Source organism: Schistocerca piceifrons, chromosome 3 (genome assembly GCF_021461385.2).
Source record: "Schistocerca piceifrons isolate TAMUIC-IGC-003096 chromosome 3, iqSchPice1.1, whole genome shotgun sequence".
Lineage (NCBI taxonomy): Eukaryota > Metazoa > Arthropoda > Insecta > Orthoptera > Acrididae > Schistocerca > Schistocerca piceifrons.
In genome coordinates, this window is record NC_060140.1 from 418,160,778 (window position 1) to 418,232,866 (window position 72,089).

Consider the following 72,089-nt stretch of genomic DNA (forward strand, 5'->3'; position numbering starts at 1 on the left):
AATTTCCATCTAACTGTGGCATACGATTCCAAAGCAACAGATGTTAATAAGTTAGTACTGAACAAGAAATAAATTAATGACGTCCGTCGTTTGACCGAGTAACGTACTTGGAAGACAATTTGGACTATCGAAATTGTTCACGATAAGTGACACACAGTAAGAGCGTAGACGTCACTGCGTGTTCTAGTGAAACACAAACGATGCGTAGGCCCAACTCTTCTGTAAATTTGAAATATATCAGAAAGAATAACACACTATTGCAGACATTGTTATCATATTAAGTACACACTTCAATATTAAAAAAGGGGAAAAAACAGAATGAAAGACAACATGTGAAATCCAGTAAGCTCGATGAATTATATCTCCCACGTATCGAGCTGAAACAGTTTACCATTTATTGGTTAGTAATAAGGAGGCAAGTTCAAACTAAGGTTATACACCCCATCAACGAGAAAGTCATAAGAGATAGAGCATTAGCACAGGATAGGCAAAGAGGGGAAGAAAAATGACGTGTCTAACCCGAAAATAGCCATAATTTTTTGAAGGAAATCACTTATACCCTAAATCACGATGCTCGAACAGAGATTGGAAATCTGCTCCTTCAGAACGCGAATTTAATTGCTTTAACTACTGCACTACCTTCCTAGATACCCATTTTACAGAAGACCACTACCCAATAAACAACTCTAAATAGTAATACCTCATGTTTTCTCTGTGTTTAGATGTCCACACACATAGTAAAATTTACGAAACAGGGATTTCAATATATTCAGACTGTAGTGTCTTGTACCGTAAGGAGCCGGCCGCTGTGGCCGAGCGCTTCTAGGCGCTTCAGTACGGAACCGCGCTACTGCTACGGTCGCAGGTTCGAATCCTGCCTCGGCCATGGATGTGTGTGATGTCCTTCGGTTAGTAAGGTTTAAGTTTAGGGGACTGATAACCTCAGATGTTAAGTCCCATAGTGCTCAGAGCCATTTGAACCATTGTTTGTACCGCAAGGAAGCAAAGGAGAGGACGTTATTATGGGTGGCCGGTATCCTCTTTGTACAACACAAACGCACACGTGGATTAATATCGTTGTTTATTTATGTGAACTTTTACTTGAATAGAGTCCTTGTGTTGTGGTACAAGCACATCAGTAATAGTCCTCAGGCAGACAATATCGGTAGTCTTGCTATTACAAACTTAAGTCTCACAGTTAGTCCCACAATAATCACTAATCTGGTCGCTATGTCCTCTCATAACCTGTTATGAAATAATCACGCTCTGGGAGTAAATGACAGATGCCAAACTATAATGTGTGAGTCAGTGCGGCCCTCTGATCAGCGAGAGCGGCTTAAACACATGCTGTCGTTGGCAGCGTGGCGGCGTGTTTTTTGTCGATGTGTCCTCCCTGGCCTCTCTCGTGAAAGGCGCACTTGATCCTGCGCCTACCAATCAATCTTCGCTTCACCTTAGCCGACCAATGTGCTGGCGACAACTGACGCCAGCACACAGACGAAGTATTCCGAATGCTACTGACAAAAAAGTGGAGCACCCAGAATAGGAGGAGGAAAGAGAGTGAAAGATCACAGGCTCACAGGCTATGCGATGTTATTTCAGTGATTACGAAATCGAGTCAAATTTAGAAGGATAAAGGCACTATGAGCCCACTTGGCAGTATGATGCTGTACCCACTCTGGCTTGGCTGCATGCACTGATGCAGTTGGGAAGGATGTTATAAAGCCGTTGTATCCTCTCCTCAAGCAAGCTGCTTCACAACCAATGCCAGTGGTCACTAATATCCTGAAACTTGCCCTGGGACGGAGGTGAGGCCCGAGCCGTTCCCACACATGTTTTCTTGCGAATGGTCTGGGTATCTTGCTGACCACACGCACTCCTCAACTCAGCATCACGCATACGGTTTGAAACGTCCCCTTAGAACAATTTATACAAGACTGTGCTTAAACTGACATACAATATTTTTAGCGCAACGCAATCTGACTTTCAAAAATCCCTGCAAAAGAATGGCACTGAGTAACATTAAACTATACCTTTCAGAAATCACTTACCTCACAAAAATCTTCATTACTCGAACTACTGCAGTACAGCGAGCGCCACTATTGCCAGCTAAATAAAAGATTCAAACTACGGAAGGCACTAACTACTGATAGGGATAGTTAGCAAATGAAAGATATTAATAGAGAACAAACAATGTATTTACCTTGATAGTCATAATATATATAGCAGTTCATGACAAATTACAAAACTCCGCCATCTCTCTCCCCACATCCACCACTGCTGCCGGCTCACCTCAAACTGCGCAACGCTACGCGCTGTTAACATCCAGCTGCCGCCGCCCAACACTACAATGGCAGACAACAATGCAAACTAGCCACATACTGCACACAGCACAGCCAGTGATTTTTATACAGAGGTGGCGTTACCAATAAAAAAACCTAAACAGCCTACTTACAGGTTCATATATAGATTTGCCATGTGTAAACTAATATTGTCGTCCTGAAAAGTATCACCACGATACGTTCACATTAGAGGTAACGCTTGATATAGCAGGATGTCCATAACACACTGTTTTGCCCACGTAGTACACCGAAGAACTACCGTCCGTGATCGAAACTCGTACTCAATGGTTTCCCACACCATGAAGTCAGCAGTAACAGCCTAGTCTGGTTGCTGGTAGTCTCCGACCAATTGTTCAGGATGATACAGAATATTGCAGTAAGTCTCTGGGCAAAGTAAGTCTTTGGGTAGCGTCTTTGATTAGTAATCAATACGTCCTTTGTGCTGGGTTCGAACCACGCTACTGTTTAAATTCGCCATCGTCAGCAATGGCGGGCGAAGACTTCCGGCATCAGAAATCACCCTCATTTTGCCATCAGCATTGTTACAAAGGGCGGAGGAGCGGAAAGAAGTACATGGCACTGTCATGCCCTTGGGTTGGAAAAGGCCCCTAAAGGCGGAAGAATGAGCAACGATCAAAAATATGAGGATGCAGAAGGAAATGGAAACCATTGGATTAAACACATATAATGTATATCTTAGGACAAGTGGCCTATATATGGATGTCTCCAATGGCAAAAGATTCCGTACTGATCCTCGATTCGTATCTCCAGGAAGGGACTGCCATTGCTAAGTTGGCCATGATGAAAAGGTAGAATAGCCAACGAAAGGATAATGTTCTACGAATGGAGCCATGGAATGCCAGAAGCCTGAAAGTGCTAGGGAAGCTAGAAAACCGGAAAGGGAAATGCAAAGGTTCGGTATAGATACAGCTATAGGAAGTGAAGTGAAACGGAAGAAGGCCAAGGGTTTCCGGTCGGATGAGTATAGGCTAATATGAACAGCTGCAGAAAATGGTATAACGGGAGAAGAATTCATTAGGAACAGCAAGGAAGGGCAGAAAGTGAGTTTCTGGGAATAGTTCAGTGATAGGATCGTTCTCGTCAGAATCGACAGCAGACCAACACCGACAACAATAATTCAGATATACATTCCGATGTCGGGGGCAGAAGATGAACAGGCAGAGAAAGTATATGAGGATACTGAAAGGATAATTCACTAGGTAAAGAGAGATGCAAATCGAATAGTCATGAGGGATTGGAATGCGCTTTTAGGGAAAGGAGTACAAGAAAGGGTCGCCGGCCGCGGTGGTCTAGCGGTTCTAGGCGCGCAGTCCGGAACCGCGCGACTGCTACGGTCGCAGGTTCGAATCCTGCCTCGGGCATGGATGTGTGTGATGTCCTTAGGTTAGTTAGGTTTAAGTAGTTCTGAGTTCTAGGGGACTGATGACCACAGTAGTTAAGTCCCATAGTGCTCGGAGCCATTTTTTGGAGAAAGGGTCGTGGGAGAATATGGGCTTGGTAATGGGAAAGAGTTTTGCATTAAATATCAGCTAGTCATAGCGAATATTACTTTCAAGAACCGCAAGAGGAGGAGGTATACTACAGATAGGCTGAGAGATAAAGGGAAGATTCCACTTAGATTACATGGTCAGACAGAGATTCCGAAATCAGATACTGGGTTGTAAGACATACCCAGGAGCAGATATAGACCCAGATCATAGCTTAATAGTGATGAAGAGTAGACTGAAGTTTAAAAGAATAGTCAGGAAGAATCAGTGCACAAAGAATTGGGATACGGTAGACTAAGGAATGAAGAGATACACTTAAAGTTCTCTGAGGCAATAGATACGCGATAATGAGTAACTCAGTAAGCAGTTCAGTTGAAGAGGAATGGGCGTCTCTAAGAAGAGCAATCACATAAGATGGAAAGGAAAGTTAGGGACAAAGAAAGTAACAGCGAAAAATCCATGGACATCAGGATAAATAATTCAGATGATCGATGAAAGTAGGAACTACATATATGTTCAGGGAAATTCAGAGTATAGAAATACAAATCACATGTGAATGAAATAAATGGGAAGAGCAGGGAAGTTAATAGGGAATGGCTGTATCAAACATGTGAAGAAATTAAAAAGAAATGATTGTCAGGACTCACTCAGCATACAGAAAAGTCAAAAAACCTTTATCGAAATCATAAGCCAGTGGAATTGGAATTCCACTGTTAAATGTAGGGAAGGGAGTCAAATAGGTGGAAAGAGTACACTGAGGGCCTCTACGAGGAAGAGGACGTCTCTGACGACGTCATATAAGAAAAAAACAGGAGTCGATAGGGAAGAATAGGCAATCCAGTATTAGGGATGGTGGGTGTCGCTGAAACAACCGGTTTTCGGTTGTATCGCTTTATTTTCAGTGTCAGTTTAACCTTACTGTTGAAACCGATCGACATAACTAGTTTTTGAAGTAACCGATTTTCGTTTTTTTTTTATTCCTGTTATTTCGTGTAATAAAAGTAGCAATCGAACAAAAGTTAAAAATTTAGACTCCCTCAGTTCCAAGATACATAGAATCAATACATTAAATTAAACAGCAAACGAAAGAAAACTTAGTCTGGACAGACTAATTTTCTCGGAAAGTGGTAAGTGGCTGAATACTATCCTCCCATTTATTCAAATTTTTGAAACTCTGCTCAAAAATTATTTTTTAATCGAGGATCGTACCACTATTTGGGCATTATGAATAGTCCGTGTTAAAGGGTGAAAACTGTGAATGAAGAATTCTGTTCTTCGTATTAATTTGTTCGTTTTTATGAGCTACAAGCAGATAAACGCATATTACATAGACACAGGCAACAGATCAGCTTTCTATTTTTACTGTAGGCTATGAATTGACTGTTAAGCTTTAAGTTTTCTTCTTGTATGCTGTAGCAAATTTGTCGTGGCTTCTTCACTTCTTAGTCCCTTAATGTAAATGCGGCATTGCACTTCACTGATACTGCACTTCGTGAAATACTTCAAGACTATGACTGGTGCCATTCGGTAAGACAACTTATGTCCGACAACAGCAGCGAGATATTAACATGTAGACCAGATGGGGCATGTCTCGCACACTACATTTACAGTCATACCATCCAGCAGACCAAGCCACATGATAACGGGTACATTATTGTCTCATCTTTACCAATCTCATGCCATGCATTCGATGCTTGTTTCTGTAGTCATTGTTGTTAAAATAGCATTCATAGCTTTTCGCACTTTCTGTAACAACGCAGCTTTTTAAAGCAATGAACATTTTACGAAGTCAGATTACTCAGGTTTTAAAAAAGGTTTACTTAGAAACCAAAAAGTTTTGCACTGCTGCTGTGGCAAATTAATATTTCAGTGTTTTACCTGATTATTAGTAAAAAATGAAGCAAAACACCTATTATAACCGAGACCTAACAAATACCGAATAATATCGGTTGCTCAGAACTAAAATATTGGCATCGGTTTTCACCGATGGATTTTTCCCTCTCAATCCACTATTAGAATGTAAAAGATTTCTGGAAGACTTATCAAATAAGGTGGTGGTGGTGGTTAGTGTTTAACGTCCCGTCGACAACGAGGTCATTAGAGACGGAGCGCAAGCTCGGGTTAGGGAAGGATTGGGAAGGAAATCGGCCGTGCCCTTTCAAAGGAACCATCCCGGCATTTGCCTGAAACGATTTAGGGAAATCACGGAAAACCTAAATCAGGATGGCCGGAGACGGGGTTGAACCGTCGTCCTCCCGAATGGGAGTCCACTGTGCTAACCACTATCAAATAAGGAAGAATGGATAGATAAAATTCCATCACAGTTTCTAAAATCGTTGGGGAAAGTCCAATCAAAGCGATTACTCACGTTGGTTTGTAGAGGGTATAAGACTGGCGCGGTACACCATCTGAGTTTTGGAGAAACTTCCTCCACGCAATTGCGAAGGTTGCAAGAGCCAACAAGTGCGAGAATTACCGCACAATGTTCTTAACAGGTCATTCATCCAAGTTGCTGACGAGAATAGTATACAGAAGAATGGAAAAGAAAACTGACGTTCTGTTAGGTGACGATCAGTTTGGATTTAGAATAGGTAAAGGCACCAGAGTGGCAGTTCTGAGGTTGCAGTTGATAATGAAAGGAAGACTAAAGAAAAATCAAGACATTTAAACAGGAGTTTTCGACCTGGAAAAAGCGTTCGACAATGTAAAATGAAGCAAGATGTTTGAAATTCTGAGAAACGTAAGGGTAAGCTGAAGGGGAAACGGGTAATATACAACATGTACAAGAACCATGACGGAACAATAAGAATGAATGAACAAAGTGTGCGGATTAAAAACGGTGTAAGAGAGGGATGTATTCTTTCGCCCATGCTGTTCGACCTATACATCGCAGAAGTAATGATAGAAATAAAAGAAGATTCAATAGTGGGATTAAAATACAGGCTGAACGGATATCAGTGAGAAGATTCGCTAATGACTCCTATCCTCAGTGAAAACGAAGAAGATAAAGAGTGTGTTCAATGGAATGGACAGTCTAAGAAGTATAGAATGTGGATTAAGAATGTATCGAAGAAACAAAGTAATGTGAAGTAGCATAAATGAGAACAACGTGTAACTTAACATCAGAATTGGTAATCGCGAAGTAGACGAAGTTAAGGAATTCTGGTACATAGGCAGCGAAATAGTCCATGGTGGAGTGGGCAAGGAGGACATAGAAAGCAGATTAGGGCATTCCTGGCCAAGAGAACTCTACTAGAATCAAAACTAGGTATTAATTTGATGAAGAAATTCCTGAGAATGTACGTTTGGAACACAGCATTGTACTCGTATGATACCGGAACATGGACTCTACGAAAACCGGAGAAAAAGAGAAAGAAAGCATTTGAGATATGGTGCTACAGAAGAATGTCGAAAATTAGGTGGATTGATAAGGTAAGAAATGAGGAGGTTCTCCGTAGAATCGACGAGGAAGGGAATATTTGGAAAAACACTGTCAGAAGAAGAGACAGGATGGTGGAGCCTCTGTTAAGACATCAGAGAGTAACTTCGATGGTACTAGAGGGAGCTGTAGAGGGTAAAAAAAAGTAGAGGAAAACAGAGATTGCAATACATCACGCTGGCCGTTGCGGCCGAGCGGCTCTAGGCGCTTCAGTCTGGAACCGCGTGACCACTACGGTCGCAGGTTCCAATCCTGCCTCGGGCATGGATGTGTGTGATGTCCTTAGGTTAGTCAGGTTTAAGTAGTTCTAAGTTCTAGGGGACTGATGACCTCAGATGTTCAGTCTCATAGTGCTCAGAACCATTTGAACCATTTTTGGAATACATCCAACAAATAATTGAGGACGTAAGTTGCAAGTGCTACTGTGAGATGAAAAGATTGATACAGAAGAGGAGTCCGGGACGGGCCGCATCAAACCAGTCAGAATACTGATAACTTTAAAAAAAGAGAGAGAATAGTGTACAATACCGGAATCTTGACGACGAGTATAGTAGCCCTCAAATTTGGATGCAGCCCAAAATCAAGCCACTGTGGCATCCTAATGTCCCACAAATCTAAATAATGCACAATACGACCACGCGTTCAAATGGAGACTCACATTGAAGTTTCTTTTAAATTTTGTTAAATTTTGTGACGTAGAGAGAATGCTACTTCATTCAAGTACACAGCATCTCCACATCCTCACTGCACGTGTGCCGCCGTCAACAGCCCTTGTGTGCACCTCCAAGTCTGGTAACAACGGTAAACAAGAAATACGCTAATACACTCCACTGGTCGTTTTACCTGTCACATAGAACTGTAACTCTCATCTTTATATCCTTCCAATAGTGTGAACGTTTACGAAGTTACGCAGACATCCCCCTTGTCTTCCAGACCCTTTACTTTTTTATCAGAGAGTGTATTTAACGCATTGTTCCTGTTTACTAATAAAATGTTTCATTACAAAGGATAAGAAGAGCTGCATTTTTGTACACCATTAATGAAGAGCTTTCAGCTGTGATTAGAAACGTTTCTTGTCGGTCACTATGAAGACGGATCGTGGTGGCAAGTAGCTTCTGATTGACAAAAATGAGTTCCATTGACTCTCCATTTGTTAGTGCAACGATTTTGCTCCCTAAAAATTTACATTTTTATCAGACGTTGTTCAGAACCATCATAACGTACTCCATACAGATGTCCAAAAGTTAAACATAAGCAAGTAGACAGTAGAAAGTGCAGTGATAAGAGATAAGCAAATTCTGCCAGCATGGCCCTAGACCATGTCTGAGCAATCAGTTCTGAAAGAACAAGCTTTCTGCTTCTAAATAGGTACTAGATTAAAAAATAACTGGCTCTTTGCGTCAATCTTAGTCGCAATTCTTGTGAGTAAGTTGCTCGGTAATATTCAAATACTGATAACACAAGTACACCATTTGGCCTGAACATACTGGCCATGAAAAACTGGTACCCTGGCGCCAGGCGCCGTGCGGTGGATTGAGGAGTATGAATACAGATGTAGGTCACATACAGGTCGCAGTCTCTGTAGGACTTAATATACCAAGAAGTGTCGTCTCGGACCTGTGGCAGCAGTATCTTCTTTTTCTTTTTTCTTTTTTTTCTCATCAGTCTTCTGATTGGTTTGATGCCAACCGCCACGAATTTTTCCCTTGTGGCAGTCTCTTAATCTGATCTATATCCTCAATTATTTGCTGAATGCGTTCCAATCTCTGTCTTCCTCTGCAGTTTTCCCCTCTGCTGCTTCATCTCCCTCTAGTACCACAGAAGTTATTCCCTGACGTCTTACCTGATGCCCTGCAATCATGTCCTCTCTTCTTGTTAGTGTTTTCCATATATTCCTTTCCTCGCCGATTCTGCAGAGAACCTCCTCATTCCTTACCTTATCAGCCTACTTAATTTTCAACATTCTTCTGTAGCAGCACATCTCAGATGCTTCGATTCTCTTCTTTTCCGGTTTTCCCACAGACCGTGGTTCACCGCCATACAACGCCGTGTTTCACACGTACGTTCCCAGAAATTTCTTCCTGAAATTAAGGCCAGTGTTTGATATTAGTAAAATTTTTTTGGCCAGGAATGCCCTTTTTGCCAGTTATAGTCGGTATTTACGTCCCCCTTGCTCCATCCGTTTTAGGTTATTTTGCTGCCTAGGTAGCAGATGCCTTAACTTCATCTACTTCGTGACCATCAATCCTGATGTTAAGTTATCGCTGTTCCCATTTCTTCTACTTCTCATTACTTTCCTCTTTCTTCGTTTACTTTCAGTCCATGTTTTGTATTCATTAGACTGATCATTCCATTCAGCAGTCTTCTTCACTTTCAGTGAGGATAGCAATGTCACCAAAAAATATGATCTCTGATATCCTTTCACCTCTAAGTTAACTTTTCTTTTAGTTCCGTCATTGCTTCTTCGATGCGTAAATTGAACGGCTCGAGTATGAGAATACCTCCCTGTCCTACACGCTTTTTTATCCGAGGTCCTCGTTCTTGGTCTCCCACTCTTATTGTTCCCTCTTCGTCCTTTTACATGTCATATATTACCCGTCTCTCCCTACCTCTTACCCCTACCCGTATCAGAATATTGCACCAGATGACACTGTCCAACACTTTTTCCAGGAGGATAAATCCTAGGTTCTAGACACGAGAAATATGAAATCTTTGGTAAAATGTCCACAAAGGGAGTCACTGGACGACTGGACATATTTACCCTAACGTGGAAGACGAAATAGATAGATCGCTGGAAGACAGTTATCTGCAGAGCTTACAGCTGTATTAGGATTTACAATTTCCCGATCTTTGTATATTAGACATTCTGAATATGGAGTCTGCACGCCAAGAAGCCAGCGACGTGTCTTTCGCTAACGCCAGTGAGCCTGTTTGATTTGGAGTCTACAAATGTAGAGTAGACAGGGAGTACAGAAGTCAGTTTAACTTGGCAAAATAGTTCTCTAGTACATTCGTCTATAGAGAATATGGTAGACGACATAGTCTCAAGACAATAGGAAAGAGACCAGTTTGTTGAAAGTGGTGTACTTGTGTAGGGAGACGTCAATCTGAATGGTTATGCAAAGCATGAGATAACCAAAGGTTTTTGAAGGAGTAACGCAAATGTCCAGGGATGGAGACCTGAGGTAATGCAGACTCACAGATGTCTTTGAAAAGAGGTATTTGTAGCAGAGACAAAGAACAGTAATGCTTAACGGCATGAGACCCGCCAGGATAGCCGAGAGCGTTAACACGCTGCTTCCTGGACTCGGGTAGGCGCGCTGGCCCGGGTTGTATCCGCCTGGCGGTTTAACGACGAGGGTGGGTGTGCCAGTCAGCCTGGATGTGGTTTTTAGGCGCTTTTCCACATCCTGCTAGGTGAATACCGGGCTGGTCCCCATGTTCCGCCTCAGTTACATGGCTCGCAGACACACTGTTCCATGGATTCCACTAGACGCAGACAGTTGGCGTACACTGCTTCCATCCTGGGGGGTACAGGGTGGCGACAGGAAGGGCATCCGGCCACCCCTTCAAATTAACATGCCACATCCGATTAACCAGCAGACCCTGCAAGTCGGGACAAATGTTTAGAAAAAGACAGAATGCTTAACGGCATGAAACTGCCCTGATGGATGAATTTCTCACGGGATAGTTCAATTTTTCGCCAAGTGCAACATAAGTAATTTGTGACTCTGAAGTGTTTGACTTCAATAACAGTACCGTCAAAACGTTTTTTGCAGCCTGACATCCAAAATGGTTCAAATGGCTCTAAGCAGTATGGGACTTAACATCTGAGGTCATCAGTCATGTAGACTTAGAACTACTTAAACCTAACTAACCTAAGGACATCACACATATCCATGCCCGAGGCAGGATTCGAACCTGCGACCCTGCGGACTGAAGAGTCTAGAACCGCTCGGCCACAGCGACCGGCAGCTTGACATCCAAAACGTGAAGCCGTTACGGACACGACGGGCTGATGTATTTGCTAAATTCAGTGCACTGAGACGCAGGCCGCTTCACGCAGACGCTGTAACCTCCGCTTCTTACATGCCAAAAATAGATCAGCAGACTCGAGTGGATCAACCTGCTATTATTTTAAAAAATCTGTCAGACCTACAGAGAATAGACTACATACCTAACATATGCCTTAGAATTTCATTTGAGCCGAGAATCTAATTATATAATAGTTTATCCCCAAATAACGCATGTTTTCAAATATCCTCGGAAGTACTCGCAATATCAGAATGTAAATTTTTACTACCGGAACGTCACATTTATTAAAGTATTCCTGCCTATTATTCTGATTTAAAGATATCACTCTATTTAAACAATCAAAAAACGTCAAACCAGAACAAACTCTGAGATAAGCTTAAAATGCATTAGGTAAAAACAACACATACCAACAGAATTTATTAATATGGTTTTATAAAAGCGTTGGTGGAAGAACTTGCAAGGAACTCCAGAACAGTAATTTGTTGACATCAGTAGTGAACAAAACTGTCAACAACATTTACTTTTGCGACTTACGAAAAGCAACCGTTGGCACCACAAATTTGAGCAACCATTGCTAACAGAATTTACTAAAAATTTACTGAAACTCCAATCACATATAAATTTACACTTGTGGATTCATGGAACCAAGAGAAGGCATTTTTAATAAAAACAACTACTGACATCATTACTACCGACATGATTTACCATCGCCACACTAGGGAACCAACTGTTGCCACATCTGTTTCTAGGAACCATAACCAACAGAATTGGCAATGCTGGGTTATGAAAAGCAACTGCTGGTAGAAATTAATGGACTGATCAAATGAGCACAAAGTTAAAAAGCAACTGCCAACAAGAGAAACATTTTAAAAAAAAACCATTGGCGCATTTAAAATTTAGTTTAGCACCGATAATTTAAGTGAAAGTTAAATTTAATTGACTGTGAGTAGTCCACCTGAATATAAGAGAAAATGAGTTTACTAGTATCGGATTAGCAGGACCCCTTTAAACAATGATAGACAAAACAAATGGCACACACATTCAACCTGACAGCTTTCACAGAATAGGCACACAGATTTTAACGTGACCAAAATTGAATACCGCTACTCATACCCTGAAATAGTACAAAATTCTGTCTGTAACATGGGACCATCAGATGGTACTGAAGTAGAACCAAAACAGAAATATGCCTTAGTAGCACTCGACTCAACAGCTTGCCTGCTGAAGTAATTTCTTAATTTACCTCAATTAGCGCAGGTTATGAACAACATAAAGCTTTTTCGTTGCAAGTCAACCACCTGTTTCAGTACAGGCGCTTCTTTTAATATGCCGGCCACGGTTCCGAGGTCCACGAATACACTAGATGAAATGACAGAAAATTACAAGATCCCCTTCCTGCAACACACGAGGTACTGATAAACAATCTTAAAACTGCAAACTATACATGTACAGAACAGACCACCCTGGGATTAAGTGACCGTTCGTGCTTACAAGGTACAAGAGACAACTTTTAAAAATTTTGGAAATTTGTCGTAAGGTCTTATGGGACCAAACTGCTGAGGTCATCGGTCCCTATGCCTGCACACTACTTAAGCTAGCTTAAACTAACCTGCGCTACGCACAATACACTCACTCATGTCCAGGGAGGACTCGAGCCTCCGAAGGGGTTGCAGCACGGACTGTGTCAAGACGCCCTAGATCGCGCTGCTACCCCGAGCGGCTTCAACTTTAAACAAAACTTTGCCCATCACATCGCAGGAGTGAAATCAAGTGAGACTTCACAATATGGAACTGGGCTTTCAGTCAACACTAGTCAAGATGACCAGTGGCCCCACTAATACCGTAAGATCAATTACAGACAATCAATAGGAAATCACTTAATAACCAACCTGACATAATTAGTACATCAGTTCACCGATCCTATTGCGCGTTTGACAGAGTTAGAGTAACCAGTGTGGCTAACATACAGATGGTATGATCACGTAACAGCCGTAAAAACAAAAAATAAATGCTCTCTCCAATTTCTGAATGTCGATGGATAGGTCAAGGTGCCCCCAAACAACAGATCCTATTAGTAAGCGTCCCTTCCACAATGTAGTTGTCATTCAGAAACAAACAGGACGTAATCTACAGGCAGCCTTTGCGATGAATGATCAAAATGGACTCAAAGCTAACAAACCCACCACCACAGCTTACACAGGTTTGTTCCAGATATTCACACGACAAGCACAAGTGAAAATCGAACCATAGTGTCGGCAGGCTGGCAGGTATCCTTCTTCTGACCGGGACAGTAAATGCACAACGAGCTTATAGAGTATTAACTAACCTTACGGCTTAGCATACTGTAGTCTAGAGGTGAGGCGCGTCAGTCGGACCTCGAGTGTTTAGTGTCGTCTTGGGTGCAGTCTGATCTGAGTTTAATTCAATTTCAGAAGGCGCTGCACGCCGATGACGTAGCGTCACTGCCAACTTGTAGCGGTCATGACCTTCGTTCCTCCTCTCGAGCTGGCGGGCTAGGCGGTTCAGGAAAGGCGGGACTTTTGCATCTTTCAAGGACGTAGGACTCTCCAGCGACGTCATGGAAGCAATGTGCCGGTAAGTTTCAGGTCACAGGAAACACTCGGTACAGGATTTTGTTCTGGAGGTCCTGCAGCGGTTGAGGTGGCTAGGAGTTGTGTTTCCCCATACCTCGCTGGTGTAGCTCATGACGGGCGGAATAATCTGCCACTCCATAGATTTGTCTCCGAACTCTTTCTGCATGAAGGAGCCGTCGACAACTGATATTCGTGATGTGTGAGTCCAAACTCTGTTCTTTGCATCGAGGTCGTCACCTCCAAATAGTTTGTCTTGTAACTGCAGCAATGGTATCTTCAATGCTGATATGTCCTTTGAGTAACCGGTAGACTGCTGCAAAAGCGGCAAATCCCTGGGCAGTTTCCACTGTCACATCAGCAGCTTCGATGTTGGTGAGTTGCGGATTGGGAATTTGGTAAAGGCGAATCGAAGTATTGGTATGTATAGCGCCGTACCGACCCTAGCCATCAAACTATCAATAACTTGCTTTAGGGGTATACGCGTGAAGTCTCACCTTCAGTTGTGTTTCGCCGACCACGCAAATGTCTATGCTTTACTCATTGGCCTCAATTCCAAAAGAAATGAAAAAAAAACGCCGTTTGCATTCCACGTTGCGGCCTGAAGTTCACGTGTTCGTCTAGGCCGATCCATTAGCAGACATTGCTGGCGGTGGCTGTATTTGATCACATCTAAAGCTGGCAGTGATTGCAGCAGTGATGTTCTTCAGCGTCTCGTTGACGATGTTATGCGTTTCCGCCACTGCGTGGAGTAGGTCCGTGACATCAGCCATCTCACGCACAGGGGGAAGATAAAGAGGTGGTTACTGCTTCAAAGCCACCGGCGCTAGACGAGGCTGCTGCTGCGATAGCAGGCCTGCAGCTGTGGCTAGGTCCGTTGCTGCTGGGGTAGTGCCGGAGCTGCCGCCAGTAACCCACAACGGAAAGTCCGTATGCATTGTTGCTGTTGCAAAAGAGCAGAAGTAGGTACTTGTGGAGAGCTGTCTGGGTGAATACGAGTCGTCGCTGAGCGTTCAGAGACAGAAGGTTCGTTGGAAAGCTGCGGTAGGCCCCGCTGGCGGAGACTTTGTGATGCACGCAGCATCTGTAGTTCGTGGGGTGAGCAAACGTCGTGATTGCACCCACACTTGACAAATCCTTAGGTATAGCACAATGTCCAACGATATGTTCCGACTCCTGGCAATTAAAACATTGAGGTGGACCGCACTTGGCACCAAGTTTCTCGATCGTAACTGAGAGCGAGTAAAATCTCTCCATCTGCAAGGTAGTGCGGCACTCTGCTTTGTCACAGAGAATGAGAGTTATCTTTTTCATTTGACTCTGAGCCCCTAGGTACTTCATCCGGACAACTTTGATGGCTTCAAAGCCAATACTGTCGAGTTGATTCTTAACCTTGTCTTCCTTTATCTTCAGTGGTATCTTCGGCTGGACTCTGGGGAAAGTATAATATGGACTATTCTGCTGCTGCTCCGTGTTTGTGACCGTAACGTAGTCCTCTTTACAAGTAAGCGTCATTTTCAGGCCGTCCTCGCCACAGTGCTTCACTTTAAAATCCTCCGCTTCGGTTCTTGTTGGGGCTGTCCTGCTTCGGCAGCAGGATGATCCCGTACAGGAAGAATAACACTGCTGCTTTTCTGGGTCTCTATAGGCCGAGGCGGTGGAACTGTCTGTCGCTTTGGAACCCTCTTCCACGGTAGTTTGGGGAAGTCACCCTTACTCGCAGCTGAAAAAAGATATGTGCTTGTTGCGGTGTGTAAAACACGCTTGCGGCTGCTCTGTAGCCTACTGGTTCCTGGTCGATGCACTCTTCCGTGAATGAGTCCATTGCTTCATCCAAAATAGCAGACCGTTCGTAGTCCATTTTCTTGTACAGGTTCGTCGTCAGAAGAGCGATCGACGGGGCAGGTGACGGGGCAAACCGATACCGATGCGAGCGAGGCAGCTACATCGACGCGCAAGTAAAAACGTCGTGCGCGTTATATATTGTGCGCTCGACCGCTTTGCTGTGTCGTATTCCATCGCGTCAGATAAGTTTCCCACCGGTTAATATTCACTGGCCAGACAGCAACCATTTGCAGTTCGAACCACCAGAGACTATCGTTTTAAGTGTAGTTGCCGTCCAAGCGTACCGCCAACCATGAAGTCACTGTCCTTCCTCACAGCTCGTTGCCTACCCGGAATAGACTGAGGGCGCTGCCCAACCCGGCGGCACTTAAAACACCCTTCACGACAGCTGCGTCCCTTCTTGTCGTGGATACACTGATCGTTGCATAGACGCCACCATCCCATCGGCAGTGGAGATCATTGCGATAGAGCACAACATCGGAATGTTTCGAGAATGGTGAAGGAAGTAGGACGTGCCCTTTCTAAGCAACCATTCCAGCATTTGTCTGAGCCATTTAAAAAAATCGCTGGAATCCTAAATCTGGATCGCAAGACGCAGATTTGAACCGTAGCCCTCCCGAATGAGAGTCCGGTACGGTTGTGCCGCGGTGAGGTGTAACGTCACATGTTTTGAATACTCGAGTGCAACAGGCTGTTGTCGGACAGCACTGATATTAGAGGTTAGGTGCGTTCAAAAACGAATACCCCGTTCACGGTTCAGTTGCTTAGACGATTTGTTATATGCAAAAGTACGATCAACTTTTGTGGTCTTTTACTGATAGACGTAAAAGAAAATACAGTGAGAAATCGTATCTAGTGTAGTTGAGGAGGATTGTGTGTGTGCACTTCTAAAGGACGGTTGAAAAATAATTAGGACACAAGGGCAACTGTAGAAGGTAAAAATCAAACACGTCAGCAGTTGCGGAACGTTCTTTGGAGCCAGGAGACCACCCAATTCGATTTGAAAATACTCGTATATTGGCAGCCACAAGAGGATACCATAGAGAATAGTAAACACTCAATAATCGGAACGTGGAGCCGGTGAAACAACGATATTTTGATTCCGATGCCGAAGAAGATGTGTATCAGTCTCTAACCACGGGGTGGTAGAAATAGGAGACGATAGCAATCGCCAATAGTCAGTTGCGCTTAGAGTTGTGCCACGCATCGTACATTCTTTTATTAAAGAATCGAACGTTTTTTTCTCACATTGTTCTCTACGCTTCATGAGAACGTCGGAGTACTTTATTCAACGAACTTTGACTTTTTCTGAGATTGGTTTTTACGTGTATCGTTAAAAGACCATATAAGTTGATCGTAATTTTGCGTTTAACGTATCTTGGATAAAGTGAAAGAACCAAAGATTGCTGAGCTTCCAAGGGAGCATTAGGTCACTACAGATTAAAACAGGGGAAAGTAATACAATGAAAGAAGAACAGATAGACTTGGGTGGAGAATTGGTGAAGGCAGTGGACGAGAAACTAGGCTAGCATAAAAGACACAATTCGGATCCTTTACATAGAGAAATGGTACAGTGAGTGTAGCAAATGAAGCAGGCAAAAGTGGATAAAGTCGTTAAAAAATGAGATTGACAGAAAGTGGAAAATTACGATGTAAGATCGGCTGGAGTAGAAATGCAAATGTTTATAAACTTAGATATCGGAAAGGAGGATACTGCATGGAGGAAAGTTAAGGTTCAAATGGTTCAAATGGCTCTGAGCACTATGCGACTTAACTTCTGAGGTCATCAGTCGCCTAGAACTTAGAACTAATTAAACCTAACTAACCTAAGGACATCACACACACAGGTCATCAGTCGCCTAGAACTTAGAACTAATTAAACCTAACTAACCTAAGGACATCACACACATCCATGCCCAAGGCAGGATTCGAACCTGCGACGTAGCGGGCGCCCGGTTCCAGACTGTAGCGCCTAGAACCGCACGGCCACTCCGGCCGGCAAAGTTAAGGGAAAGGGGAGAAAAGAGGTAATGGTATGAAATACGAATGAAATGATTCCGACACTAGCTCATAGTCCGTTCCTTGAAGCTGGTACAACTAATACTACTTAAATATTTAATTGCTACAGTTCTTTAGTTACAATCAAGTATATGTCCACTTTCAATTAATTAACGAAATTGTAGCAACTGATCTTCACTCGCATTAAGTAGATTTCTGGAGAACTACCTGACGGTACGAGAAACAGGTGCAGGTGCTCAACACCACGGACGGAGCACAACGTGTAACGTCGCTTGTGTTCCGCCTGGCGCCTTCTGCTGGGAGCTCTCAGCCCAGGTGCCACCGGTGGCAGCTGCCGGCGTCTCCTCCGCATCTTCTTCTTCTTCTTCTTCCGCCATCGCCGCTGTCGCATTTCGCAAGTCGACCGTAGTGCCATTAGGCGGGCGTCGCGAGGCAGCGGCGCGGCGGGGGCCGGCGCCGCCTGTCAAGGGTTGTGGAGGAGAGAGGGCGCCGAGCAGCTGCCGCGTGACGTAATTTCAAGTCATTTCCGGCGAGCGTTTCCTTCCATCTTCTTTGACAAACTTAACGGTTCGAGTGTTTATAAAGTTACTTTAGAATAATTAAGCCTTCAATTCACGGCAGAGTAGAGCAGAATAGCGGCGGTGGCGGCGGCGGCCGTGGTTGGCCGGGTGGAAGGGACTGGGGTGTGGGGGGGGGGGGGGGGTGTGGGGGGGCTGCCTGGCGCCGGCCAGGAGTGGCATCGCGCATTTTAATTTATCGGCAGGCAGGGGAGGGGAAGGGGTGGGAAGACAGACACCCGCCCACACTCCCTGCACCCTTCACGCCTGCACTGGCGAGCATCAGCCATCTGGAAGGCCTCGCATTACTTCCGTGTGTACGGAATTTTAACCGCTGGGAGGTATTCAGTAAGCAGGACGTCAGTATGTGAATGTGGGGTGGAAAGAGTTGCATACACATGTATTTCTTCATATCACCAATCAAGAAGCTTACAGTTTTCTGGCATTTATGCGGGTGATGCTGAGGGAATTAGATTATGAAATGAGGCACTTAAAGTAGTAAATGAGTTTTGCTACTTGGGCAGCAAAATAACTGATGATGGTCGAAGTAGAGAGGATATAGAATGTAGACTGGCAATGGCAAAGAAAGCGTTTCTGAAGATGAGAAATTTGTTAACATCGAGTATTGATTTAAGTGTCAGGAAGTCGTTTCTGAAAGTATTTGTATGGAGTATAGCCATGTATAGAAGTGAAACATGGACGATAAATAGTTTGGACAAGAAGAGAATAGAAGCTTTCGAAATGTGGTGCTACAGAAGAATGCTGAAGATTAGATGGGTAGATCACATAACTAATGAGGAGGTACTGAACAGAATTGGGGAGAAGATGAGTTGGTGGCACACCTTGACAAGAAGAAGGGACCGGTTGGTAGGACATGTTCTAAGGCATCAAGGGATCACAAATTTAGCTTTGGAGGGCAGCGTGGAGGGTAAAAATCGTAGAGGGAGACCAAGAGAAGAATACACTAAGCAGATTCAGAAGGATGTAGGTTGCAGTAAGTACTGGGAGATGAAGAAGCTTGCACAGGATAGATTAACATGGAGAGCTACATCAAACCAGTCTCAGGACTGAAGACCACAACAACAACAACAGCCTTCACGGGCTACGGACCTTCCTACTGTGGGATGACTTGAGTGCCTCAGGGAAGTGCAACAAAATGGGAGTGATATCTGTACATAGGAGACACTGAAGAGAGGCACCAACAGTTTTAGTAGTTCTGGGAAAAACAATGTAACTGATTGACCGATCTGGCTTTGTATCATTTGCCAACATGGACTTGCTACGTGGCTACTAAAATGGATTAAAGCAAAGGAAACTACAGCTGTTATGAAACATCGTCGTAGATTAAAGCTCTGTGTCACACTGGTACTCAATCCCAGAACCTTGCCTTAAGCGTGCAGTGTTCTTACTGCCTGTGTACTTAAGACACAACTCACATCACGCCTCCACAGCTCTGCTTCTACGCACAGGGAAACTACTATATATTTCGGAAACTAAGGGAACGCATCCTATTGAAAGGGTACAGTACCGCCCGACTTAGAAAAAGAGTACGACCACATACTTTGTTCCCAGAATGAGATTCTCACTCTGCAGCGGAGTGTGCGCTGATATGAAACCACATACTTTGTTCCCAGAATGAGATTTTCACTCTGCAGCGGAGTGTGCGCTGATATGAAACTTCCTGGAAGATTAAAACTGCGTGCCGGACCGAGACTCGAAATTGAGACCTTTGCCTTTCGCGGGCAAGTGCTCTACCATCTGAGCTACCCAAGCACGACTCACGACCCGTCTTCACAGCTTTACTTTTGCCACTACCTCGTCTCCTACCATCCAAACTTTACAGAAGCTCTCCTGCGAAACTAGAAGAAAGGAGTGCTAACTCTGCAAGGTTCGCAGGAGAGCTTCTGTGAAGTTTGAAAGGTACGAGACGAGGTACTGGCAGAAGTAAAGCTGTGAGGACGGGGCGTGAGTCGTGCTTTGGTAGCTCAGATGGTAGAGCACTTGCCCGCGAAAGGCAAAGGTCCCAAGTTCGAGTCTCGGCCCGGCTCACAGTTTTAGTCTGCCAAGAAGTTTCACATACTTTGTTGTTCTTCTCAGAACAGCGATTTTGTAGAATAACACCATTTTATTTAATACACCGAAGCCAGTTACCAATGTAGGAAAGAAGGGCAATTTTTATGTTTAATCATTCGGATGTGCACTTCCTTAAAATAGATCCCTGAATCCAGTTTGGTAATGTTTGTCAATTGAATGAATGCCTGGTCGCCTGCTGGCCACAGATAGTGAAGGTAGATTCTATAATCATCTTTGAGACGGTTCTCTGGCCACATTTGGCCGAACCAGAGAGAGGAAGTATACCAGAGCACCAAAGGGCCTGGAATGTGGCTGACCAATACGGTGGCAAAGTCCTCCCCCACTTCTGCGGAAGCGCGGGATGACCGGATGAACGGCCATGTTTCAGCACTCTGTCGCTGCTTCCTGAGATGTGAAGACGTGCTCTATGTGATCTCCAGAAAAACAAAGCTAAATGGAAATGGTATGTGCATGTGGAATATTTCGGAGTAGGTGAACTAATAAATTCTCTTTTCAGAAACTTTTGGTCGGAGGCTGATGTAAATTTTTCTGAAAAAGTTTGACAGGTAAAAATTCATGGAGAACGTAGGATTCTTCGCAGGTGACAAAAAAATCACTTGTTGTAATCAAGACGAAATACTAGCGTGTGGTAGTATAATACGAAATACTTGCCTGTGTAAATGTAAGTTGAAAATAACTAAGATTTACACTTGGTGAGTACAGTGTGAGTCTCAACCTGACTATGACAGAACAAGAAGAATTGGAAGTGTTTGTCCTAGCATTCAGTTGAGGATCCGTGTGTGAGATAAATAACATACCAAAACTTACATTATGAGATACATTCGTGTGACACAAGCTTGATATTCAGATACTCTGAGAGTGAATTAAGGTGAGTCAGCCATCTACCCGGCAACTCAATGTGGGCTGCATTGTACAGGGAGATGTGCATAAATCCTCCAGAGTTTGTGCTAGGAAAATTATTACGTCGGTCAGTGACGTGTGAATCTGTGATGATATTGTTTGGTGGGGGAAAGCAGAACGAGTAGAAAACCAAACATTTTGTTTTTGAGATGTGTTTTATACTGCAGTGTGATTCGTTATGTGTATGTAATCTGTGTGATTTGCATGAGACAGTAGAAAATTAGTTTCAAATGCAGTGGGACAAGCATGATTTTTCCTACTAATGCACGAAAGTCAGTAAATTCGTTATGTTGGTATTTGAATGAGGTTAAGAGAGTGTGGGAGAGAATGAAGTAGCGAAAGATTCCTTACCAATCCAGAAAGTGCATTGTAGCAATAGATAGAAACATTACGAGACCATAGAATAGCAAAATGCTTATGTTATATCATGCCAATTGGGTGGAGAACCCCTTGTTTAACTATTGTGTTTAAGAGTAGTGCAAGAAATTTTGTAGCATTAGCGTGAAAGAATCTATTGTAATAAAAGAGGAGATACATGAGACAAACAGTGGTCTTCATTATTGAGTTGTGGGTAGCCATTTTGTTGAGTTATTTTACCATAACCTCCATTTTATTGCTGGGATGTCCAGGCTTCAGATAAAATATATACCACAGGAAGGAAATGTGGCCTTGCCAGGGTGGAGTGAGTCCATCAGAAATGTGCACTAGCTGTTAGATACGTTACCCATTCAGTTGCATTACAAAAGTAAGGACGAGAATAAATTATAGCTTAACTGATAGGCACTAGGGCTCATATTTCAAGCATAGTTGCAGTGGGTATGATAATCATGAAAATATTTCTGATGTACGAATAATAATTACGCTCGCTTGGCAAGCCACTCATCTCGTAGGCCTGACTATTAGATGCCACAGAATGGGGTAGGAACCTCCTGCTATTAGCGGTAATGTGTGACAGACGGTAAGAATATTTGCAAAGAAAAACAAGGTTTCGGGTTCTTGCCTTTCTCTGGCACTCCTTTTCAATCTGTCTTGAACATATTCTCAGTTCGAATGTAATAAACTTTCTTGCGACTGAGAAGCTTATGTGTAAGAATCAGCATGGTTTTAGAAAGTATCGCTCATAAGAAACTCAGCTTTCCATTTTCTTACATGATACACTGAAAACTATGGATGAAAGGCCACAGGCAAATTACATCTTCCTGGATTTCTTGAAAGCATTTGACACGGTGCCCCGTTGCAAGCTGTTAACGAAGGTATAAGCATATGGAATAAGTTCACAGATATGTGAATGGCTCGAAGACTTCTTAAACAACAGAACCCAGTATGTTATCCTCGACTGCGAGTGTTTATCAGAGACAAGGATATCGTTAGGAGTGCTCAAGGGAAGTGTGAAAGGACCGCTGTTGTTCTCCATATACATAAATGATTTTGCTGAAGGGGTGAGCAGCAATTTGTGATTGGTGATTATGCCGCAGTGTACGGTAAGGTGTCGAAGTTGAGAGATTGTAGGAAGATACAAGACGACTTAGGCAAGATTTTCAGTTGGTGTGATGAATGGCAGCTAGCCCTAAATTAAATGTGGAAAAATGTAGGTTAATGCGGATGAGCAGGAAGATCAAAGCTGTAATGTTCGCTTACAGTACTACTAGTGTCCTGCTTGACAGAGTCAAGTCCTTTAAATATCTGGGCATAACGTTGCAAAGTGATATTAGGTCGAATGAGCATGGGAGAAGTGTGGTAGGGTAGGCGAATGGTTGACTTAGGTTTATTGGGAGAATCTTAGGAAAGAGTTGTTCACCTGTAAAAGAGACAGCATATAGGACGCTGGTGCGATCTATTCTTGAGTACTGCTCGAGTATTTGGGATCCGTGCCAGATCGGATTGAAGGAAGATATCGAAGCAATTCAGAAGCGGGATGCTAGATTTGTTACCAGTAAGTTCGAACAACATGTAAGTGTTACGTAGATGCTTCGGGTACTGAAATGGGAATTTATGGAGGGAAGGCGACGTTCTTTTCGAGAAATACCATTGAGAAAATTTAGAGACGCGGCATTTGAAGCTGACTGTCGAGCGATTCTACTGCCGCCAACATACATTACGTGAGAGTACTAAAAAGATAAGATACGAGAAATTAGGGCTCATACGGAGGCGTATAGACAGTCGTTTTTCCCTCGCTCCGTTTGCGAGTGGAACAGGAAAGTAAATGACAAGTACTAGTACAGAGTATCCTCCGCCACCCACCGGACGGTGGCTTGCGTAGTATCTATGTAGATGTAGATGTAGTTGTAAATGCTTGATAACGGAGTATACACTGCTGAATGAAGGATTCATTCTGGATAGCACCTTTATATTACCAGGGGATTTGAAGCACTACCCTGTGGTTTAATGATAATTGCATCGAATTGGGGAAAAAGTTAAAATAGTCCACCTTCCGGATATCCAGGCCAGAAATACTCAAGAGGAACCTGTCATTGGAAATAAACAAATCTGGAGTCGGAATGTGGAACGTTGGCATTCTTAATCCAGTTGTAAGGACAGACAATTTGAAGAGAGAAGTTATATATAATGGGAATTAGTGAAATGTAGCGGTATGAAGAACAGGATTTCTGGTCACGTGAGCACAGATTAATTAACACAAAATCAAGTTGGAGTCACGTTTGTACGCTTCTCCTGAGTAATTTGAAAGCTACAGCTTCTAGCGAAGACTTATGTGAGCACAAAATTTAACTGCATTAAATTTCCTGTAGAAAGTTTCAGAGTCAGGTTCCTTAAACCGAAACAAGAAAAAGAAGTCTAGGAAACACGGGTTCTAAAATGTGCACCTTAAGAGCTATGAGAATTTGTTCATCTTCGATACTAAGAAACATATCTCTTCTACTGCTATAACCTTTGTTTCCATAGTCTGGGAGTACTTGGTGTGGATCAAACCCAGAAAAAAATGTCCACTCAACATGAGGTCTAAAATGCGTACTTTAAGTGCTATGGGCACTTGTTCATTTACCCTATTGTGACAAACATCTCTTCTACTAGACAAGCGCTCATAGATTCTAAGGTAGAGCACATGCCCGCGAAAGGCAAAGGTCCCGAGTTCGAGTCTCGGTCCGGCACACAGTTTTAATCTGCCAGGAAGTTTCATATCAGCGCACACTTTGCTGCAGAGTGAAAATCTCGTTCTGGAAGGAGTAGTGTTACTCACCACAAACATGAAGTGTGTTAAAAAATACAAAAGAAATACGGTTTTGGCAGTATTAAAAAAGAATGAAATTGGGCTTGTCATAACCGTCTCTTCACGGTTAATGACAGCTCCTAACTAAGGGAAATGCATGGCTTAAATTTAAATGTCACAATACAGTGGAGCAATGGAGGATAAGAGTTCTGAAGCCGTGAGATCCAATAAAGCTGTATTAAAAGTATGACCTCTTGTAGTACATACAAGGAATAAACTCGTAATTGCGAATATGGACAATCGTGAGCTGTATAATGGATTAATGACCATGAAAATTTGTGCCGGGCCAGGACTCGAACTCGGGTTTCCCACTTATCATGAAATCACGAAATCCAGGTTCGAGTCCCGGCCTTGTCGTTATTCCATTATACAGCTGACGTGTGTCCATATTCGCAAATGCGAATACGTTTCATGTGTTTCATACCAGCTATAGTCGCTGCGGTGCCTGTTCCATACGCAGTGCACGCATGTTCGAAGGAACATTCTGAACAACACAGGTGCTGTAATATCGTATGCCGGCCGGAGTGGCCGTGCGGTTATAGGCGCTACAGTCTGGAACCGAGCGGCCGCTACGGTCGCAGGTTCGAATCCTGCCTCGGGCATGGATGTGTGTGATGTCCTTAGGTTAGTTAGGTTTAATTAGTTCTAAGTTCTAGGCGACTGATGACCTCAGAAGTTAAGTCGCGTAGTGCTCAGAGCCATTTGTAATATATTTTTGACAAATGTTCCGTTTGGTTGATTATTTATGCTTCTTTGTTATTGACGTGAATAGTTCGTATCATGTAGGTAGTTAAGCCTGCCCAGCTACATGCGGAGTCTAACTCGCTGCTTCCCGAGTGGGAAGGCGTGCCTGTCACCGGCACGAATCTGCCCGGCGGAATTAGTGTCGAGGTCCGGTGTGCCGGCCAGCCTGTGGATGGTTCTTAAGGCGGTTTTCCATCTAGCACGGCGAATACCCCTTATTCCACCTCAGTTACACTGTGTCGGCGATTGCTGCGCAAACAGTTTCCACGTACGCACAATAACCCTGGGTTCGGTGTGGGGTGGCGGTGGGGTGGGTGGACTGCTGTGGTTTATTGTGCGGTTGTGAATCACTGAGGGCAACAGCGGGACGAAGCCTCTCTGTCGCTTCTAGGATCCCGGTTTAATACATACATATATACATGTAGATATGTCGTACCAATAAATAATTGTAACGTGTGGATATTACAAAAGTTTGGGTGACTTCCTGTTTTACAAGGCACTAGTCGTTCTTCGGAGGGAAACGTCAATGACCGTAGGGCGTCTTTCTCTGTCGATGGTCGGGTAACTGAAGACCCTTTACAGTGGGTGGACAACGAGCTGAACTCCCTTTACTGGACAGAGTGTGTAGCTTGCCGTCGTGGGCTACTAGAATAGGTTTACTAATGAAAACGTTTCCTTAGTGCGCAAGAAGAGGACCTGACTTCCTCCTTAATTAGGGGCATTTTCTTCGACGAAAAGGAGCCACTCGGGTGACAAACGATCGCCGCCGCCGCGGGGATCCACGTTAATGGCCGCGGCGGGGAATTCCCCCTCTCAACCCCTTTCCTACTCCCTCCAACCTCCTCCTCCTCCCCCCGCCCCCTCACCAGGGGTCCACCAGCTTCCTTCCTTCCTCTGGGCCACCAGCTCTCCGCTCCTGAGGATTATATCGACTCACTACTTCATTAGCTTGCAACTCTTAATTAACGTTATATAAAAAGCCTCGCCGAGTCCCCAGCGCGCTTTTCTCTGATTCATTCCGCGCCGTGTCGGGCCGGGAGGAGCCGAGCCGTTCGCAATTAAGAGGGACGCTAAACATTCCATGCAAATCAAGCGCCATTACTCTTTCAGACACAATCTGTCATGAAAATCTAATAAAGTTAAAAACCGAGGAGAAAAGAGGAAGGTGCACCTCCTGGAACAAGGATAGAGCGCAGGCGGAGGAAGCGCAGCCGTGATAAAGCGGGCACGCCTCCTTGGCGCCAACCCCCGCCCCCCAATCCGCCAGCGACCGGGTACCTCCCGACACACGGCGGGACCAGGCTGCACAATTACGGGGTAATTATAACATCCCGGCCGTAACCGTGCTGTTCGCCCAATGTATTTAGTGTAATGTCCTCGGGAGCGTGTAAAAGTTATCTCTGCAGAATTTAACTGTTTCATAATTTCCCGACTTCTTGACGCTAATTGCCCGGGCGCGGCGCGCTCTCAGAATGCAGATAGCAGCCGCCGTAGCCACGGAGCGCCGTGCCCTGATTTACAGGACCCGGGCCGGCCTGTAGTATGGGGCACCTTACGCCAAGTACCACGTACCGCTCTACACAGGAATACCTACTCAGCGCGACGATCCTTTCTTATAGTATTTTAATTATGTCGTAACAATGGTGGAGTGTCATCAGTGCAAATAGCGGCTAGGTAGAGACTCTGCTTTTGTGTATGGGAGCGACTTCGTCTAATTTCGTATTCGTCTGCCTTCATTTGTTTTCCGGAGAATCGGTTCCTTAGAGTGTAAGTAAGCTGTTTAGGTTTTTATGCTGGTAACGTCACGTAGCGCTCTGTATGAAAATCACTGGCTGTGCTGTGTGCAGTCTGTGGCTGTTTGGCATTGTTGGAATATTCGCTATTGTAGTGTTGGGCAGTTGGATGTGAACAGCGCGTAGCGTTGTGCAGTTGGAGGTGAGCCGCCAGCAGAGGTGGATGTGGGGGGAGAGATGGCAGAATTTTGAGAGCGGACGATCTGGACGTGTGTCCATCAGAAAGAGTAAATTTGTAATACTGGATATCATGAACTGATATATATGTGATGACTTGTGAACATTATTAAGGTAAATACTTTCCTTGTTCTCTATCAAAATCTTTCATTTGCTAACTATGCCTATCAGTAGTTAGTGCCTTCAGTAGTTAGAATCTTTTATTTAGCTGGCAGTATTGGCGCTCGCTGTGTTACAGTAGTTCGAGTAACGAAGATTTTTGTGAGGTAAGTGATTCATGAAAGGTATAGGTTAGTGTTAGTCACGGCCATTCTTTTGTAGGGATTATTGAAAGTCTGACTGCGTTGCGCTAAAAATATTGTGTGTCTGTTTAGTGTTGATCAGAATAAGTAAAGAGAGAAATGTCTGAGTACGTTCAGTTCTGCTCAGCTGTTTGAAAATCAAATAACGTAGGAGCTTTATCAGCACAGTAATTCATTAATTTTTCTAAGGGGACGTTTCAAGAGCAATCAGTTGTGTTGTGTAGAGAAGGGGAACAGGTGATGAGCGCACAGGTGATGACTTCCAGGGGGTGCTGCTTGGTATAAGACACTAATTCGTATGCTACAAAAATGATAAAAGCTTGTTCCTTTCACAAGCAATTTAGATCTCTCCATCCACTTGCGTGAGACGTTTCTGTCCTGTAAGTTTGACGAGAAAGCAGTTATTACTATTTAAGGTATGCAAGAAATGGTGTATCTCCTCCGATCCGCGGTTACTCGTTTCAGAAACATTTATTAAGAAGTAAGAAAATCCGAATAAATGCGAGCAGGACTCGCGCACCGAGGCTTCCGTACCGACGTAATTATGTTTAGAGATAATTCATTGGTTCCCAGAGACGATAATTTCGACAGTTTTTGCCTCTTATCGATATCGATACTGGCATAAATGGCCTTATCCCTTTAGTGCATTGACACACGATCTTAAAATTTTTACATCTTCTAGAGACTGTAGACTTCGGTACGTGACATAAACTTCAACTTGATACGTCTAATCATTCCCAAGAAAAAGGGATCTTAGCAGACAGACGGAAAGACAGCCGTAGAACATCAGAAAACAAATATTTTGTTTATGTGATAGAGTTACAAATTGAAAACTTCAGGATTTTTTCGTTTATTTATACTGTAAAATCTTGCTTCTTGCCAAATTTCGTGACTCTAGTTCAACGGAAAGTACCTTGTAGGTTTTCAAGAGTGAGTTTGTATCAAAATATGTGACATAAATTGCCGATTTATAACCCTAAGTGTTTTACACCACAAAAGGAGCGTTGATATTAGCATCCGACATAAATTTCTATTTCATACGACTCCCATTCAGGAGAAATAGAAGAGATGGAGAAACAGATAGTCGGCTAATATATCACAATAACAATTTTCGGATTCCCTTACTTGTACTGTGAGAGCTTGATTCAATCTAAATTTCATGATTCTAGGTCAGTGGGAAGTACCCTACGGGTTTTTTCAAGAAGTTTGAGGAAATAGAATATTTCATATAAATGGCCGTAGCTTCTGACTGCATTGGTGTGGATGTTTAAATGTTTTACGTCTCCAAGGGACCATAGAAGATAGTATTTAGGATAAAGCTCAACATCTACCTGTTCCTGAGAGAAAGGGTTCTTAACAGTCGGGCCGACAGAAAGACATACGGACAAGCGGACAATGAAGTGATCCCATAAGGCTTACATTTTAACCGACTGAAGTACAGAACACTAATAAAAGAAGAATTTACTAACGCTTTTGGCAGCGAGAAAACACAATGGGATTGGGATTATCAGAACCTTGACCTCAATACTAATGACAGTACCTATCTGTAGGAAAAGTGTGACTTAAATTTAAATGTTGCAATACAACGGAGCAACCACAGACAAACATTTTATGGAATACACACAATAAAAACATTCCTTTCAAATAGTCACCCACAAACCAATCTAGCAGGGGCCTAATGATAACAGAGGGGTAATAGGCTATGTGCAACAAGAAAAGTAATGAAGAGACGGCCTCACATCATGTGGAAAAACTGCTAACATTTTAGCATGGTTCTGGAAAAACTTCTCGCTGCAACGTCCGAGATGGATTGTATGAATATCCTACCTGAACAACGAGACACTGGCTGCCTTATACACTCCTGGAAATTGAAATAAGAACACCGTGAATTCATTGTCCCAGGAAGGGGAAACTTTATTGACACATTCCTGGGGTCAGATACATCACATGATCACACTGACAGAACCACAGGCACATAGACACAGGCAACAGAGCATGCACAATGTCGGCACTAGTACAGTGTATATCCACCTTTCGCAGCAATGCAGGCTGCTATTCTCCCATGGAGACGATCGTAGAGATGCTGGATGTAGTCCTGTGGAACGGCTTGCCATGCCATTTCCACCTGGCGCCTCAGTTGGACCAGCGTTCGTGCTGGACGTGCAGACCGCGTGAGACGACGCTTCATCCAGTACCAAACATGCTCAATGGGGGACAGATCCGGAGATCTTGCTGGCCAGGGTAGTTGACTTACACCTTCTAGAGCACGTTGGGTGGCACGGGATACATGCAGACGTGCATTGTCCTGTTGGAACAGCAAGTTCCCTTGCCGATCTAGGAATGGTAGAACGATGGGTTCGATGACGCTTTGGATGTACCGTGCACTATTCAGTGTCCCCTCGACGATCACCAGTGGCGTACGGCCAGTGTAGGAGATCGCTCCCCACACCATGATGCCGGGTGTTGGCCCTGTGTGCCTCGGTCGTATGCAGTCCTGATTGTGGCGCTCACCTGCACGGCGCCAAACACGCATACGACCATCATTGGCACCAAGGCAGAAGCGACTCTCATCGCTGAAGACGACACGTCTCCATTCGTCCCTCCATTCACGCCTGTCGCGACACCACTGGAGGCGGGCTGCAGGATGTTGGGGCGTGAGCGGAAGACGGCCTAACGGTGTGCGGGACCGTAGCCCAGCTTCATGGAGACGGTTGCGAATGGTCCTCGCCGATACCCCAGGAGCAACAGTGTCCCTAATTTGCTGGGAAGTGGCGGTGCGGTCCCCTACGGCACTGCGTAGGATCCTACGGTCTTGGCGTGCATCCGTGCGTCGCTGCGGTCCGGTCCCAGGTCGACGGGCACGTGCACCTTCCGCCGACCACTGGCGACAACATCGATGTACTGTGGAGACCTCACGCCCCACGTGTTGAGCAATTCGGCGGTACGTCTACCCGGCCTCCCGCATGCCCACTATACGCCCTCGCTCAAAGTCCGTCAACTGCACATACGGTTCACGTCCACGCTGTCGCGGCATGCTACCAGTGTTAAAGACTGCGATGGAGCTCCGTATGCCACGGCAAACTGGCTGACACTGACGGCGGCGGTGCACAAATGCTGCGCAGCTAGCGCCATTCGACGGCCAACACCGCGGTTCCTGGTGTGTCCGCTGTGCCGTGCGTGTGATCATTGCTTGTACAGCCCTCTCGCAGTGTCCGGAGCAAGTATGGTGGGTCTGACACACCGGTGTCAATGTGTTCTTTTTTCCATTTGCAGGAGTGTATTTTCGCCATTCAATTTCGACCACTGAACGGCACTTCTATCACCTGGCTCTGACCACCAACTGGAAGAGGGATCTCTTGAAGGAAGCACCCCCTATCATTACGTTGCATAAGCAAAGCGTAAGCACCTCCCAGACCTGGCAAGAGGGGGCCACACAGTGTGAAACGTAGGACGCGGGAGCGTCGTGTCTGGCATCAGGCTTTCGGCAACCTTGGTGTTCTTACACCTAATGGCCAAAATTGGCGTCCTTTTTTCGTATCAAGGCATTCTTTTTGTCAGACAAATACCGTATGTCTAAATTAACACACAACTGGCGTCTGCATGCTAATGATTGTCTAATATGCGCAAATCAAGTAAATGATTCGTAGATAATGGCTGCAGTTTCAGCAACCACTTCTTCTGGAATGTCTATCGTTATGTCGTACTCTTCATATCTCCCAACCCCCACCCCCGCCCCCGCTCCCCACCACCCCACACACACACGAAAAGAAATCCATTGGAGTTCACCAGCATCTCTAAACCATTATTCATCATGCAGCATTTCGAACACCGTGTACCAGCTTGTATCAATAGCATTTAAAGGCACATTTGCAGGATGGGGGTGGATATATCGCAAAAACGTTCAGCATATAAATAAAGAATTACATGTGTGTCGTGCAACTTCTGAAGCATTCGAATAATTACGCAGTTCAGTTGTCTTGGCGAGAAAACGGCACCTTTTTTGTTCTGGAAGCCGGCCTGATCGGACGCATATCTGCCATCGCTGCAGATAATTATCTGGCACACCGCCATTATTGTATGAGATGCAATCTCACTAGGCGTACTCATAGTTGCCCACAACAACAGAATTAATGTGTCTGTGTAATTTAACTTAGTGTAATATTTTGTGAATGCAGTGATATTATTTAATCTTGTGTTTCAGTTATGTAGCAAGCTATTGATCCAATTAAATGGCGTCTTGGCAAGGCTAAAGGTTCCGTGTTACAAATTATATCGAAGGTCCAGTACTAACCAAAGCTTTGAAAGTATTCAAACTACGAAATCCGGTATTTTCAGAAAATTAACTCACAGTCAAACTTACAATGAACGGACCTTACGGAAAAAGCATTGTCAAGCGACCAACGTTTGTGTAAGCTGATCACATACTATTATCATTACTTATTATTTGTCTGTTCTTCGATATTCTCAAACCAGACAGAAAAGTCACGAAAAATCAAACTGGCGACTTCGAGTCTGGACCTTTTATTGTATTTGCCACATTGTTTTTCTGTGTTACATGGGCAATTGGATTATATATGGTGAGCCTTTGCCATTGAATATTTGTGAAACCCAAACAAAAAGACGAACCACTAAAATAATTGATGAAACCTGGAATCTACACTGATTACTTGGATCCAAGGTAAGATCTCGCATTTTTACATTAGCGCGCTAGTCCAAGCGCTTTCAGTAATTGTAACTTGCTTTCTAGCGGTGTCAAAATTTTCCGTAGCAGTCATTTTTGCGCAAGATCACGTATTCCAAATTTTTTTTATCGTACAGCTTCTTACAACAATACGGTCATACCGTTCCATAAAATGGCCGAATTTTGTCATGTGCAACGCTAAATGGCAATCAGCCATGAATGTTAATTGTTTCAACATTGATTGCAATTCTTCCTCAGTTACGCCAACACTGTTGCCATACGGAATTAATTTCATTAATTCATTCTCAAACAAGTTTAAAGATTTTTCTTGCAATATACTTTACGTGTAGCATGGTGGTAACACGTAAGCAATTAGAAAAATGGAGCACGACAGACAACAGACACAAACCGAATCTAACTTTGACTTTGAATACAAAAGTGACAATGACTCCAGGGTAGACTACAATAGTAACGATCAATAAGCATTTAACACGATAGAGACAAAATAAACGGCAATTCAGTCTTGAAAAGGCGATTAGTAGTTTCTGAGTCATTACAATAAATTGCCGAAAAAATGTGGCAACACGAAATAATATTTAACGTACGGCAGTTAAATTCCGGGAATACATTTGTCTAAGTAACATATTTAAGTGATTAACATTGCAAAATCACATAAGCCGTTGCAAATGTGAAATTTTGGTACATTAATAACCGGTGTAGCCGCCATAATGTTGAAAGCAAGCAAGCAAACGTGCATGCGTTGTGTTTTAGAGGTGTCGGTTGTCAGTATGTGGGATGGAGTTCCATGCGTGTAGCACTTGTCGGTCAGCACAGAGATGGTTAAAGTTGTTTATGGCTGTAGTCCTAAGATGTTCATGTGTTCTCGATTGGTGACAAACCTGGTGAACGAACAGGCCAGGGCAACATGTCGACACACTGTAGAGCATGTAGAGTTACAACAGTGCTGTATGGGGGAATATTATCCTGTTGGGAACACCCGCTTGAATGCTGTTCATGAATGGTAGCACAACTGGTTGAAACACCTCACTAACATACAGATTTTCACTCGGGGCGTGTGGGATAGCCACGAGAGCGCTCTTGCGGTCACAGGAAATCGCATGCCATACCATAATTCCATGAGTTGGTCTAGTGTGTCTAGCATAGAGACGGGTTGGTTTCAGGCCCCCAACTAGCTTCCTTCTAACCAACACACGGCAGTCACTGCCAGTGAGGCAGAACGAGCCCTCTACTGAAGTCGCAAATGGCGGCATTTTGGGGTCAGTGGAATGCCCGATACAGGGCCTTTGGCTCGAAGCTATCCTTGAAGTAACGGATTTGTAACAATTTGTTGTGTCACTGTGGTTTGTAGTGCTGCTCGTATTACTGTTACAGTTGCAGTACGATGCGCTAGAGCCATACACCGAACACAGCGGTCTTCCCTCTCGTAGCGCCACGTGGCTGTCCGGAGCCTCTTCTTCTTGCAACCGTACTTTCTCCTTACCACCGCTGCCAGTGTTCACGTACTGTGGTTACATTCCTGTCAAGTCTTTCTGCAGTATCGCAGAAGTAACATCCAACTTCTCATGGCCCCATTACACGATGTCGTTCAGATTGAGTAAGATGTTGATAATGGTATCCTGTCGCCTCAAAGGCGTTCTTGAGTAGCATCAACACACATTAAAAAATGGTTCAAATGGCTCTGAGCACTATGGGACATAACTTCTGAGGTCATCAGTCCCCTAGAACTTAGATCTACTTAAACCTAACTAACTTAAGGACATCATACACATTCATGCCCGAGGCAGGATTCGAACCGGCGACCGTAGCGGTGGCGCGGTTCCAGACTGAAGCGCCTAGAACTGCTCGGCCACTCCGGCTGGCCAACACATGAAGTTCAGTCTCAAAGGTAACTAACGCTCACGACCATCACAGTGCGTGTTTACAGCAAACCTGATCTGTATCCTCATCTACATCTACATTGATACTCCGCAAGCCACCCAACGGTGTATGGCGGAGGGCACTGTCATTACCTCCCTTTCCTGTTCCAGTCGCGTATGGTTCGCGGAAAAAACGACTGTCTGAAAGCCTCCGTGCGTGTTCTAATCTCTCTAATTTTACATTCGTGATCTCCTCGGGAGGTATAAGTAGGGGGAAGCAATATATTCGATACCTCATCCAGAAACGCACCCTTTCGAAACCTGGCGAGCAAGCTACACCGCGATGCAGAGCGCCTCTCTTGCAGAGTCTGCCACTTGAGTTTATTAAACATCTCCGTAACGCTATCACGGTTACCAAATAACCCTGTGACGAAACGCGCCGCTCTTCTTTGGATCTTCTCTATCTCCTCCGTCAGACCGATCTGGTACAGATCCCACACTGATGAGCAATACTCAAGTATAGGTCGAACGAGTGTTTTGTAAGCCACCTCCTTTGTTGATGGACTACATTTCCTAAGCACTCTCCCAATGAATCTCAACCTGGTACCCGCCTTACCAACAATTAATTTTATATGATCATTCCACTTCAAATCGTTCCGCACGCATACTCCCAGATATTTTACAGAAGTAACTGCTACCAGTATTTGTTCCGCTATCATATAATCATACAATAAAGGATCCTTCTTTCTATGTATTCGCAATACATTACATTTGTCTATGTTAAGGGTCAGTTGCCACTCCCTGCACCAAGTGCCTATCCGCTGCAGATCTTCCTGCATTTCGCTACAATTTTCTAATGCTGCAACTTCTCTGTATACTACAGCATCATCCGCGAAAAGCCGCATGGAACTTCCGACACTATCTACTAAGTCATTTACATATATTGTGAAAAGCAATGGTCCCATAACACTCCCCTGTGGCACGCCAGAGGTTACTTTAACGTCTGTAGACGTCTCTCCATTGATAACAACATGCTGTGTTCTGTTTGCTAAGAACTCTTCAATCCAGCCACACGGCTGGTCTGATATTCCGTAGGCTCTTACTTTGTTCATCAGGCGACAGTGCGGAACTGTATCGAACGCCTTCCGGAAGTCAAGAAAAATAGCATCTACCTGGGAGCCTGTATCTAATATTTTCTGGGTCTCATGAACAAATAAGGCGAGTTGGGTCTCACACGATCGCTGTTTCCGGAATCCATGTTGATTCCTACATAGTAGATTCTGGGTTTCCAGAAATGACATGATACGCGAGCAAAAAACATGTTCTAAAATTCTACAAGAGATCGACGTAAGAGATATAGGTCTATAGTTTTGCGCATCTGCTCGACGACCCTTCTTGAAGACTGGGACTATTTGCGCTCTTTTCCAATCGTTTGGAACCCTCCGTTCCTCTAGAGACTTGCGGTACACGGCTGTTAGAAGGGGGGCAAGTTCTTTCGCGTACTCTGAGTAGAATCGAATTGGTATCCCGTTAGGTCCAGTGGACTTTCCTCTATTGAGTGATTCCAGTTGCTTTTCTATTCCTTGGACACTTATTTCGATGTCAGCCATTTTTTCGTTTGTGCGAGGATTTAGAGAAGGAACTGCAGTGCGGTCTTCCTCTGTGAAACAGCTTTGGAAAAAGGTGTTTAGTATTTCAGCTTTACGCGAGTCATCCTCTGTTTCAATGCCATCATCATCCCGTAGTGTCTGGATATGCTGTTTCGAGCCACTTACTGATTTAACGTAAGACCAGAACTTCCTAGGATTTTCTGTCAAGTCGGTACATAGAATTTTACTTTCGAATTCATGAACGCTTCACGCATAGCCCTCCTTACGCTAACTTTGAAATCGTTTAGCTTCTGTTTGTCTGAGAGGTTTTGGCTGCGTTTAAACTTGGAGTGGAACTCTCTTTGCTTTCGCAGTAGTTTCCTAACTTTGTTGTTGTACCACGGTGGGTTTTTCCCGTCCCTCAAAGTTTTACTCGGCACGTACCTGTCTAAAACGCATTTTACGATTGCCTTGAACTTTTTCCATAAACACTCAACATTGTCAGTGTCGGAACAGAAATTTTCGTTTTGATCTGTTAGGTAGTCTGAAATCTGCCTTCTATTACTCTTGCTAAACAGATAAACCTTCCTACGTGTTTTTATATTCCTATTAACTTCCATATTCAGGGATGCTGCAACGGCCTTATGATCACTGATTCCCTGTTCTGTACATACAGAGTCGAAAAGTTCGGGTCTGTTTGTTATCAGTAGGTCCAAGATGTTATTTCCACGAGTCGGTTCTCTGTTTAATTGCTCGAGGTAATTTTCGGATAGTGCACTCAGTATAATGTCACTCGATGCTCTGTCCCTACCACCCGTCCTAAACATCTGAGTGTCCCAGTCTATATCTGGTAAATTGAAATCTCCACCTAAGACTATAACATGCTGAGAAAATTTATGTGAAATGTATTCCAAATTTTCTCTCAGTTGTTCTGCCACTAATGCTGCTGAGTCGGGAGGTCGGTAAAAGGAGCCAATTATTAACCTAGTTCGGTTGTTTAGTGTAACCTCCACCCATAATAATTCACAGGAACTATCCACTTCTACTTCACTACAGGATAAACTACTACTAACAGCGACGAACACTCCACCACCGGTTGCATGCAATCCATCCTTTCTAAACACCGTCTGTACCGTCATAGTGACGCTCCTAGTGCCACTTTTATACGATTGACGCGAAATCTGAATGGACATCCTCTCTCAAATGTAGAATCAGGCCTCCCAACTTTTGTTCATGTAGCACGAATCCCACTTGGTATTGCCTTTTTTTCCGTCAGTGTACTCAGAACTTAGTAGCTATGAGTTTCGGACATAAAACCGATTGCTGATTTATGCTGAAGTTCGTGATTTCATACCCAAATAAGATAGTAAGTCACGGCAGATAAGGAGAGAACTGAGTGTTGCTCCGCCATGGTAATGATATCCAGTAGCCCTCAAAACTATTTTGTAGCAAGCATTAATTACAATTACCTAAAGATAACTGTGAAATAGTAAAAACAGCCAGCGGATACTCGATGCAGAAATAACAATTCTTCGGGCTGAAAAGCATTTTGTAGGTCTAAGTATGTAAAAATAAAACAAAACTATTTTGGAAACTGAAAAAAAAACATCTGTGTGTCGTTGCATACCCTTGGATTGGGATTACAATTGCACAACTATTTCGCATTGTTTCTACAAGTTTCTATAATGCGTCAAGTCGAAGTTTTGACAATCCGTCCAACAAGGTAGCAATAAAAGAAAAACTTTGTTTGCGTTGCATTTACGCCGAACACGTTGATTCAGTGCGCCCCTTGGGTACCGTTCTATTTAGATTCCGGTTCTCGCACGACCCACTCTAAAAGCATGACATTTTTATCTGAAAATATGTTTTGAAATGGCCCCTTTTGTTCTGAGTCATTGTCCTGATGAAACATCCAATAACGTGCCATATTCCTTCTCCCATCTGGAACCATATTATTTCCTAAAACGTCACTTAACAGGCAATTATCTGTTTTGCCATCTATTTGGACTAGATGACCAACACCATATGTAGGAAAACATCACCACACCCCCACACCCCCTGTAACCACCATGCTTAATGGGCAATACTTGGTACTTTTTGTTGTCTCTTTGGTTTTTGAGCCTTGTGTATACTGCACACTATCTGATAAAAAAAAACATTAAATTTACATTTATTGCTCCATAATACCTTAGACCAATCTCTAGCATTCCAAGTTTAAAGTTTCTTTGGTTACCCTATCCTTGCTTTCCTATTTTTTGAATTGATGAGTTGTTAATTTTGGTAGTCTACCATTTAAATCTTCTGCTTATAGACGATATGTTACGTTAGAGACATGAAGGTTCAGCCCATGGTGCTGTTTCGGAGCAACCCTAATTTGTCCATTTGATTTTCTTGGATCAGCAGCTGACTGCTTACAAGTAATTCTGTCTTTCATCGTTGTTTTTCGAGAACGACCTGATGGTAGCTTATTGGCTATGGTTCCAACCTGTTTTTTCCCAGAACCACACACACTAGTTGTGGTATGTCATAGACTCTAGCAACGTTAGCAAAGCATGCAAAACAGCCTGTCTCATATGAACGGAGTATTCTTTCTGTTTTAGCGTGCTTCTAGCTGTTTCTACAAGTGCACGATCATTTTCTGAGTGCGTAACTGAATACCGTACCACGAAAACAAAATACAAAATACTTTTGAGCTATAGGAAAATATGCTTTCATTATTACTGGATCACCTTGCTTGTTCGCTATATGTGTAATGAAAGCGGCGTGAATCTCTTGATGGGGTGTAAAAGTGTTCTGTTGTGACTGCACGCAAACAGTATTGACAACATAACTCCGGAACTGCAAAATACTTTTCAGCGTTACTGTAAAGCGGCATAGAGGAAAATCGTGTTCATTCTGTCTGTGTTATTCATATGTGTTAATTGCCTATTTGTCTGGACAAACAAACGTCTTTGACAAACCAATAGAAACTAGGTATGGCACTTCTTAACGGAGAATGCAGAAGTGAACAGAACAGCTGAGTCGCATGCAAAGAGGTACCCTGACAGACAGGGTCCAAGAAGAGTAGCAGTTCAGGGAATGTTCAAAAATGATTACTGGAAAGGAACTTTAATACTTCACAGAAGCTAAGGAGACAACCTGCAGCGAATGGAGCGATCAAATTGACGTTCTGACAGCTGTTGCTCACAATACTTATGTTAGTTTTAGAGCAATTGCGAGTGCCTCTGGAACAAGTCAGCACAGCGTTGTTTGCATTTTGTGTCCAATCAGTTTCTGTCCGTATCATGCCTCATTTCACCAACAACCTAGCCAATGGGTTTGCAGCAGCGCTTGTAATTCACTCTCTCGGTTCGGCTGCGTCATCGAGAAAATAGGTTCTTTCTTCAAAGAAGTCTCTTTACCATTGAAGCTTCCTTTACAAATCATGGGAAATAGGATGGATATATACTTTATTGCGCCGCAGAGAATCCGATCTGACCGAGCCAAGTTTAACATCGGAGACAGTTGCTTGTGAAAGTTTGGTGTAAGATTTTCGGAGACTATGTAACTGTTTCGTAATTTATTGAAGAAACCAGCTAAAGACAGGCTCCGTTTCCTACCAAAATGCCACAGGATATCCGAGAGGAAGTACTAAACAGTGTTCAAATGTGTGTGAATTCCTAAGAGACAAAACTACTGATGTCATCATTCCCTAGACCTACACACTACGTAAAATAAATTAAACTAACTTTTTATAAGAACAACACGCATACACCCATGCCCGAGGGAGGACGCGAAACTCCGATTGGAGGGGCCGCGCAATCCCTAACATGGCGCCTCAAACCGCGAGGCCACACCGCGCGGCAGATTGTACTACTTGAAACACGTAAATGATTGTGGTAACAGCACTTAGGGTGCCTTACTCACAACTCTCTTGTGTCTAGATAAGCGCTGACACGTTTCATTCCTGGTCACTGGATAGGACGTGTAGGTGTTATCAGTTGGCCTGGACGTTTGCCTAATTAAACCCCACTGGATGCTTGTCTAGGGTAAATTCAAAGATGAAATCAATGCAAAAGTTCCAACGACTTAAGATGATTTAAAACATTGTATTGTTGTAGCGTGTTCAATGATTTTTTTAGTCTGATCCCAAGCCCTTGCCTCAGTAACTCCAAACGTGTGTTGCAGAAGACGCAGCGGTGTCATAACTAGGCTGGAGTGAAAGGAGCACTGCCATGATACCTACTGGGATAAGGTCCCCCTGGCGCCCGAAGTAAAAATATGGAAAAAATCAGTTAAAAATTAGAAAGGAAACCAGAATAATCAGTAACACTGATCATTCCAGTGACTTCCTCCTTTATGATTTTGGAAATCCTTAAGATGATGTGCGAACCATGTATCTTCTTTGCTCAGGTCAAGGATCGGTCTGCAGTAGGACTAAAACTTCAGCTGATTAGATGTTTGTATGGGAGTAAAGAGATTCGATGTGGACAAAGGTTTCGGGGAAGGATATGACGGAACTGAGGACTTTAGTCTGCATTTTCGAAATACGTTTACGTAACACACGTGGCGTGAATGGAAAGTCTGTATTACTTAGTGGCTATCCTGGAACTTCGGCTTCCAACGAGCTAAGAAAAAGTGGTTTTAAATATTTCGAAAGGTTATTGCCCCGATTAAAAAATTTAAAATGTGTCATAATCTATTTATTAAGAGGTATATTATTTTGTTAAAAGCTTAACACAGTGAGACAAGTACTAAATTTAGAATCTGGTGTTTGTCTTTAGACAGCGTAGCTGATGTCGCGCAAATATCCGGATTTTATTCATCCATAAATTGAGACTGAGAGCACTTAGCGGCTTCTAACATACGTAAGACATAATTTCAAACATTTACGAATCTTTTTCTCGCTGGCATACTCCACAGAAAAGTGAAAGGAAAAAGCTTTATTATTTACTACATTTTCGCTGTTCATGCAAAAAAAATGTGTGAAATCTTATGGGACTTAACTGCTAAGGTCATCAGTCTCTAAGCTTACACACTACTTAACCTAAATTATCCTAAGGACAAACACACACACCCATACCCAAGGGAGGACTCGAACTTCGGCCGGGATCAGCCGCACAGTCCATGACTGCAGCGCCCTAGACCGCTCGGCTAATCTCGCGCGGCGCTGTTCATACAATAAACCTTCAGCATCTGACCTGTCTTTTTAATTTATTACATCTTTACCATCGACCCTACGCACAACGCAGTTTCCAGACCGTATCCACATATACCACTGTAAAATTATATCATTCTTCGGCACATAGTTCAGGATATATGACGTCATAAAAATTGAGATGCTTGAAAAACCTGTTTTTTGCTTAAAATGTAGCGCAGATTACCCAGACTACAATCAATCAAAGTTTCTTAATGAGAACACTAAGTGATTTAAGAACCATCCCGAAGTTTCGTCAATCTTTTTATTGCCTTCATGCCCAATGTGAAATATTTAACATGTTAAATGATTTATAAGGTAATCAGATGTTTGAAGCTGTTTGATACATGGGATTCGATCTTTTAAAGACTGGAACTGGTATAGTATATTCTCTGACATGGGCGTAGGTTACCTGCTTTGAAAAGATTTGTTATATAAATATTAATGTATGGAACTAGATTAAACGCTCCTAAATCCCGCGCTGCAAGCATAATCACAACAATATGCAAAATAACGATCAAGGGAATGTGACGATTACACGGTTCACTCATATTAAACGTTGAACAGAAAAATATTAAGCAAATCATCATATAATTAAAATGTGTGCGTCTTCAAGGAAGGAACTAAGATTATGGGATAACATTCCATCGACGACAAGCTCGTTAGAGGTAGAGTACATGTTCCGACTGGGTAAGGATGGAGAAGGAAATTGGCCACGTTCTTCTCAAAGGGACCTCCATGGTATTCACCTCAAGCGTTTTTGGTAAATCTCTAAGAAAACCTAGATCCGGCTGGTTGGGTGGAGATTTGAATCATCTTCCTGCCAAATAGTAATGCAATGTACATCCCCAGTATTTATTTCGACGAGAAATTCCCAGCAATGACATACAAACTATCTGGAATACAGTAAGGAATAGGGCAGGAGCAAGGGATCAGGTATATGAGGAAATACTTAAGGGCTAATAACGAACCGATTAAAGACAGATACAAAACAGTGAACACTTTCAAAAACTTTTTATCTTAGTAGCTGGTGACTTAAGTCGGAACTCTGTGCCAATCTTAAGTCGTCACAATTTGCGGCGACTTAAATTCCCGCCCGTGGCTCTTTCGGACACCCTGCAGTGTGGCGTTGCGACCACCGTGTGTTTGGCGCCACCTGATGACAACTGCTTCTTAATGGGCGCACCTGTGAAGTGCTCCTCTGTACTTAGCCTTCGCCCTAGAAGTATCAAGTATTCGACTCGCTTTTCCTGCAGCATACGCTCACCATACCGCTACAGCATCCTCTACTTGATCCATATCGGTGACAGTCGCGGTTACCATCAATTTGTGTAATAGTTCGCGCCGATGAATGAGGAAACTTTTATGTTGGTGTCGAATTTGTTGGGTGCCACTGAACGGCTGCTGTTCCAGTTTTCGTGGCTGGTTATTGCATGTAAATGGGAGCCGATGGTATCATGCTGCAAGTTATGTTGACTAGGCTGTAGCTGCCTGAAGTTACTTGGGTGCAGCCCATTCTGACAACTGAGAATGGTGCGGAATTGCAATATTCAGGCAAGTAATGTTATCTGTGTTGTTAGCAGAACTGTTTGTTCCAGTAATGGATAACAGCATGTTGTTTCTTTGTTGATTGTATTGCAGTATACTGTACAGTTAAAATATTTCGTGGTTGAAAGGGTGCAGTCTCTAAAATCGTTAGTGTTTCTTGCTTGAGTAACGAAGTCATAAAATTGTAGTAGAAATATCAATCGCAATGAAGTATTTCAAAATTCTGTATTACTATAACCGTTTGAGAAATCACTGTAATTCACATCTACAGCGGATTTTGGCATTTGAAATTTATAAAAGAAATTTCTAGTGGTAGCTTTAAAATTATTTCAAAAAGTGTTTTTTTTAAAGGAATATTTCACAGTCACTTCAACCTAGACCTTCCACTCACTAGAAATATATAATCCGATAAAAGAGCGTGGTTTGGGTGAGGTGACGTGGGTGTGAAACAATAATATTATCTCTTGTTGGGGAAAATTCGAAACTGTTTACTTGCATATATCTCGTGCATTCAATTTAGCATCTCGTATTTGTTATGAATGTGTTTTAGCATGGCTGTCAGAGAGGTGTTTGGAGTTGCCGAACTGAGAAAGAAAGAATTGGTTTACGAACTAAAGATTCGCGGGGCTGATACATCGGGCAATGCAGATGAGTTAGGGAGCCATCTGTGGGAGCTTTTTGGTTGTTCAGTGGCCTCACTGAATATGATGGAAGCACAGTAAAGTGATGCTGGGTCCAGCATTGATCTTCTGTTAAAGGAGTTATAATCAATAGTTTCCTTTTTGGGGTTACCGAGCCATCTCAGTCGCAGGTTAACAGAATTAAAGCCTGTTGCGAGGGCGCAGCGTCTGTGCAGCGTCAAACTGTCGGACTCCATGTGCAAGGCGTTATGTGAACAGTTGAATGAATTGCTGGTCTCCGCCCAGGGGATGTTAACTCGTGTGGGTGAGATGTGAGGTTACAGGTATTCAGAGGTAGTTGTGTCAGCTATCTGCATAACAAAGCTTTCACGGGTCCACTTCATAGCGATGACTAATTTATTTGTTAAGTTATCCTACCTATCAGAAGCTGACGATATTTAATTCTACTTGGAATTGCATGATAGAGAGGAATTTTTGTAATAAGTGTGGACATTATCAGGTGCTGAGTTCTATGGTGACTGGGTGACTGGAGCAGTCATTAATCAAAGAAATGGGGCATAGACTGTCATGCACTACATTTCGTGAATTATTTATTCGTAACTACTTGAGCTTTTGGCAAAGGCTATCTCGGGGTGCAACTTTATGATGAACCATTCGAGAAGTACATCAAAAGGATAAATGATAGGGCTATAAGTTTGTGTTTAAATTATAGTGAATGGAAAGTAGCTGAAAATATTTTGGAAGGAATGAGTCCCAGAGACTGCTCTAGAGCGTTATTTCATGAGACATTGCAGGACTTCCACCAATACAAGAGTTGATGAGCCGAGTGCGCAAGCTGAAGTGACCAGGGGCAGCAAAAAAGAGTTTATATTTGCGCGGCAAAGAGCGACAAATAGAAACTGCAGCCGACAGCCGGTGTCGTCTACAATAGAGTATTGTAAGGGTAAGGGAAGCGGCCATGGTGAGAGGAACTCTTCAGGGCAGGCAAGCTGTAAAGACAATTTGCGGTGTCCTAAGTGAGGATCGTCAGAAGGTGGCTTTTGTAGAATTAAGGCAACAACCAGGGCTGGAATTTTATGATGATATTGAGTCATGCTGAAAGCTAACCATGATGGGAACAATATAAATGACTGATTGTGTTGACATAATTTTAGTGTTCTAACAACATTTATTTTTTAAAAAAAATAAATTATAGTGAAAAGGTTATTGACTGAATACCGTAAACAGCTAACAGGTGATTTAAGACTACACTGGACAACGGTCCTGGGTGGCAGAGACAGGTTAACTAGTGGAGTCTCTCTCTAGTCGTGTGACTAGAGTCTCCCGTCGGGCAGATTATTCGCCTGGTGCAAGTCTTTTGATTTGACGCCACGTCGGCAACTTGCACGTCGATGGGAATGAAATGATGAAGATTAGGACAACACAACACCCAGTCCCTGAGCAGAGAAAATCTCCGACCCAGCTGCGAATCGAACCCGGGCCCTTAGGATTGACATTTTATCGCGCTGACCATTCAGCTACTGGGGGCGGAGACTAGTGGAGTGAGTCAAGTACTCTGGCTCTAAAAATGTAGATAATGCAATCTGAATTGATCTGACGCTAAGCAGACTTTGATTGATAGTAACTTTCAGTTGATGAGATGTGTGCGGTGGAGGTAAGACATGGAGGCGGCACCGGTGAATACATTGTGGCGACAAATGAAATGCAATAATCTCATGGTCTAGCGATCAGACAGACGGATCGCAATTTACTTTCTACCAGAGCCCTGAAATCACTGTAGATTTCTGTGTGTGACACACCAGTTTGCCGGTCGTACCAAAGACCAAATTGGCTCACAAGGATACTAAACGTCAAGATTGGTAAACCAAAAACGAATAAGTGTGCCCTCGGCAATCGTGTAGTCCGAGGCATTTGAAGTCACACTGTTGGTACGATTTTCTCCGAAGTCGTGTCACTTCCCACGGCATCAAGCTAGCAGATACAATCTTAAAGACGTTTATCTAAATCGCCTGTGCCTTGGAGCTCGTTAGTCCAAGCTGTGAGGTGTAATAAGGATTTTATCTCCAAACATTTCTCAGACGCTGGATTTTTCTTATACAACCGAGATGTCCGACGGAAGTGGTTCACAGTCCTATTTGCAGTATCGGCCGACACAAAAACAGGTGAATTTTTATTAGGCGTGGCTCTGCACACAATGCCTGGTTTACGACTCCACTGTCTAGAAGCGTTTCTTCAGACCGTCGCCCCCGAGCCCAGGCTACTGCTGGCACCGTGGAGGGTATCAAGGCATTGTTTTGCTGGAGCACTGGCTCGACAAGGGGTTGCCCTGTCTGCCCGTATGGCTGTGAACCTGTGCAGAAAGATTTACTGAGGGATGTGCTCACCGCCAATTGCTTGCAACTCCCAACATGCCGCTTTTAGCGCCCTACAAGGATCCATCAACGTCTGCTCACACTGTTAACTTTCTAGAGTCTCGTTCAAGGTACTTCGGGTTGAAATAAGGTCTTTAATCATTTCTGTATGCGGAAAGTAGGTGAGAGAGTAACTTGTCTTCTTTCAATATCAGCCAGAAAAGTATATGCAAATGATAATTTTGGAGACAATTATGATTAAGATCCAAATCAGTGATTTTACATGGAAATTTACAGTTAAGATGGCTCGTAATTTTTCTGTCGGCTATTTTGGTATCAGACTGTATCTGTAAGGTTGGATTAGTTCCCTAGTGATGACAGAGAAAGTTTTACTTTAATTTTCAATTTTTGTAATCACATAGTGCCTGGTGACGTAGAGGTTCCTGACGCGTGTATTTAACTCAGTGAATATTAATATTGTCATGTGCGATGTCAGACATTTGTTATCTGAACAGAGGGGGAGATTAAATTATGTGTAAAATTTAGTGATGTATTTACTGATAGGATAGGATAAGTTAAAGAAGCAGAGTATAAAATTTAACTGTTGGATACCATCCCTCTAAGGTATCCGTGATACAGGTTCCTGCCACCTCAAATGAAGGCATTCTCCTTTTCTATATTTGTGGCGCCCAAGCCTAACGGAGGGGTGTAGGAGCATCCCATTGCTAATTATCGGGCACTTAATAAAAAGGTAGTCCTCCAGTCTACCCTTCTTCCCGATCTGCGGTCGTGCTTCTCATGGTTCCAAAGGGCAAAAAATGTACACCAAATTTGGCCTAAACCAAGCATGTTATAAAATCTCTCTTACTGAAGAGTCCTAATGTGTCATGGGCTTTGCTACTGACTGGGCGCTTTATGATTGATGAATATAAGAGGGTTCCAGTTGGGCTGTCCACTGGGGCAGCAGTGCTGTCTTGTATCCTGGATAGGGTGTTCTCTGAAATAAAGATTGAACATGGGTACCATTACCTTGATGATTTACTAACTTTTAGTGAGACTTTCCAGAAGAATGTGGGTCACGTTAGAGAGGTGCGAAGGGTAGGATTTACGTTAAACCTTCGACGGTAAAATGTACTCAGTTTCAAATATTTTTTCAGGCCATAATGTTTCTGACCAAAGAGTTAGAACCGACAACAGACAGACAAATGCGAATTATTCGTGTCCCACCCCTAAAAATGTTAAAGCAGTGCCTCGTGTTATTCGAATGGTAAATTTGCTCCGAATATTTGGGTATAATTTCGCCCAATTATCAAATCATTAAATGATCTTCAGAAGAAAGACAGAAGTTCGAGTGGAGTCTGACACAAAAAGCGCCTTGTGAAGCCTTAAAGGAGGCTTTAGCCATTACGCGTTCATTGGCTGGACAGAAGTTCGAGTGGAGTCTGACACAAAAAGCGCCTTGTGAAGCCTTAAAGGAGGCTTTAGCCATTACGCGTTCATTGGCTGGACTGATTTCAGTAAGGAACTTGTTATCCAAGTACATGTCTCCATGTCGGGAGTAGTGATAGTCCTCTTGCAGGAAAGAGCATCATCTGTAAGACAGCCTGTAGCTTGTGTTTTGCGTAGCCTTTCGTTACTGGAAGCCAAGTACTGAGGTAGCGAAGTACATGAGCTAGAGGCCCTGTCAGATTTGTTCGCTTTTGACAGTTTTAAATTGTATTTAGAACGCCAACCATATCTCTTAGAGACCAGTAATCAGGCTCTCAGTTGGGTGTTGGCAAGACCAAGTCATGTGGGATGAATCGCAATGGGCAATACTTATTTCAGCGTTCCAGTTCAGGGCCAGTAGACACTTCGTGGCATGGGAAGTGTTGTGCCTGATATCCTGAGCTGACTGCTTAGTAATTAATCGGAGGAACAGCTGGATGACGAAGAACCATTGAGGGAGGTAATTCCGGAGTCATAAGCTAATCAAAATTGTGCCATTCGCAGTAGTTTCCCACTTCTCTTCAAGGCTACTGCTACACAACACGTTGGAGAACACCAAGGAAAAGACAGGGGAAAGGGAAAACGTCAGGCCCCATTGCTTGAATCTAAATGTACTGGATATCGGAAACGAGGCAAGAAAAAAGTGCTGCTGGAAGTCCTGATTTATTTAGTGTGTTAGTTGTTTCTGATAAAGCTGTCACCTACAAATCTGCTACATTTCGTAATTTCTGCTTCTAAGCAGGAGTGGCTTGTAGCACAGTCCCGTCATATTACCCAAAGCCTTTCCTATTGGAATGGGTGAATCGTAATTTCAGAGCAGCCTTGTTCGGCTTTCACGATAGTGCTCAAACCCCATGTTATAGTTCCTTAACTTAGCTAGGGTATGTCTTCAATACGACCACGCACGAAGCTCACAAGGAAATACTATCTATATTAATTTTTGAGTTGAAGCTTAATCCTCCGTTTGCCATCTTTTGGTGCGGAGAGGATGGAGGCTGCACATATCTGCGGTAATTGGAAGCGCACCTGTCATAACTTCATGGTAACCCATGAGAAAATGGAGAAACGTCACATCTAGCGGTAACAGTGGCAGTTAACATCAAACATTAATGTTGTACTATTGCCGTCGATGCTTAAGAAAGATTATACTAGTATCAGAAATGGTTGGTCGCGCTGAATGGCTTGCCCGATGTTTTCTTGCGGCCGCTTTGGCTGATAAATGTATGTAAATAGGGACCGATGGTATCTTAGTGCAAGCAATGTTTTCTGGGTTATAGCTACCTGAAGTTATTGGGGAATCAACTCTTTTGAAAACAGAGAACGGTACCAGATGGTAATATTCAGACAAGTAAGTATATCCGAGTTACTATAAAAACTAATTCTCCTAGACATGAATAACAGCAAGTTGTTTGTTAGTTGAACGTATTGCAACATACTATTCAATTAAAATATTTGACGGTTAAAAGGGTGTATTCTCTAAAATCATTTATGTTCCTAGCTAGGGTAAGCAAGTCATAAAATCATACCATAGTTACGAATTGCAGTTGAAAGATTTAAAACTCTATCTTATTGTAATTTCGTGAGAAATCGTTGTTATTCATTTTCATTTTGGATTTTGGCAATTGAACATTGTAATAAAGAAATTGCTAGTGGGGGCTTTCAATTACGTTTTTGTTGGGTATTGCAAGTGTAATAATGTCTGTTAAAGAAATATGTCTCACCCACTTCAACCTATCCTTCCACTAGAACTGTTACATTTTGTTGCAGATAACTTTTCCCAATGAAAACATTTCAATAAAAGTTTAATAAATTTGAGCTCCTGTTTTTCTACGAATATTAGCTGCGTACATAGTTTTGCTGAACACGACAAATAACTTTCCAGAGCAGAACTTTTCGACGTAGTGGCGTTCGAAATATTACTTTGAAGTCGATTGATTTATCACTCTTGTGTGGTGGGGTCGAATAGATTGACCGACAGCAGGTGATATCGCTCTTGAGATGACAGCAACACATCGCTTGGTGGGACCTTCAAAAAGCTCGTCGTATACGGAATAGTCGATGTGGCAGATCAAGGGATACGCAGTGGCTTAAAAGGTTATGTTGAAATGATACTAACTGCTAGAAATTATTTGGAAAAAGATGAAACTGCTATATCGGCTTTGACTAGTGACGCAGTGAATATGAGTCAGACAACATAAATAACAAGTCAAATGTCACGTCATATACTTAGCGATACGCTGGTTAACGAAAGTATTCAGACACCTATTAGTGGACATTACTATGGAGTGTGACCACCCACCGCCTTTAAAATGGTTTGAAGTCTGTTGAAAACTTTCAGTTAGGTGTGTGAATGTCTAATGGTAACCACGGGAAAGACGCCCATACTGTAACACCACCACCACTTCACTGTTGCCGCTACATATGATGGCAGCTGCCGTTTTTCACGCATTTGCCAAACCCAAACTTTTCCATCTGAATGCCACAGGTTATAGCGTGATTCATCACTCGTTTTCAGCCACTCAACCAACAGTTAACCTGAGCACCCTTAGGAGGGTTTAAATGTCCCTGACGGAATTTTTACTCAGGTGGCATCCAATGACTACTTCACTTTCGAAGTCCCTGAGTTACTCTGTCTAGTCAGTTCTACTGTTACTCTTTCTCTACTGACAACACAATATTCCACGCCTCCTTTTACGAAGGCAGTTCAATAAGTAATGCAACACTTTCTTTTTTTTTGAAACAGGGGTTGTTTTATTCAGCATTGAAATACACCAGGTTATTCCCCAATCTTTTAGCTACACAACACTATTTTTCAATGTAATCTCCATTCAATGCTACGGCCTTACGCCACCTTGAAATGACGGCCTGTATGTCTGCACGGTACCATTCCACTGGTCGATGTCGGAGCCAACGTCGTACTGCATCGATAACTTCTTCATCATCCGCGTAGTGCCTCCAACGGATTGCGTCCTTCATTGGGCCAAACATATGGAAATCTGACGGTGCGAGATCGGGGCTGTAGGGTGCATGAGGAAGAACAGTCCACTGAAGTTTTGTGAGCTCCTCTCGGGTGCGAAGACTTGTGTGAGGTCTTGCGTTGTCATGAAGAAGGAGAAGTTCGTTCAGATTTTTGTGCCTACGAACACGCTGAAGTCGTTTTTTCAATTTCTGAAAAGTAGCACAATACACTTCAGGTTGATCGTTTGACCATGGGGAAGGACATCGAACAGAATAACCCCTTCAGCGTCCCAAAAGACTGTAACCATGACTTTACCGGCTGAGGGTATGGCTTTAAACTTTTTCTTGGTAGGGGAGTGGGTGTGGCGCCACTCCATTGATTGCCGTTTTGTTTCAGGTTCGAAGTGATGAACCCATGTTTCATCGCCTGTAACAATCTTTGACAAGAAATTGTCACCCTCAGCCACATGACGAGCAAGCAATTCCGCACAGATGGTTCTCCTTTGCTCTTTATGGTGTTCGGTTAGACAACGAGGGACCCAGCGGGAACAAACCTTTGAATATCCCAACTGGTGAACAATTGTGACAGCACTACCAACAGAGATGTCAAGTTGAGCACTGAGTTGTTTGACGGTGATCCGTCGATCATCTCGAACGAGTGTGTTCGCACGCTCCGCCATTGTCACAGCTATGCACGGCCGGCCCGCACGCGGGAGATCAGACAGTCTTGCTTGACCTTGCGGCGATGATGACACACGCTTTGCCCAACGACTCACCGTGCTTTTGTCCACTGCCAGATCACCGTAGACATTCTGCAAGCGCCTATGAATATCTGAGATGCCCTGGTTTTCCGCCAAAAGAAACTCGATCACTGCCCGTTGTTTGCAACGCACATCCGTTACAGACGCCATTTTAACAGCTCCGTACAGCGCTGCCACCTGTCGGAAGTCAATGAAACTATACTAGACGAAGCGGGAATGTTTGAAAATATTCCACAAGAAATTTCCGGTTTTTTCAACCAAAATTGGCCGAGAAAAAAAATGTGTTGCATTACTTATTGAACTGCCCTCGTATACTGGCGGTTCCGCCTCTTGTGACATTTAGCTGTCAGTTGCGCGAAACACAGAGGTGTCCGAATACATTTGATCACATAATTTATTTTGAAATGTAAAGAAATCTGACAGATTTGACTGCGACAATTTAATGCACCGTGACCAAGAAGTATTTCAAGTTAAGAGAAAGGTACCCATTCACATGTTAGTAAAATATAAATTCATTGGAAAGTATCATTAAAAATGCTGTACAGCAGTACAACGATTCACAGTACGAATTAAACAAGTGATGTGTCAAAGATACGATTGATAAAGAGACTTCAGATATATAACTTTACTGGAGACCACGATACACAGATGTATAGAAACAAATATTTATTGTAACCCAGAAAATTCTGATAAATGATGGAAATACAGACCTTAGAATTTCCGTTGAAAAAGAAGAGACAGTATCTTGTTTTTCATACACGGTAGACATTAAAGAAAAATCTCTGAAAGCCAATGAAAATATGACCATCAATAACGCTATCATCATCATCAGTTATCTGCTATATTAGCAGGTCCTTTGCCTCTCCATTTTCCGCGATCCATTACTTCCTTCTTAAGGCTGCTGTATGTTGTACCGTCCATCATGTCATCCATTATCTGGAATCTCTTCCTTCCTCGCTTCCTTTTCCCTTCTAAAACTGTTTTTATCAGTCCGTCATTCTTTCTTAATATATGCCCAATCCAATTTCTTTTTCTTCTCTTTATTAAATCTAGTAACTGTCTTTTCTCTCCCACTCTTCTCAGTACCTCTTCATTTTTTACTCTGTCCATCCAACTTATTCTTTCCATCTTCCGCCATGTCCATATCTCAAAAGCCTCCAGCCTTTCTCTGTCTTTTTTTCCTCATAGTCCATGTTTCAGCGCCATATAGAAGAACACTCCATACAAGACATTTTATGAGTCTCTTTCTGAGTTCTCTGTCCAGACCGCTGCAGAAGATCCTCCTTTTCTTATAAAACGCCTCTTTTGCCATTGCTATCCTTATTTTAATTTCTGTGGTGCACTTCCAGTCGGTGTCTATCCTGCTTCCAAGATACTTAAAATTTTGCACCTGTTCTAGTGTTTCTCCATTCAGCACAATTTTTATTTCCTTATGTCCTCCTATTGCCAATACTTTTGTTTTATTTGTGTTAATTTTCATACCATATTTTTTCCGTTAGTTGCAATGGTGTCCACCAAATCCTGTAATTCTTTTTCCCCTGTGGCTAGAAGGACCATGTCATCAGCAAATCTCAAGCACCCTACACTTCTTCCTCCAATTTCTACTCTCTTGTCATCTAATGAGCATTGGTCAATCATATTTTCCAAGTACAGGTTGAAAAGAGTAGGTGATAAACAGCATCCTTGTCTTACTCCTTTCCCTAGTCTGATCCAGTTTGTACTTTCTCCTCTCACTTTAACTGAAACTTTTTGATTAAGGTATAATGAGTTTATAAGTCTTCTGGATTTCCAGTCCACACTCTTTTCCCTCATAATAGTCGCCAGCTTGTCCCAAACCACATTGTCAAAAGCCTTTTCTAAATCGATGAAGCACATATATAGGTCTCTTCCTTTTTCAATAAACCTTTCTCCCAAGATTCGTAGGAGCCCTATTGCATCTCTGGTGCCCGTATTCCGTCTAAAGCCAAACTGCTCCTCGCCGAGATTCTCCTCTATTACTTTTTCAAGTCATTTATTAATTATTCTTAACATCACTTTGGCTGCATGTGAAATGAGGCTGATTGTCCTGTGCTCGCTGCATTTCTTGGTTCCTTGTTTTTTCGGTAATGGAATCATTACTGTTGTCAAAAAGTTCTCAGGCCATTCACCACTGTCATATATTTTATTACATAACCTCAATCTTTCTCTTATTCCATTGTGGTTCAAGCATTTTAGTATTTCTCCCGGTATTGTATCTGTACCTACTGCTTTGCCATTTTTCATTGCAGCAATGGCAGACTTTACTTCTTCCATTATGATGGTCGGTCCTTTCTCTTCATCATTTACACTGTTGTGTGATTCAAGTTCCAGAGTTTCTGGTTTGCTATTTGTGTCATATAGCTCTTTTATATATTCTTCCCATCTCTGGAGGACATAGTCACGATCTTTGTACACTACCTCTTCGTCTTTACTCAAAATTTCCATAGTAGCACTTCCTGCTCTGTTTTGTTCCCATGTCATAGTCTTTACTCTGTTGAATAGTAAGTCGTATCTTCCCTTCCTGTCCAGTTCTTCAATTTCATCACATTCCTCTTTTAGCCATTTTTTCCTAGCCTGCTCTGTTTCTCTTCGCAGTTCGTTATTTAACCTTCGGTATATCTTTCTTGAAGAAATTAAATTCAGAATACTCTTCCGGAAATGGCGTCAAACGATGCTGCTCACATCTGGATGGGTTAATTCTTTTGATGTAATTACTTGTGATCAAAATGAAACATATCGTTAGGGAATGACGACTACAGTGTCATTACTCGTGTGTACAACATCGTTTGATTGAAGAAGATGGCAACGAGAGGAATCAAAATACTAAAACCTCAAATATCAATGACCTCTACAGACCCAGTACAAGGGAGAAGAAAAACCAAGGAAATACGGGCAAGTTGTACTGAGACTGAGAATACTAAGGCATTGACAAAAAGAGCATAAATTTAATTGACGTTTGCCGAAACAACAATTTCATATCGCATTTTGTTCCTTTGACGAATTGCCTGCGATTGAAAAGGCAAATTATTTAGTGACAAAAATAAAGTTTAATACACAAAAGATTTCTGTAATGAGTTAGAAATTTTTATACACTATATCATTTACTAAGATTGTGGCTGGGAAGTCTGTATTTCAAGACACCCTAATTATACACCCGTCGGACATTATCTAGAGAAACGAATGTAGAGGACATCTAGCACGGAAACTTCGTGGGAGAATGTGTAATTTGTAATATTCCGATTTTCCTATTAATACAAAATTTATAAAATGCTTTCTTCTCCAACACGAACTTGTCAAACTGTGCTGTGATGAATAGTGAATCTTCAAAACCGAATTACCGTGAATGTAATTGTTATCTCGAAGCCATGTATACAACCTTATTCATTAGGCATACATATCTGTGAGGATTTGTTATGCGTCTGCAGAGAAATGAAATCGACATGGCGCCTTCGTTTGTTCACTATTAGCGGAACTAAGATGCTGGTTAATCGCTTATCATCTGACTGTGCTGTTAATGCATTGCACAGTTTTCTTAAGATTTTGCCGGGTAGAGTCGGAAATGTTCACGTTGCTCGCCATTGCACTTATCTCGAACTGATGCTACGCAACGGCGTGTATCACTACGGAGACTGCCGTATTGTTGTGAACTGTGTCGGATACCGATTTGTTTTTTAGGAAGAGATGCGGAAAATAATCACCGCGCAGTTAAGGAGGCTATCCAGCGATAATAATAGGAGCGTAAAAAGGAAAGGTTGACGGGTACAATGGCCAGAAGATGTGCACCTTGTACCCGAATGAAAGAAAGGAAAAATTTTAATGGGAAAGAGCAGCGGAAGAATTAGTGAAATCAATCAGTTCAGTAAAGTCTTTCGCCATGGTAAAGTAACCGAAGATTTTTTTTAAATCATTCTCAGCTAAAGATATGGAATTATTTACTTCTTATATCCGAGTTAAAAGTGAGGTTGCTTTAGGACTCGAACGTGAACTAATTGAAGCTGCAGCAAATAGGAGACTGGATGTGAGCAAATGTTTCAACTAAGGCTACGACGGAGCATTCGCCCTGAGTGGCATATGCAGTGCTGTGCAGAAATAATTACCTTACAGTTTGAATTTAGTACTTAGCGTTTTAGATGCTAAATAAGAAAAATTTTTGCATTCCGAAACAATTGAGAATATTTACAAATGTTTTGGTCATAGCGCTCAGTACCGCTGAGTGCCTGTTGTCATCAGGGACCATCAAGCCGTTTGCTAGCAGGACGACTACAGCCACGGGTGCCTCTGGCCAGGCTATCATTGACACCTCGAGGTCGTCAAGCAGGGCTACGGTGGTCGGATTTAAAAATTTGTTCCTTAAATGCTTTACAGTCACTAAGCCCAAAGCGCTAAATTGGCTTATGCAACAATTTCTATGAACTTAACTCGTATGAGTAGAAATCGTAACGAAGTGCAAGCAGTAGCTCAACATAAAGCACTGGAAAGAATCATAAATGCGGCTACGGTCCTGCAATCTACGAGTGGAAGATTGCATTTGCCTATAACTTAGAAATCGCATTATCAGAAATAAGGGAAGGAAGATTAGAGTTTAGCGTCTCGTCGGCATCGAGGTCATTAGAGACACAGCACAAACGGGGATAGGAAGAGGATGAGGAAGGAAATCAGCAATGTGCTTTTCAAGAGAAGCATTCTGGAACTGGCCACAAAGCTGTCGTCACACATGACAATATAGTTAGCACTGATATGGCGCTCAAGAGTTCTGTTCAAATGTGTGTGAAATCTTATGAGACGTAACTGCTAAGGTCAGCAGTCCCTAAGATTACACACTACTTAACCTAAAGTATCCTACGGACAAACTCACACACCCATGCCCGAGGGAGGACTCGAATCTCCGCCAGGACCAGCCGCACAGTCCAGGACTGCAGCGCCCTAGACCACTCGGCTAATCCCGCGCGGCAAAGCGAGACGTCTTACTGCATTTGTTGTGTTCACTAGAAGCCCATATTCGGGGATTTTATGTTATATCTTACACTACGAATATATGCTGTTTCTAAACACCTATTATCAAATTAATATAAACATTGCTGCATTATTAGATGCTATGTAAATTAAAGTGCGCTCTCTGTCAAAAATGAGTTGGTTCGATTTGGTGAAATTTTATTAGCTGATTTCCTTACTCACTGGACATGTATGTTTTCCGTTTGTCTTATTACATGTTTCACGAGCGTCCATTTTCATGAACAGACTGTATGGTCTGCGAGCTACATAAAGCCGACAACTGCCGTTGAAGACCACCGAGAGTGCAAAATGACGTAAACCAGCTCTTTCCGTGTGCCGACCGCACTGTGATTCGTGAAGCTGGATATCCCGTCTGCACGCATGTTGACGTTAACTGCCTCGTCCGGTCTGACAACGGTTTAAGCCATTTGATAGGAAACCTAAGCTGGATGATTGGATGGGGATTTGAACTGCCGTCCTCCAGAACACGAGGTCAGAGCCTTACCACTGTCACAACACGTTAGATCGCTGTCAGAAATAGCTATCATCATTCGACAGGGTGCTTGACTAAATTTTCAGCGTATTTGTGAAATATGGGAGATCGAGTGTGAATTATAAACGAAATAAAATAGTGAAGAAGCGTGGCGATGAGTTTTACGTGAACGAGAAACTGACAGAACTCTAAACTAGACAAAGGAACCCAATGAGTGACAATGTTTATGCCAGCCGGGGTGGCCGAGCGGTTCTAGGCGCTACAGTCTGGAACCGCGCGAACGCTACGGTCGCAGGTTCGAATCCTGCCTCAGGCATGGATGTGTGTGATGTCCTCAGGTTAGTTAGGTTCAAGTACTTCTAAGTTCTAGAGGACTGATGACCTCAGAAGTTGAGTCCCATAGTGCTCAGAGCCATTGGAACCGATTTTGACAATTTTATTCCCAACTAAATTCCTGCTTTTAAAGGACAAAGAAAGTTGTAGATGCACACATAGCAAGAAGATTTCATGTTCCGGAATAAAGACAAGCGTCGCCACAAAGATCAAGAACGATGCAGCAGAGAGGGCTATGAGACGATGTCAGCTAATAGCACGATGACTAGGACATCAGGAGCGACCTCTACACGGAGAGAATAAAAGCGACGAGCCGCCTAGCCATGGTAGCACTAGAAAAGAGGACTAGAAGATTCGCACTAGAAGAGGCGTGACTTGTGATCCATATTCATTTCTTGAATGGACGATATTGGTTATTTGCATGTCGCTAATTGCTTGCGAACCATTATGTACAACTGGTAGTTAAGTATTGTCAATTCAATTACTGTAATAAACTCCATTAATATGATTTACTTGTATGTTGTCTAGCTATCCGAAAAATCAGCTTCCAAGGCACCCAATAAGACATGAGTGGGCAGGATCCTACATTTATTTTTTTAATAACTACCGCCTGTGATGAACGTATCAACGGACTGATGCAAATGTTGGCCACAGTGTATTGGTGGCGTGTCGCTGCGTTCAGAAATGGTGTGTGCAGCAGTCCCAGACCTGTAGTTCAGGCTTTCACGGCTGCATAGTAGCGACACACTTCAAGATGGTCACATTGTTCGCGTTACAGTAGCCGACCAAATATCATCCAAGGAAGAGATCTGGGCACAACTTTCACCTGCTGTTTCTGCAATGACGATTGGGAACAGTCTGCTTGCAGTATGACTAAGATTTTATGTGCCTCTGGCTAGGCTACCACTGTCACCAAGACTTCACCAAGCATGGCTACTCTGGCGTTGTCACAGAGTCCACTGAAGAGTGCGGTGTCGCTGTAGTGTCTTCAGTGAAGGAAGTAGGTTCTGTTCGAATGCGAATGATGGACGTATATGTGAACGCCGTAAAGATGGTGAGAGGCCTATTCTGGAGTGCGTACGCTCATGACATGCAAGACTCACGACAGGCTACATGGTGTGTGCGTGTATGTGTGTTCGTGGTGGTGGGGGTAGTGGAAGTGGCTGGGGGGGGGGGGGGGGCATGCTTCGAGTTACAATTCGCGGTCATATTTCATATTTCTACAGCGTAAAGTGACCACTCCTTGTTGCACTGCACAGATGGTTATCCCTGCGCTACAGTCATTATCGACAGGAAGGTGATGTGATTTTTCAGCAAGACATTGCATGACGACAAATAGCTGCTGCGACACAACGTGCTGTACATGGCGTACAACAAATACCCTGAACAGCAGAATCACCAGTTCTGTCACCAATTGAACGTATATGCGAATAGTGAAGTGGTAACTAACTCTTCCTCCAGAGCCTGCGAGACACAAAGACACTTTGCTGAATTGTAGCAAACGGTGCAAAATGCAGTGGATAATTTCTCACAGGGCGCCTTTCGGCACCTTTATGATCTTTGCATTGCGGTGCCACCTGAGGGAAGTACAGTGTGTATTGGTGCAATTGTTTAGGCACTCTTTACAGTAACTGTGTGTTTCATTTGGTCTCAATGCATATACTCCAACAGTGATGAGCTAATTGTCACATCACCTGTCAATAAAATGACATCGTCATTGAGGATGTTGCGTTTTTCTCCGGTAAAATATATAACAGCACCTGTGGCTAGTAGTGATCTTAAGCCGAGATGTTTTTTCCATTTCTGCACAATATATCGATGATCGACCATGCCATCTTCTTCAATTGCTGCGAGTTATGCTACTGTGTGTACTCCCTGTCTAGATTCCAAACCAGACTGTGAGCTACTGTAGCTCTCACGCCGCTGTTTATAGCCGAGTACGATTCCCGACGTCCATTGTGCACTTTGATGCACTTTTGTTTTGCAGAGCACGCACAGACACTCTGTGAAACTCAGATTCCCTGAGCATTCGCCAACTCTGATGGGTGTCATAGTCAGTGAGGTTTTACTAAATTGAGACCTCCATCCTTGTTTGTTAGATTTCTTAGTATCTTATTTCGATAGACTCCTTAATTATGACTACCCAGAATCTTGGCGTTGGCACCACGATAATGGTCTCATCGTATTTAATTTCATGACTATATTCGAAGCAGTGCTCGGTTACAGCTTATTTGCTTGATAATTTTCGTTTGCTTCGTTGTTTTGCATTTCTTCTATCTTGTTCTGACAGTCTGCCCAACATAAGATATGCCACCTTCGCATGGAATGCGATACATATATAGTTTTCGGAGATTTAGGTCGTCTTTAAAATTACAAAAAATGCTAACCAAGCAAATCAGCTGTCGGCGACCATGCCTCCAATATAATCATGAAATGAAATACGTGAGACCAGTATCGCGGCGCACACGCCAAGATTACGACCATTACATCCATCGGTGTTAAAAGACGTTGATGAAATTTATGTTTTACACAATATCAGTGCATGCTCTGTAAAAGAAAAGCGCATCAAAGGGCGTAGTGAACGTCAGAAATCGAATTCGGGTACAAACAGCGGCCTGGGAGCAACTGTAGTTCACAGTATGGTTGTAGTCCAGGTGGTGAATACATAGAGTAGCGCAACTCGCAACACATGAGAAAAACGGCTGTATCTATCATCGAAATAGTTATTTATTTATTTATTTAACCTGGCAAGATTAGGGCCATAAGGCCCTCTCTTACATCTAACCAGGCATTCTACTTATTTTACATTCATATGTTTTAGTAGGCAAGTTAAACTACATCTAGTACAAAAAGTGAAATAAACAATTTGAAAGGTACACCTGGAAAAATACATACATATAGAGTTTGTATTCTTAGGTCACAAGTACTGTTATAATTAGACATTATTGAAGAGACAGATTTTAGATAGGAGTGCTGGCAGCAGGGAGTATGAGGGAGACTCATGGTGAAGGGAGGAGAAGAATAGAGACATGATGAAACATAATTAAGGAAATATAAAGGAAAAGAAGATTGCGTGGCTAATAGAGATAGATGAAGAGGAAGGCATCTCAGGAGCAAGATACGAGACGCTAGCTTTGCTATTTGACAGATGAGGGGATTGTCCTTGTACATTAATTTTGTGGAGAACTTTATGAGGATGATAGTAGGAAATGCTTCAAATGCTTCTTAAAAGCAGCAGGAGATCGAATTTTGCGCAAGGTAAGGGGCAGTTTGTTCCAGAGGCGGACAGCGGCAACTGAGAAGGAGTTTGCAAAAGTTTTTGTTTTGTGAGTGCGCACAGTTAGGATACCAAATAAGAGTGACCTCGTGTTTCGATTATGATGACATGACAGGTTTTTAATCTCTGAAGCAAGGTACTGGGGTGCTTGCGCGACGAGGAGTCGGTGGAGTAGACATAGAGTGTGGTAGTCACGCAGTTTGTCCGGCCGCAGCCACCCTAGCTCGGAGTATGAAGCACTAACATGATCATATCGGCGAATGTTGCAGGTGTAACGCACACAGGCATTCATGGTTAGCTCTAGCCGTCTTTTGTTTTCGCTACTCATGCCTTGTTGAATCACATCACAATAGTGGAGGTTCGGTAGAACGAGTGCTTGCACGAGCTGGCGTTTCAAGTCCTGTGGAAATATGTTCCGAAACTTTTTGAGAGCATAGAGACAAGCAGACGTCTTTCGGCACACTGCGACTGTATTCTCCGCCCAGTTGAGATGCTCATCCAGAGTTGCATCCAAGTTCTTCACTGTTTTCTGATATGGTATTGGAGTACCGTCGAGCAGAATAGGAGGTAGCCGTTCGCGGAAATCTGAACTTATTAATTTCTGATGGGCTATTAAGATTACTTGCGTCTTTTTTGCATTTAGTTTAAGCCCCAGGTTTTTCGCCCATGTCACTACTGAAGACAGATCATCATTCATCTGAGCGATTGCAGTGTTTACATCTTCAGGTCTGACGCTTAGGTAGAGCTGGAGGTCGTCGGCATAGAAATGATATTTACAGGAGGACAGAACCGACGAAATATCGTTGACATATAAAGAAAACAAAAGTGGTCCTAAGACTGATCCTTGTGGCACTCCCGAGGAAACATGTTTCCAGGAAGATTTTTCATTTACGCAGACAACACATCGCTGTCTGTCTTTTAAGTAGCTTTCAAACCATCTCATTGCACTATCAGAGAAATTAAGCTGTTGCATTTTTCTGAGCAATATGTCAAAGTTAACAGTGTCAAAAGCTTTGCTGAAGTCCAGTAGCGTCAATATTGTTGCCTTTCGATTATCGATGGCATATTTCAGGTCATCAGTTACTTTAATTAGAGCAGTGTTTGTGCTGTGATGTTTACGGAAACCGGATTGAAATTTGTCATATAGGCTGAATTCATGCAAGTGTTCAGTGATTTGGTCATGAACAGTATATTCAAGTGCTTTGGAAACAGCAGGCAGTATGCTAATTGGTCGGTAATCACTAGGCAGTTGCGGGTTTTCGATCTTAGGGATGGGTCGAATTATGCTTCTTTTCCATGCAGTGGGGTATATTCCGTTCACGAGGGAAAAATTAAATATGTCAGTTAAGACAGGTACTAAGATATCGGCAACATTCTTAATCATGGTTATACCGATACTGTCGTTGCCTATTGCATCAGAAGAGATTCTCATTATTGCTTTTCTTGCCGTATTTGTTGTTACATGTTTTAGATGGAAGGTATCGTTGTTAGTTATCCTGTTTGGGGATTCTTGTGGACGGTAATTATCAGCTGTGCTGGTATTCAGAGGTGCAGAGAAGAATTCATTTAATTCGTTAGCTGACACATGAAAAGTAGTTTCCGATTTTGCCTTTCCGACCCCCAAGCTACGGAGATTCTTCCATAGAGTCGTGGGCGTCAGATCGCTGCATACAAGGGAGCGAGCGTGCCTGATTTTAGCATTGCGAATGCATTGTTTCACTCTGTTCCGTAGCTTTCTATATTCTTCGAAACGCTCGGGTTTCGGATCTGCCTTGAAACGCCTGTGGGCAGCATCCCTATTAGTCATCATTTGACGTAATTCAGCTGTCAGCCATGGAGCAGGAGATTTTCTTACACGGATTGTGCACACAGGTGCATGTTTGTCATAGAGGGCAGTGAGTTTATCACCAAGTTCATTAATTTTCTCGTCGTTTGTGGGTTTTCTGATTATTTGATGCCATGAGATTTCTGAGCAATCGGCTGTTAGAGCGTCAACGTCAATACGTTTCATGTTCCTACAAGTTATGTAACGCGATTTGATCCTTGGGGGCTGCAGAGTAGGCCAGGAATATTACATCATGTGCTGAGAGGCCAGGGGCCGATGTTTGACCAACATTTCTTACTTTGTCAGTCTGTTTCGTTGCGATTACGTCTATAAGAGTATGACTGTGCGCCGTATGGTGTGTAGGTTGTAATGGAAGAATGTTCATGCTATTGCAACTAAACAGTCTTCTTAGGTTTATTGCGGAGGGAGTGTCTCTTAGCAGGTCTATGTTCAAGTCACCCATTACGATGACATGTTCGTATTGACACTGAAGTGAATGTAATTCCGACTGGAAGGAACTCATTGAGCTTATTTTTGGCGGCTTGTACACGACGCCAGTCAAGAATTTCCGACTTTGTATATTTATTTCAATGAACATGAATTCAGCCTCTTTTTCTTCAGCAGGATTTGACGTACATAAGACTTTCGCTTTGAGATCTGTTCATATATACGCGCCGACCCCGCCACCTCGCTTTTTTGATCTGTCTGCCCTAAGAAATGTGTACCCTGGGAGATGAATAGATGCAGAGGATATGTGTGGTTTCAACCACGTTTCGGATAAGAGGATTACGTGGTAGTTTAGTTGGTTGAAGAGGAGGCTAAGTTCTTCGTAATGCGCAGGTAAAGACTGGATGTTGCAGTGAGCTGCTAAAAGCTCTGACGCGTTCCGCTGCGCTGCGCAGCCTGGAGTAGGGTGGCAGGTTGGTTTGTCCTTTTGTTAGGCACTACCTGCCGCGAGGGGCACTGGCCGCTGCTTCCGCCAAGTGACATAACACAGGGGTGTCCGAGATTTTGTGCGCCCTGTTTGTGACACCGCGAGTGCCGAAAGAAAGGCGACTGCTAAAGATTTCCTGAGGTTGCGGGAGTATAGAAAATGGATTAGTGGTATTCAGTGCAAGGAGAATATGACCAAAATAGTGACGGCTGTGTGTCACTGTGTATCCTCTGTCGTGAGAGGAGAAATGTAATTAGCGTATTTGAAACAGCTTAGGGTGGAAATAGGGAGAAGGGAGTGATTTAAGAGGCTGATGCTGCCAGCAGAGAGAAGTAAGCTTAATAATTAATAGATTATCGTAGGAAGCTAGAATTAAACTGAAATTTACTAAAGTGATACTGGTAGTGATTATCGTAGGAAGCTACAATTAGATTGAAATTTGCTAAAGTGATACTGATAGTGATTTTTGTAATGAACAATTTAAACCGAAGAGATGGGTGATTAATGAACTAAAGGAGAGACTAATAATTGCAATAGAACTATTTCAGAACAGAAGAGAATAAACTGAGAAAATGAAAAAAGTATTAGCAGTAACTAAAATTAAGTAATGGTTAGAGCTACAGATACAAAAAAAAGTGAAAAGTTAATACAGTTACAAAAACAATTAGTTGAAGGTACAAATATGGGTATAATTAAAAAATTAATAAAATTACAAGACTATATCTGAGTATTGGGGCTGTTACAATTGCAAATGGTGTTAAGTTTGCACTTTTGGCTCGAGTAGCTTCACTTAATACTATTCAGTTCTGTCATGTTTGTGACTATCTTCTTTCCAGCTGCTGTCTTAATGATTACTCTGCCATCCTGAGTCCACACATTCTGAAGACCGAAATGGGATATGGCACTGTTTAAAATTTTTAGCCGTTCGTGTGTCAGATCTTCCCTTATTGTAAGCCCTGTCCTTGCTAACTTCTTCTTCTGGGTAAAGATCTCTGCCCTTTTTCGGTATGAGACAAATTTAATTATTATTGGACGAGGTTTGGTCGCACCTGGTAGTTTTCGTCCCACCCGATGGCTCCTGTCAATGTCTGCCTTGGTCACTTCAACGCCTAATTTTTCACGCGCAACCTGTATAAGCAGGTTGTCCGTGTCTTCTTCCTTATTTTCTACTACTCCAAACAGTCGTAGACTATTTCGCCTTTGGTACTGTTCTAGTTCGTCAGTTGCGGCAGATAGTTTCACTTCCAACTCTCGTGCCTTTTTCTCGTATTCAGACAGAGACTTTTTTAGTGCTGTAATTTCGGCAGTATTGGCCTCAACAGTTTCACGCATTTTGGCCAATACTGCTGCCGTTACAGTATCTGATATAGTGCCTGCTATCAGATCGAGATTGTTTTTATCGCGAAGCGCAGCGTTTACCTCAGAGCGGACCAGCTCCGCTATACCGGGAGCCGCGGCCGCACCTTCCGCCAAGAGCGGGCCCGCCGCACCTGCTGCTTCCCCGCTGCTGGACGCGCTGCTGTTCACTCTTCTGTTTACCATTTTCTCGAAGATATTGGCGGAGCCCAGAAAAAAAATACCACTACTGCACAGAACACTGTTGTTTTCACGATTTCCACTTGTACTAAACAACACCTCCTGCGAGAACACCTTCGAATTCAGCTAAATTTCGCGAGCCGAACTTAACACGTGTTACACTGCAGCCGCCATGACTACGAACTGTGCAGAAAGTGGATAAAATAACTTGCCTGAGACGGAAGCTGACTATCAACCACTCACGCCGATGAAACCTGAGAGATCTGGACCTATGGCTGTTGCAAAACCCAAGCGTTCCCATCCCAAAGTAATTTTTTTAAAAGAAATACTGTACTTAATTTCTTCAACGAGTAACAAAAGATTATCTGGTCTGTCAGTATGAGAAAATATTACGAATAGTCACAGGCGTGTTTATTTCAAGAGAGCGTGTAACCGAAAGTTTGGGGAATGTTAACGTGCAGAACTGGCAGCTGTGAAGAACTTGCTTCACAGAAACTGGAAATATTCATCAGTCCTTATCTCGTAGAGATCGCGCATTTGAAATTGAGCAAAAGACAGCTCACACAGAGGTGTAAAAGCAATGATTCTCCCAAAGATTCATACGTGATAGGTACAGGAAGAGACTTTGACGTATTCTCCAGCACAAAATACAAATTGCCGCTCGCCTTACATTGATCCACAAGATATAATTAAAGGTGTAGATTTGTATACTACCTGATCGAAAATATCCAGAGACCTCTACGTAATGCGGAATTACTAGATGTCACAAAAACTGGAACCGCCAGTGTAAAAGGAGCTGGGAAGTATTAAGTTTTCAGTAGAGAAGCAGTAAGAATAGGGTCAGTCAGGAGAGCTATGTTGTAACGTGGCAAGATTTTGGACCTCCCAATGGTTTCGAACCACACTGTCCAAAGCAATTAGATTGGTTTTTGATATCATTTAGGAGCAGAGCCGTTTTGTTACAAATACAGAACAAGACTGACATCAAAAAGTACACCTTGGCACTAATAACTTAATCTCACTTGCTCGTTGGGTGATCAGTATTAAATGTAGCATTGCTATGAAAAGCTCGGTGGAGGAACGAGACAACAGCACGTCTGCTGGAGTGCAGCCAGAAGTAGGCGAACAGGAAAGAATATGGGGATTCAGCCGACGGCTGGGCGCAAAAATGCCCTTTCTGTGGTGGCACAACACACCAGGGGTCTCTAGGGATGTAACAGCGGCATGGCTATTGTGGGTGGTTACCGACCCCGGAGACGCCGTTCGGGCCAGCTTTCACAAGGATGCGACCGAATTGGAAAGCTAGAGCAGGTGGTTTGCAATGATGGTCAACAAATTCTTTAGATAATACAAAAACCGCTTGGAATGTACCGGACAGAAGGCCAGCGCAACTAGCCGTTAGCGCATGCGCGGAGTGGCCGCGTGGTTTGAGGCGCCATGTCACGGATTGCGCGGCCCCTCCCACCGGAGGTTCGAGTCCTCCCTCAGGCATGGGTGCGTGTGTGCTGTTCCTAGCATAAGTTAGTTTAAGTAGTGTGTAAGTGTATGGACCGATGCCCTCAGCAGTTTGGTCCCTTAGGAATTAACACACACATTGTCGTTAGTACAGAGTCATTTCCGCCAGCCTATTTCCCGCAATTTTTAACACCGACGTTTCCGACTGGTAAATTTGTATGAAGTGAGGGGAGAGGAAATTTGTTTCTAGAAGGTTCGACGGGAGGAACCCAGTTTACGTTTGTGGTTAGCTGGGGCTGTTTTACAGTGCGGAAGGTTGAAGTACGAAAAGAGTGTACTAAGACGATGGTTTCATCCACTCCTACTTACAGGATAGGGAACCAGAGGTGAACTGATGAGCCAGCTGTTTCTAGAAAAGGAAGCTACCGAGCTGGGCAGACTTCCGTCCGAGGCCTTCATGTTCATCATATAGGTTCCATTCCAAATAAATAGCTTTGTCAAAAATAGAATTTATCCATTCAGTAGAAGCATGGCGCACCCTCCAACATTTAAATTGTTGTGTATTTACTAAGTATCAAACACAGGAAGTGCTTGATATGTGTTATCTGGACACGAGACAGAATATTTGATTAAACTCAATTGATTGTAACAATCCATTGGATAAGTTCATGTTGCAGGGCGCTGTTATTAGGCAACAATTATTGTTTTCTATAATTTGTGAGCTAAAAGTTTCCTCCAAGCGAGGGGAGGTTTATGAGTGTCAGGACAACCTTTTAAGATAGTGTTTCAAAAACTCCACTGCATAATTTATACACTGGTAGACACCCTTAGCATGCATATTTAAGAACTACACAGCAGAGAGGTATACTGGTGGAGTGCTATACAATGACGTCGAAGGGAGACTAGTTATTAATATTTTATGTCAGCCGAGTAACAGTCCGTAAAGGAACATTTAAATACTTCTATAGCTGCCCAAGTCGACTTTTGTTTCAAAATGTGCAAGTCTGTGTGAATTACTAAGGGACCAAACTGCTGAGGGCATCGATCCCTAGACTTACACACTACTTAAACTAACTTACGCTACGAACAACACACACATCCATGCCCGAGGGAAGATTCGAACCGCCGGTGGGAGGGACCGCGCAGTTCGTGACATGGCGCCTCTAACCGCGCAGCCACTCGGCGAGGCGACTTTTGGTGAAGTGGATTGTATAGTGCTTATGTGAAAGAGCAACCTCTCCTAAAGCAAGACCAAGGAGACCTCATGTACTGTGTGACAAGGACCATCGCGCATTGCAGAGAGCATTTGTATAAAATATAATGAATTAAGTGGAAGGGATCACTTGTGAGTTCTAAACTGTTGTCACGAGCCCAGCCAGAACAATCACTGTGCATATGGAGTTAAAAGGAATGGGGCACAAAGGTCAAGCAACTCCTTATAAATCACACATTTCTGTAGTCATTGCTAAGCGGCTCTTGAGGTAGTGTAAAGAATTACCCAACTGGACAGTGAGTGACTGGAAACGAGTAAGCTGGAGTGATGAATCACAATGCGGAAATCTTATGGAAAAGTTTGGGTTCGGCGAATGTCCTGAAAACGCTACCTGCCTTCAAGTGTAGCGCCACTGAGGAAGTGCTGTCGCAGTATAGCGATGTTTTTCAAGGTTAGTATGTGGTCCATTTATTGCTCTCAAGAAAACGTTAAAAGTCCAAGGATATGAAAACGTTTTACAACAATGTATACTGTATACAATACAGGAATAGTTAGGAAACGATGACTGTTTGTATAAGCGTGACAATGCAGTCTGTTATAAAGCAGGTTACGTGAGGTAATACACTCCTGGAAATGGAAAAAAGAACACATTGACACCGGTGTGTCAGACCCACCATACTTGCTCCGGACACTGCGAGAGGGCTGTACAAGCAATGATCACACGCACAGCACAGCGGACACACCAGGAACCGCGGTGTTGGCCGTCGAATGGCGCTAGCTGCGCAGCATTTGTGCACCGCCGCCGTCAGTGTCAGCCAGTTTGCCGTGGCATACGGAGCTCCATCGCAGTCTTTAACACTGGTAGCATGCCGCGACAGCGTGGACGTGAACCGTATGTGCAGTTGACGGACTTTGAGCGAGGGCGTATAGTGGGCATGCGGGAGGCCGGGTGGACGTACCGCCGAATTGCTCAACACGTGGGGCGTGAGGTCTCCACAGTACATCGATGTTGTCACCAGTGGTCGGCGGAAGGCGCACGTGCCCGTCGACCTGGGACCGGACCGCAGCGACGCATGGATGCACCCCAAGACCGTAGGATCCTACGCAGTGCCGTAGGGGACCGCACCGCCACTTCCCAGCAAATTAGGGACACTGTTGCTCCTGTGGTATCGGCGAGGACCATTCGCAACCGTCTCCATGAAGCTGGGCTACGGTCCCGCACACCGTTAGGCCGTCTTCCGCTCACGCCCCAACATCGTGCAGCCCGCCTCCAGTGGTGTCGCGACAGGCGTGAATGGAGGGACGAATGGAGACGTGTCGTCTTCAGCGATGAGAGTCGCTTCTGCCTTGGTGCCAATGATGGTCGTATGCATGTTTGGCGCCGTGCAGGTGAGCGCCACAATCAGGACTGCATACGACCGAGGCACACAGGGCCAACACCCGGCATCATGGTGTGGGGAGCGATCTCCTACACTGGCCGTACACCACTGGTGATCGTCGAGGGGACACTGAATAGTGCACGGTACATCCAAACCGTCATCGAACCCATCGTTCTACCATTCCTAGACCGGCAAGGGAACTTGCTGTTCCAACAGGACAATGCACGTCCGCATGTATCCCGTGCCACCCAACGTGCTCTAGAAGGTGTAAGTCAACTACCCTGGCCAGCAAGATCTCCGGATCTGTCCCCCATTGAGCATGTTTGGGACTGGATGAAGCGTCGTCTCACGCGGTCTGCACGTCCAGCACGAACGCTGGTCCAACTGAGGCGCCAGGTGGAAATGGCATGGCAAGCCGTTCCACAGGACTACATCCAGCATCTCTACGATCGTCTCCATGGGAGAATAGCAGCCTGCATTGCTGCGAAAGGTGGATATACACTGTACTAGTGCCGACATTGGGCATGCTCTGTTGCCTGTGTCTATGTGCCTGTGGTTCTGTCAGTGTGATCATGTGATGTATCTGACCCCAGGAATGTGTCAATAAAGTTTCCCCTTCCTGGGACAATGAATTCACGGTGTTCTTATTTCAATTTCCAGGAGTGTAGTTTGTGGAGAATAACATTTCTCAAAGGGACTGCCTTCCTCTAGGTGCTAACATAAAAGCAATGAAACATCTTTGGGAAGAGTTAAAGTGTCGGCTTCGCTCCAAACCCCAGTGTCCAACAATACTACCGTCTCTGTTTTCTGCTCATGAGGAAGAATGAGCTTCCAGTCCTCGACAGACATTGAGACACCTTACTAAAATAGTCTCCAGCTGAGTTCAAGTCGTCATAAAGGCGAAATGTGGGAACAGCCCACATTAATGCACACTAATAAGTGTCTCGATACTTTTGATCAGATATTGCATGTAGATATTGTAATAACATGAAATATACATGTGTAATATGAGGGCGAGGATCCCTACTTTTTACCCTGGTACTCCCATGCCTGTGGTCAAGCCTCTGAGTAGACACTGAGGATTTCGAATTGCTGATGGCAAAAGTCGAATTTTATGCAAGTACTTATGACCGTATTCTTTTTTGATTTTCTTATTGTTACCGTTGCTGATGTAATTTACAATGTAAGTGGGTATCACGACATAAAACTAGTCGTATGTCCGACCTTTGTATCTTCACAGTGAGTGTACTAATGTGTGCAAACTTAACTTACCACTTAGCGTGCAAATTGACAAAACATCTGAACTGTCTTCTCAAGCCCAGGGTGTCAAACAGACATTCTAAATAAATATGACCCTGGCCCTGTAAGGCAGCTAATATCAGGTGTGGATCGTAACAAAATCATTAGAAATTCTGCTGTGACGTAACCAGAATGCATGAATTAATAAAAGTGAAAGTATGGGGTCTGTTCTAGAAAGAAAACACTGCTATTCCCTTTTTTCTACCTATAATTTATCAAATGTTGCTTTCAGAGGTCAAGTGATGAAAAACAATCATGTTCAATTACTTTTGACACTCAATAACAAAATATTTAATTCTTGGACATATTGAAATGACGATTATTAAAATCGTTATCTCTATACAAGAAAATTTTTTATCACTGGAAAGAACGATTATTAAAATCCTCATAAGGTCATTTAAATCTACATTGTCATAGCTCGTCAATGCACTGAGTTGGTGGAGAATAAATTTACTTTTTGAATCAATGAAAAAAACTCTCATGTAATCAATGTGAGAGCGGGTTAGTAGCCTAACTTTTCATATTCAATGGCAAAGCATACGCATGTTGGAGTGAGCAAAATCTAGACTCATCATTTATTGTGGCCTAATGCCAAGTGGCCAAGTGGCCAAGTGGCATCTGTAATGGCGTTGTCTCCATGCTGGATCTGAAACACCAATACCCTGCTCTGACCTAATATGAATTCACTCAGTCGCAACGTTCCAGCATTCCATAGAACCTTAATCTTCCCTAGTCGAAATAAAGGCTGTTGAACACTCGTTGTGGGTTGGAGTGACGTGCACAATTTCTTTGTCGCCAAAAATTCCTTCATGAATAATTAACTACCGCTTTGCTATCTGTGACCACGATACGTGAAGCGTATCGTCCTCACTTCACAGAAAGCAAAGCTCTTAACGCCTTCGCTTACTTCCACACACTTGTGCGGTCCGCCGTAAGACGAGAGACAGATAGAGCTTTAATTTTAGGTCTCAAAATGCTTTTATATAATGGGGATCTCCCCACTGTGTCGCGTCTGCGTCGCCAAGTATGGCTTCAGCCAATCACCGTCTCTCTAGAAGTGAATACATTTTTATTTTTCTTGCTGTGTCGCAGCCCAGCCCTGTTAATGACGTGCAGCTACTTACCCTCAGCTCCGGCCTAATTTGCGTTAAAAGGAATAATTTATTGTTCTGCCCTTATCCCTTTCCAAAATGCTTTCATTTTAACTTGTTTGTTCATGCCGGTCCATATATTGGTAGATATTGTTTTGCTAGTTTTCGGTACATGAGATTAACTGCAGTTGCCTTTTGTTGATATAATATAATTATTACTTTCTGAGGATATCATCCTGTATCGTCCAGTCGTTATGGATCAAGCTTCTGTAAGGTCTGTAAAATCTGGACACCTTATAAACTCATTATGCGAAGTTATTAATTAACAATATTTTTACTTCAGCTGATTCTTTTGCCATACATTAATTTTTTGTCGTCTCCCATTCTTTCAGGGGCTGTGGAAAAAAGAAGAGCTGAATTGTGACCATGTTCATCGTAAACAAATCGGCTACTGCAGTAAAATGCCTTACTGACCGAAGTCTTGCATGCCAGAAGTCTATATACAGTAAAACAGTTTCGGGACCTTAGCCCCATCATATGGAGTATATGAGATCTAAAGTAAAACAATAGTTTTAAACACCTCCTTAAACAATTTTAACATTTAAGAAATTAAAATTTTGAAACTAAAAGAATTGAATGAAATGATTAAAAAATAACATACCTAACAGTAGTAGAACTTTATGTCTATTCCCAAACAATTAGTAGGCAAACATCTACCGTAAATGGACCGTCATAAAAGCATCCCAAATTGTGGCTGCAAAGAACGCCAGCTTTCAAGAGCGACTTGGGAAAGTGCCTCTTGTCTCAAAATTGACACCAGGAATGCGTACTGGTGAAAGTCACACACTAGACCAAAGGTGAACTAAATAACGACCCTGCACTGGAGAAAGTAGATCATCTTTAAACCTGATATGGCGAAGAACGGCTGTTGCTTTGTTGCACTTGTTATGTTATTAATTGCGTTGCTCTTTCCTATTTGCTTGTTAATGCGAACATCTCCCGTATTGGACTGCCATTACTTTCGTTTATTACCTATATTTCTTTCTTTTTCGGCATTCGTATTTACTTGTACTTCAGGTCCTCTTCATGCCGTGTTATGCGCCCATTCATGGTGTTTACCAGCAATCCTGCATGCAACGTTACTGCACAGTCCTCTTGGCGTTGACACACGAGTCACAGAGGTGCGCCCGGTCAGCGTTCGATAAGCGCAGGACTCAAATGTTACCACAAATTTATCGCTGCTCGCAATATCAGGTTTACATTTGATTTGCTTGCCTGCATCTCACTCCCTTAGTTAAATCCCGTAAGTGACTGACTTATGGGGCAAAATCCACCATTCGCATTTGATCGTAATTCAGAAGTTCCGACATTTTCCTCATTGCATAAATAGATTTTCTTAACTTTTGCCATAAAATGTCGATATGATGTTCTTAACAACAATGTCAGTTACCGGTTACGAATTCATCGCAAGACTTAGTGACGTATTTGGTTTTCTATTGTCTTCTTGTTTTACGACGCAACGAATTCCTCGGTTGGACTCACTGCTTTATCTCAGAATAGCACTTGCACCTTAAATTCTCAATTACTTGGTGGATGCGTTGC